The sequence below is a fragment of the Ranitomeya imitator genome, chromosome 4 (assembly GCF_032444005.1).
Source record: "Ranitomeya imitator isolate aRanImi1 chromosome 4, aRanImi1.pri, whole genome shotgun sequence".
Lineage (NCBI taxonomy): Eukaryota > Metazoa > Chordata > Amphibia > Anura > Dendrobatidae > Ranitomeya > Ranitomeya imitator.
Window position 1 is genome coordinate 184,228,003 of NC_091285.1, and position 72,089 is coordinate 184,300,091.

The following is a 72,089-nucleotide window of genomic DNA, read 5'->3' on the forward strand; positions in this document are numbered from 1 at the left end:
TGACACACAGGTATATACTATATACAGGAGGAGATGACACACAGGTATATACTATATACAGGAGGAGATGACACACAGGTATATACTATATACAGCAGAGATGACACACACATATATACTATATACAGGGGAGATGACACACAGGTATATACTATATACAGGAGGAGATGACATACAGGTATATACTATATACAGGAGGAGATGACACACAGATATTCTATATACAGGGGAGATGACACACAGGTATATACTATACAGGAGGAGATGACACACTGGTATATACTATATACAGGGGAGATGACATACAGGTACATACTATATACAGGAGAGATGACACACAGGTATATACTGTATACAGGAGGAGATGACACACAGGTATATACTATATACAGGAGGAGATGACATACAGGTACATACTATATACAGGAGATGACACACAGATATATGCTATATACAGGAGGAGATGACACACAGGTATATACTATATACAAGAGGAGATGACACACGTATATACTATATACAAGGGAGATGACACATGTATATACTATATACAGGAGGAGATGACACAAAGATATATGCTATATAAAGGAGCAGATGACACACATGTATATACTATATACAGGAAGAGATGACATACAGGTATATACTATATAAAAGAAGATATGACACATAGGTATATAGAGGGGGAGATGACATACAGCAGGTATATGCTATATACAGGGGAGATAACATACAGGTATATACTATATACTGGAGATGACATACAGGTATATACTATATATAGGAGGAGATAACATACAGGTATATAGTATACACAGAAGAGATGACATACAGGTATATACTATATACAGGAGGAGATGACATACAGCAGGTATATATTATTTACAGGGGAGATGACATACAGGTATATACTATATACAGGAGATGACATACAGGTGTATACTATATATAAGGGAGATGACAAACATGTATATACTGAGGGGAAAATGAGAGGTGTGAGGTAAAAATGAGAGTTGTGAGGTGAAAATGAAAAGGTGTGAGCGCAAAATGAGAGGAGTGAGGGAAATAGTGGAGTGATCGGAAAATGACAGATGTGAGGTCGAAATGAAAAATGTTAGGGGGGAATGAGAGGAGTGAGGGGGAAAATAAGAGGAGTGAGGGGGAAAATGAGAGGTGTAAGGGAGAAAATGAGAGATGTGAGGGGGAAAATGAGAGGCGTGATGGGAAAATAAGAGAAGTGAGGTGCTATAACTAACCACAGATATTTAGGCCGGACTCTTCAGCTAGTAAGTAATAAAAATGCAAATCCATAAGCTTCCACCATGGAGCACAAACACCTCTCAAATATTAAATAATCAAACATTTCAAAGGTAGCCACACTCAAAGTTACAGTTACCAGCAGGGACCCTCTAACGTACGTTTTGCATGTCACTTTTTCAGAAAGGGCATTATTTTGTATGTCAATGCAGCCAATCAGTTGCATCCATCATGTGTTAGGGCTAGCGGAACGCACCAAATAATAAGATAGGTAGAATAAGGTGCGTTCGCAGCCCGTGGTCCACCGTGCAGAGATGGAACCTGCTGCCAAGTAATGACAGACTATATGGCGGTACAATGTGAATACACACGGGTTAACTTCACCCTGTGTGAAGGAAGCGAACCCTGTTAAGTCCCAGGGCCGCGGTACCGCACACAACAACAGAAGCAAGGAGTCTCCGAGCTCAGTCCTAACACTTGGGATCTGAGTCTGTGTAGACTACTTGCGGTCGACACCGCAACTGGGGTGTCAGCGTAACCAAAATAATAACAAAGGAATGCATGAGAGTGCGTGCAGTGCTGCACTGGCGGATGCCACTAACCACCCAGGCTTGGGTCAGGAAAGCGCTGTGAAAGCTCACGGCGCCGCACTGGCGGACACAGCAACTAGACACTGTATTAGTGTGTAACATGCTGCTGGATAAGTCGGGCGCTAGATAGCAATCATACACCTTCCGCGAACAGTCATCCAATAGGGAGTGTTATTTAAAGAGTGACTTTCACTCACAACACACACTCATTTACAAATGTACACTAGCGCATGGCCGTGCGGCCATGCGAGCCTTAAATAGCTGCAGCACGTATAGGACCTTTCAAAAGAAGGACCAATGGAATTGCTGCAGTACCTGAGCATGTGACCCTAGATCTCCACTGAGAGATCTTGCCCTGGGCATGCTCAGTGTGTGCAAAGTGGGACTTAGTCTCAGAAGCGTCTGCATGCCACTGCCCAGCACTGGCTTCAATGGCAGAAGCTGGAAAAGCAGCAGCAACCCTGTGCACAGAGTGAGACTGAGCAAGACACTGGGACCGATGTCTCTGCTGAGCAGACTCCACTGCGGCTGGAGAAGAATGGGAGACCGCAGCAGAGATGGTTCGAGATTCCCCCTGTGCAGAGGTGGGAACTCGACACCTAATATTCCCCCCCCTAGGGCCCTGCCTCCCTGGACCCCGCTACGCTCGAAGGCAGCAATGAGCTGTGGAGCTCAAATGTGTTCAGCAGGCTCCCAGGACCTGTCATCTGGGCCATAACCCTTCCAGTCCACCAAATAGAATTTTTTGCCACGTACCACTTTGCACCCCAAAATAGCGTTCACCTCGTAATCGTCCGTAGACGAACCCGATGTCCCGGCAGATGACTCGGAAAACTGGGACATGTATACGGGTTTCAAGAGGGACACATGAAAGGTGTCGGTGATACCCAGGCGTGGAGGAAGGGCCAGACGGTAGACCACAGGGTTAACCTGTTTGAGGACCTTGAAGGGACCCAAGTAGCGAGGTGCAAACTTAGTGGACTCAACACGCGGCCTGATGTTACGGACGGAGAGCCACACTAAGTCGCCAGGAGCAAAGGTCGAATCGGGGCACCGATGAGCATCGGCGAAGGACCTCATTCTCTCCTTGGAGGCCCGAATGGCATCCTGAGTGCGGTCCCAAATGTCCAATGCCTCCACAGCCCAGTCTGCCACACTGGAGTCAGCGGAAGACACGGGCATGGGCACAGGGACACGCGGATGCTGGCCGTAATTTAGGAGGAATGGAGTCTGACCGGTGGAGTTGGCTACGGCGCAAACTCTGTCCACGGTAGCAAGGATGCCCAGTCATCCTGCCTGGCAGAAACAAAATGTTGTAAATATGCGACCAGGGTCTGGTTGGCCCTCTCTACCAACCCATTCGTCTCGGGATGATATGCCAAAGAGAGATTCAACTCAATACTGAGTAGACGACAAAGCTCTCTCCAGAATCGAGACGCAAACTGGGGACCCCGGTCACTGACAATTTTTTCTGGCATACCGTGTAGGCGAAAGATATGCTTGATGAGCAACACAGCCAGAGCCCGTGCAGAAGGTAGCCGTGGAAGAGGCACCAAGTGCACCATTTTGGAAAAATGGTCGGTGATCATCCAGAAAATGGTGCAGTTACGAGAATTGGGTAAACCCACCACAAAATCCATCCCGACCATCTCCCAGGGCCTGTCCGCCACCAGCATGGGGTAAAGCAACCCAGCTGGCCGTTGCCGAGGAAACTTGTTTTTGGCACAGGAAACACATGCCCGAACATAGTCTGCGACGTTACGAGCCATATGCGGCCACCAGTATGTCCTCGTCAAGAGCTCAGATGTCCTCTTGGTCCCAAAGTGTCCACCCACCATGGATGAGTGAGCCCAAGAGATAAACTCCAGTCGCAAATTAGATGGAACGAAAGTCTTGCCTGGGGGCACAGACTCTAGCGAAACCGGAGCCACTGTTCTCAGGCTCTCTGAAGGGACAATAAGCCGAGGCTCCTCCTCCTCCACAGATGACACAACTGAGCGAGAGAGAGCGTCAGCCCGAAAGTTCTTCTCCCCAGAAAGAAAATTGAGGGTGAAATGAAACCGGGAGAAGAACAAGGACCATCTGGCCTGGCGAGAATTTAACCGCTGGGCTGTCTGCAGGTACACCAAATTTTTATGATCTGTGAAGACTTGGAAGGGAAAACGAGCTCCCTCCAAGAGATGTCTCCACTCCGAGAAAGCCAACTTCATGGCTAGCAACTCCCTATCCCCGATGGAATAATTCCTCTCTGCTGGTGAGAAGGTCTTAGAAAAGAAGAAGCAAGGATGCTTCCGACCTTGAACATCCTTTTGGAAGAGGACTGCTCCAGCACCAACAGATGAGGCATCCACCTCCATGATAAATGGCTTATCTACATTGGGGCGAAGTGTGACTTTATGGAGTTAAAGGACTTGGAGACCTCATCAGACCACAATTTGGGATTTGCCCCCTTCTTGGTGAGGGCAACCAAGGGAGCTACCAAAGTTGAGAAGTGCAGAATGAACTGGCGATAATAATTAATGAACCCCCTTAAAGCGCTGCACCGCTTTAAGAGAATGGGGTTCCTGCCAGTCTATCACAGCCTGTAGTTTGGCAGGATCCATAGCCAATCCCTGGGCGGAGATGATATAGCCTAGGAATGGTAAGGACTCTTGCTCGAACATACACTTCTCCAACTTGTCGTAGAGGGAGTTTGCCCGTAGGAGGTCGAATACTTTGCAAACATCTCTCCGGTGGGAGTCAATATCTGGAGAGTAGATTAGAATATCATCCAGATAGACTACGACCGAGGTGGAGAGCATATCCTGGAAGATGTCGTTCACAAAGTCTTGGAAAACGGCTGGGGCATTACAGTGCCCGAAGGGCATCACCAGATATTCATAGTGCCCATCCCTGGTGTTAAATGCCGTCTTCCATTCGTCCCCCTCACGGATGCGAATCAGGTTATAAGCACCCCGCAGATCTAATTTTGTAAATACCCTTGCTCCCCGAAGCCTATCGAAGAGCTCAGATATCAAGGGCAAAGGATACTTATTCTTAACGGTGATGGCGTTAAGACCCCTGTAGTCTATGCATGGACGCAATTCCCCATTCTTCTTCTGCACGAAGAAGAACCCTGCCCCAGCAGGTGACACTGACTTCCTAATGAATCCTCTTGCCAGATTTTCCTGGATGTACTGTGACATTGCCTCCATCTCCGGGAGAGATAACGGATAAACTCGACCCCGGGGAGGCTCAGCACGAGGCAAGAGATCAATAGGACAGTCATAGGGGCGATGGGGCGGAAGGGTCTCTGCCGCCTTTTTGGAGAACACGTCTGCATAAGACCAATATTGCTTGGGGAGAGAGGATAAATCTGCGGGTACCTCTGTAGTAGCAACCTGAACGCACTCCCTCTGACACCTACCCCCACAAGATTCACCCCATCCCAGAATTCTGCCTGAGGACCACTCGATATGAGGAGAGTGGTACCGCAGCCAAGGTATTCCCAACAGGACCTCATCAATTCCCTCAGGAATGACGAGCAGAGATATAATCTCCTGATGGGATGGCGACATGGACAGAGTAAAAGGGATGGTCTGGTGTGTTATCTGTGAGGGCAGTATTGACCCATTCACCCCTCGTACCGTTACTGGTTGAGCTAGTATAACCAGGGGTATTGCGTGACGTTGGGCGAAGGAAGAAGACATAAAACTGCCCTCCGCCCCAGAATCCACGCAGAGCTCTACCGAGTGAGTGAATGAACCTATTGTTATTGTCCCCTTAAAGGACAATTTGGAGGCAAACGTCGCCGTGTCTAGTGTACCTCCACCTACTACCACTAGACGCTGACGTTTTCTCGACCACTGGGAACATCTGGTGGCAAGATGTCCTGACTGCTGGCAAACATGACAAACCTGGAGTGCATGAGCGGTCCGGGACTTAGATCCCGCTTGTGACACTTCCATGGCCTCATGTGACTCAGGGGCCTGGACTGGAGATTCCAAATGTTTGGCAAAGGTGGGAGCCAGCCGAAACCTCTGCCTACACTGGGCTCGCTCTAACCTCCGCTCGTGAAAATGGAGGTCAATACGAGTGGACACAGCTATTAACTCCTCCAGTGTGGCGGGAATCTCCCTAGTGGTCAGGGCGTCCTTCACGTGGTCAGCCAGCCCCCTCCAAAATATCGGAATTAGGGCTTTATCCGACCACTCCAGCTCAGATGTTAGGGTGCGGAAGTGGACAGCACAATGGCTGACCAAGGACGAGCCCTGAGTCAATGCCAACAGTTGGAGCGCCGTACCATGGGTGACACGAGGTCCTAAAAAGACCTGTTTCAGAGTGCTCAGGAAAAACGAAGCACTCTGCACCACATGATCGCCACTTTCCCACAGCGGCATAGCCCACTCTAACGCCCTGTCCGACAGGAGAGACACAATAAACCCCACCTTTGCCCGCTCTGTAGGGAAACGAGAGGCCAGAAGCTCGAGATGTATAGAGCACTGACTCACGAAACCCCTACAAGACTTACTATCACCAGAAAATTTTTCTGGCAACGGGAGGCGTGTTAGAGTCGGTACAGGGGTGGCAGTGGACAAGGTTGCTGCAGCCACGCTAGCAGCTTGAACAGCAACTGCGGTTACATTCACAGCTGAGGTTGTGCGCTCGAGAGCCGCCAACCTACCATCCAGCTGCTGGATGTACTGCAAGGATTGCTGTTTGTCTGTCATTACTAGCCAGACCCTGGCGCTAGTGTAATGTTAGGGCTAGCAGAACGCACCAAATAATAAGATAGGTAGAATAAGGTGCATTCGCAGCCCGGGGTCCACCGTGCAGAGATGGAACCTGCTGCCAAGTAATGACGGACTCTACGGCAGTATAATGTGATTACACACGGGTTAACTTCACCATGTGTGAAGGAAGCGAACCCTGTTAAGTCACAGGGCCGCAGTACCGCACACAAGAGCACAAGCAAGGAGTCTCCGAGCTCAGTCCTAAGACTTGGGATCTGAGTCTGTGTAGACTACTTGCGGTCGACACCGCAACTGGGGTGTCAGCGTAACCAAAATAATAACAAAGGAATGCACGAGAGTGCGTGCGGTGCCGCACTGGCGGACGCCACTAACCACCCAGGCTTGGGTCAGGAAAGCGCTGTGAAAGCGCACGGTGCCGCACTGGCGGACACAGCAACTAGACGCTATATTAGTGTGTAACGTGCTGTTGGATAAGTCGGGCGCTAGATAGCAATCATACACCTTCCGCGAACAGTCATCCAATAGGGAGGGTTATTTAAAGAGCGACTTTCACTCACAACACACACACGTTTACAAATGTACACTAGCGCATGGCCGTGCGGCCATGCGAGCCTTAAATAGCTGCAGCACATATAGGACCTTTCAAAAGAAGGACCAATGGAATTGCTGCAGTACCTGAGCATGTGACCCTAGATCTCCACTGAGAGATCTTGCCCTGGGCATGCTCAGTGTGTGCAAAGCGGGACTTAGTCTCAGAAGCGTCTGCTCGCCACTGCCCAGTACAGGCTTCAATGGCAGAAGCTGGAAAAGCAGCAGCAACTCTATGCACAGAGTGAGACTGAGCAAGACGCTGGGACCGATGTCTCCGCTGAGCAGACTCCACTGCGGCTGGAGAAGAATGGGAGATCGCAGCAGAGATGGTTCGAGATTCCCCCTGTGCAGAGGTGGGAAATCGACACCTAACATCATGTTAGAGCAGATGCGTGGTGGGGTGCCCTTAGTGAGCCCACGCCACTGATCCCAGGGTGTGGCATCCAGGCCACATGCCAACATTGCCAGGTTGTTCGTGATGCTGAGCACACACAGAGTGCGTACGGCTGCCAGGTGACATGTCATAGGTATGCAAAAAGGAAGTGATGCCAAGAAGTGCGGTGGGAGCCAGCCTGAGGTTGGAATTAGAGTTTGGCGAACTTGTTCGCAAAATGTTTGCCATTCTCAAAGTTGGCACAAACGTAGCTCATTCGGATTCGAGTTCAGATTCCCAGTCGGCAAAATTTGGGCACAGTTTCGTAAATGGTAGCATTTCCACTAATGTTGTGGCAAGGACTTTGGCTAGGATAGTGGTGCTGTATGATGAGCGGTGGGGTTTTATGAGTAGAGGGGGTGGGTAGAGGTAAGGGGAGCAGCGAAGTGTTATTTGTTTATTTTTTTAGAATTAACTTAATGTGTATAGATTATGGCAAACAGTCAGGGACCATAAATTATCCACAACATTCTGACACAAGAGCTTCTGTCATTGGCTGCTGAAGTTACATGTCCTCCTTCATATCAAAAGCAGACATGATGTTCTGCTGATGCCATCCAAGTCATAATTGATTGGGCTATTACTGTTGTTCATGCACCAGGCTCCATTTCCTAATCAAAAAAGTGTGAACTAATATTGTTGTGCAGGCCCCATTTTAAAATCAAAATCGTTTGGGATAATATTGGGGTGTAAGCACCAGGCTCTATTTCCTAATCAAAATCATTTGGGCTAATATTGGAGTGCAGGCACCAGGCTCCATTTTGTGATCAAAATTGCTGTGGCTAATATTGTTGTGCAGGTACCAGGCCCCATTTCCCAATCAAAATTCTTTGGGCAAATATTGTCATGCAGGTACAAGGCTCCATTTCCTAATCAAAATCTTTTGGGCTAATATTGTTGTGCAGGCACCAGGCCACCTTTCCTAATAAAACTATTACTGTGCTGGCACACTATCTCAGCAAATAAATACTAATTATTAATTTAGTTACAGATGACTGACAGGTCTGGGCCTAAGGTTGTGAAACAGCTGGTTAAAAGAGGGGAAGGGCACATTCAAGATGAGTGGGAAAAGGGGAGGTCATAGAGGAAAGGGGAATAGGCTTTGTGTTTGACATGTACTTGGGTTAGGTGACAATGTCCCTGACAGCTCTACTGAACAGAATCTTGTCTCGACAACTGACAACATCTGTTACTGGACAGGCTACTCGACTCCCATTTTTTGGCAGCTGCACAGTGGTACACCTTGAAAATGAGGGCCAGAAAGGCCTGTGCTCCAGTGGATAGAGTGGCCTCTCCTAATCTTCCTCCATCTTAACATCACACAAAGTACTATCCTCAGAGATGGCACCCCAATAACCCTTGTTTCCCCTCACATCACAGCTCTCTAACCTGCCAACTGACTGTGGGAGACCACAGATCGGAGAGTCTGCAAAGATATTCACACATTCTATTCCATGGGCATCAGAGGTCTGCTCCAAAGTTTCACCAAATCCAGAGGAGGAAAGCATTTGCACTGATGCCCAACATTTTTTCCTGTTGAATCCAGGGACGGATGAAGCAGAGTTCGTGCAGAATACAGACCCTCATCACCAGACGTTAACCCCTGGGGTGGAGGTGATCCTTATGAGACTTAGATATCTTAGGTGCGCGGGGACTTTTCTGTGCTATCAGGGCAGGATGATGAGGAGGGTGACTCTCAAGATGAGGAGTTGGAGAGCAAGGACAGAGAGGATGACGATGAAGCTGTAGATCTCACTTGGTGTGAACCCAGAGGCTTGCAGATGAATAGCGCAGCAGAGGAGGTGGAGGAAGAGGAAGACGAGGAGGTTATGTTGCGGCTTGCCGCACAGACACAGAGTGGTACAACCACAAGCACTGCATCCTTAGCCACAACTCTGGCTATGGTCAGTAGCAGTTGTGAGTCTGTAGTTCACAAGATGACCCAACTCACGTTATCTGCCAACTTTAAAAAAAAAAAGACTCAGTAGAGTCAAACATTGTAATAATTTGACTACTACATGCATGTACTGCCACATGCGCGATCAGTAGTGTTGAGCATTCCGATACCGCAAGTATCGGGTATCGGCCGATACTTGCGGTATCGGAATTCCGATACCGAGATCCGATATTTTTGTGATATCGGGTATCGGTATCGGAAGTGTAAAATAAAGAATTAAAATAAAAAATATTGTTATATTCACCTCTCCGGCGGCCCCTGGACATCTGCGCGAGGAACCGGCGTCCGGCACGGCTTCTTTCTTCAAAATGCGCGCCTTTAGGACCTGTGGTATGACGTCCCGGCTTCTGATTGGTCGCGTGCCGCCCATGTGACCGCCACGCGACCAATCAGAAGCCGCGACGTCATTCCTCAGCTAAAGTCCTAGAATGAGCGCCTTTTAGGACCTGAGGAATGACGTCGCGGCTTCTGATTGGTCGCGTGGCGGTCACATGGGCGGCACGCGACCAATCAGAAGCCGGGACGTCATTCCACAGGTCCTAAAGGCGCGCATTTTGAAGAAAGAAGCCGTGCCGGACGCCGGATCCTCCCGCTGATGTCCAGGGGCCGCCAGAGAGGTGAATATAACAATATTTTTTATTTTAATTCTTTATTTTACACTTTAATATGGATCCCAGGGCCTGAAGGAGAGTTTCCTCTCCTTCAGACCCTGGGATCCATGAGGATACATTCCGATACTTGATGTCCCATTGACTTGTATTGGTATCGGATATCGGTATCGGCGATATCCGATATTTTTCGGGTATCGGCCGATACTATCCGATACCGATACTTTCAAGTATCGGACGGTATCGCTCAACACTAGCGATCAGCATGCTTTAGTCTGGTGATCTCACAAAGTGAAAATACGTACCAGGGGGCCTTGCCAACCACCTACTGTCCCAGCAACCACATCTGCTGCTTCTTCCTCCACCATCAACCTGGCAAATGATCTCACACAGGTCGCCTCAGAGCCTCCACTTGTTTACCCCTACAGTCGGGCTGAGTGAGAGCCCGTCAGCTATTACTGAAGTGGAGATGCCTGTTGTAGAGTTGAGCGACCTTGACCTTTTTAGAGTCGAGCCGGGTTTCGCGAAACCCGACTATCTCAAAAGTCGGGTCGAGTGAAATCGCCCGATTATGACGTAAAGTCGGGATCGACCGAAACACGAAACCCAATGCAAGTCAATGGGGCAGCATAGTCGGCAGTGAGTGGGGGCCAGGAAAACACCTAGAGTGCCCATTTTAATGTCAAAACCATCCATTCTTCTTAATGAAGCTTGTCAAGCGTAATTTACCTTATAATAATTGGAAGGCATTTGAAATTGGGGGTCATTTGGCTAAAGTTGTGGTGGGTAGGGCTGGTTCAAGTAATTAGTGGGCCCAGGAAATCTGGACCACGTCACGGCAGTGGAGCAGGGAGAGGTAAGTATTTCAACTTTGCAAGTGCTGTGAACCTGAGCAAGCAGGGGGGGCCCACTCGTTGGCATTGGCACTGGCACAGGGCCCCTCAAAGTACAGCGGTGTGTTTGCACGGCGGGGCGCCTCCCACCGGCAGCAACACTTTTGCGTACCATGAGAGGCCCTGTGCCAGTGACGTCGCCAACTAGTATTCCTCCCCCCACCTGATGAAGGAACCTGCACTTTCATCTGCACCTTCCTGTTTGTCCCCGTGTAAGGTGGTATGGTATGCGGGAAGGGGGACCTGACTTTCAGCAGGGTCACAATCTTGCAGTGTAGCGTGCACGGGAAATGTTGCGTTATGGGTCAATGTACCAGTAGACTCATCTATCACTGGCTGGGCAATGGGCAGGATGAGGAGGAAACACAGATATAGGCCCAAAGAATAAAGTGGGCTAAATGCAGTTCAAAATTGGTAACACAGGACTAATCAGGGGGCATTGCAGTGGAGGACAACTGGAATGAGAGGCTGACACAGAGAGTAGGCCCAAATCAGTAAGTAGTCGAAATGCAGTTCAAAATTGGCAACAGTAGTAAACAGGCGGCACAGCTTTGTTCAGTGGAGGAGAACAGCAAGGAGTGGCAGACACCGATAGTAGGCCCCAACCCAACTAGTAGGCCAAATGCAGTCTAACATTAACAACTACTTAACGAGCGCCTGAAAACGGAATTTCAGGACAGGAAACCAGGAGAACAGCAAGGAGCGGCAGACACCGATAGTAGGCCCCAAACCAACTAGTACGCAAAATGCAGTTGTTCCGTTTAACCACAATTTAATGAGAGCCTGAAGATAGAAGTTCAGGAAAGGCAACCTGGAGAACATCTTGGAGTGGAACACACCATCTCTCTACACCCCATACCCAATTTGTAGGCCTAATGCAGCGTAGTTTCCAACAACTACTAAACGAGAGCATGATGATCGAAGCATTGGCGAGGAAACCTGGGGAACACCTTGGAGTGGAACACACCATCTCTCTACAGTGGAACACACCATCTCTCTACACCCCATACCCAATTTGTAGGCCTAATGCAGCGTAGTTTCCAACAACTACTAAACGAGAGCCGGAAGATCGAAGCAATGGAGAGGAAACCTGGGGAACACCTTGGAGTGTAACACACCATCTCTCTACACCCCATACCCAATTTGTAGGCCTAATGCAGCGTAGTTTCCAACAACTACTAAACGAGAGCCGGAAGATCGAAGCTCAGGAAAGGCAACCTGGAGAACACCTTGGAGTGGAACACACCATCTCTCTACACCCCATACCCAATTTGTAGGCCCAATGCAGCGTAGTTTCCAACAACTACTAAACGAGAGCCGGAAGATCGAAGCAATGGAGAGGAAACCTGGGGAACACCTTGGAGTGTAACACACCATCTCTCTACACCACATACCCAATTTGTAGGCCTAATGCAGCGTAGTTTCCAACAACTACTAAACGAGAGCCGGAAGATCGAAGCAATGGAGAGGAAACCTGGGGAACACCTTGGAGTGTAACACACCATCTCTCTACACCCCATACCCAATTTGTAGGCCTAATGCAGCGTAGTTTCCAACAACTACTAAACGAGAGCCGGAAGATCGAAGCAATGGAGAGGAAACCTGGGGAACACCTTGGAGTGGAACACACCATCTCTCTAGAGTGGAACACACCATCTCTCTACACCCCATACCCAATTTGTAGGCCTAATGCAGCGTAGTTTCCAACAACTACTAAACGAGAGCCGGAAGATCAAAGCTCAGGAAAGGCAACCTGGGGAACACCTTGGAGTGGAACACACCATCTCTCTACACCCCATACCCAATTTGTAGGCCCAATGCAGCGTAGTTTCCAACAACTACTAAACGAGAGCCGGAAGATCTAAGCTCAGGAAAGGCAACCTGGGGAACACCTTGGAGTGTAACAAAGCCTCTCTCTACACCACGGAAGGGCTGATTCTTAGGAAGGAAGGCTGTCGGAAAGAAGCAGGGCGCGTCCGAGGGTGATTATATTCTTATTAGGTATATACTCACCCTCGGACGCGCCCTGCTTCTTTATTTGTAATGAATGTTTATTTGCAATGTGGTTTTGACTTACTCTATTTTTTTGGTAAATAATGATTTTATTATTTTCATTGTTTTGCATCTTCTTGGCAATAATATAAAGAAGACGCGACAGGACAACACTCGGTGGATGCCATATCTGTGTTTAAAATTGAAAAAACCTTTCAGTTAACTACTTGCAGGAGAAAGTTATTGTAGCTGGTGGCCATTTTTAGTACTGTACCAGATTTTTGTTGTATGTGTTTGTTTTTAATGTTAAAATGTCTGCATTTGATATCTCTCCAGTATTTTCTTTTTTATAAGCAAAATACTTATTTTTATATTTTCTGATGTTGGTTCCAGGGGTACACGGGCAGCAGTGGTGTGGTCAGTGGAGGCCTAGTGGAAGGAGTGAACGCAGACAGGCATCGAAGGCCTAAAATAATAACACATGGCTGTAGGCAATTTTAAATTGGTTACAGGGGTACACGGGCAGCAGTGGTGTGGTCAGTGGAGGCCTAGTGGAAGGAGTGACCGCAGACAGGCATCGAAGGCCTAAAATAATTACACTTGGCTGTAGGCAATTTTAAATTGGTTCCAGGGGTACACGAGCAGCAGTGGTGTGGTCAGTGGAGGCCTAGTGGAAGGAGTGACCACAGACAGGCATCGAAGGCCTAAAATAATAACACATGGCTGTAGGCAATTTTAAATTGGTTACAGGGGTACACGGGCAGCAGTGGTGTGGTCAGTGGAGGCCTAGTGGAAGGAGTGACCGCAGACAGGCATCGAAGGCCTAAAATAATAACACATGGCTGTAGGCAATTTTAAATTGGTTCCAGGGGTACACGGGCAGCAGTGGTGTGGTCAGTGGAGGCCTAGTGGAAGGAGTGACCGCAGACAGGCATCGAAGGCCTAAAATAATAACACATGGCTGTAGGCAATTTTAAATTGGTTCCAGGGGTACACGGGCAGCAGTGTTGTGGTCAGTGGAGGCCTAGTGGAAGGAGTGACCGCAGACAGGCATCGAAGGCCTAAAATAATAACACATGGCTGTAGGCAATTTTAAATTGGTTCCAGGGGTACACGGGAAGCAGTGGTGTGGTCAGTGGAGGCCTAGTGGAAGGAGTCACCGCAGACAGGCATCGAATGCCTAAAATAATAACACATGGCTGTAGGCAATTTTAAATTGGTTACAGGGGTACACGGGCAGCAGTGGTGTGGTCAGTGGAGGCCTAGTGGAAGGAGTGACCGCAGACAGGCATCGAAGGCCTAAAATAGTAACACATGGCTGTAGGCAATTTTAAATTGGTTACAGGGGTACACGGGCAGCAGTGGTGTGGTCAGTGGAGGCCTAGTGGAAGGAGTGACCGCAGACAGGCATCGAAGGCCTAAAATAATAACACATGGTTGTAGGCAATTTTAAATTGGTTCCAGGGGTACACGGGCAGCAGTGGTGTGGTCAGTGAAGGCCTAGTGGAAGGAGTGACCACAGACAGGCATCGAAGGCCTAAAATAATAACACATGGCTGTAGGCAATTTTAAATTGGTTACAGGGGTACACGGGCAGCAGTGGTGTGGTCAGTGGAGGCCTAGTGGAAGGAGTGACCGCAGACAGGCATCGAAGGCCTAAAATAATAACACATGGCTGTAGGCAATTTTAAATTGGTTACAGGGGTACACGGGCAGCAGTGGTGTGGTCAGTGGAGGCCTAGTGGAAGGAGTGACCGCAGACAGGCATCGAAGGCCTAAAATAATAACACATGGCTGTAGGCAATTTTAAATTGGTTCCAGGGGTACACGGGCAGCAGTGGTGTGGTCAGTGGAGGCCTAGTGGAAGGAGTGACCGCAGACAGGCATCGAAGGCCTAAAATAATAACACATGGCTGTAGGCAATTTTAAATTGGTTCCAGGGGTACACGGGCAGCAGTGGTGTGGTCAGTGGAGGCCTAGTGGAAGGAGTGACCGCAGACAGGCATCGAAGGCCTAAAATAATAACACATGGCTGTAGGCAATTTTAAATTGGTTCCAGGGGTACACGGGCAGCAGTGGTGTGGTCAGTGGAGGCCTAGTGGAAGGAGTCACCGCAGACAGGCATCGAAGGCCTAAAATAATAACACATGGCTGTAGGCAATTTTAAATTGGTTCCAGGGGTACACGGGCAGCAGTGGTGTGGTCAGTGGAGGCCTAGTGGAAGGAGTGACCGCAGACAGGCATCGAAGGCCTAAAATAATAACACATGGCTGTAGGCAATTTTAAATTGGTTACAGGGGTACACGGGCAGCAGTGGTGTGGTCAGTGGAGGCCTAGTGGAAGGAGTGACCGCAGACAGGCATCGAAGGCCTAAAATAATAACACATGGCTGTAGGCAATTTTAAATTGGTTCCAGGGGTACACGGGCAGCAGTGGTGTGGTCAGTGGAGGCCTAGTGGAAGGAGTCACCGCAGACAGGCATCGAAGGCCTAAAATAATAACACATGGCTGTAGGCAATTTTAAATTGGTTCCAGGGGTACACGGGCAGCAGTGGTGTGGTCAGTGGAGGCCTAGTGGAAGGAGTGACCGCAGACAGGCATCGAAGGCCTAAAATAATAACACATGGCTGTAGGCAATTTTAAATTGGTTACAGGGGTACACGGGCAGCAGTGGTGTGGTCAGTGGAGGCCTAGTGGAAGGAGTGACCGCAGACAGGCATCGAAGGCCTAAAATAATAACACATGGCTGTAGGCAATTTTAAATTGGTTCCAGGGGTACACGGGCAGCAGTGGTGTGGTCAGTGGAGGCCTAGTGGAAGAAGTGACCACAGACAGGCATCGAAGGTCTAACATAACAAAAATGTCAATACAATGGTATTGTCAGTGGCAGGCATTGAAGGATGTCAGCGCATAGACTAAACATTGGTGGAGCTGTGAGATAATTTTGCAAGTGGTAGAGCACTGTTTGAGCTGGGGTGGGGGGAAACTGTCTTGTGGCCGGCGGTACAGGCCCAGGGCCCCTCATATTACAACGGTGTGTCTGACGTTGGGTGCGCACCACCACCGCCAGAGACACTTTATTGTACTAGGAGGGACCCAGTGGCAGTGCCGTCGACCAAAAGCGGGCTCACCCACCTCTTCAGACAAACTGCACTCTCACGGGTGCTGTCGCCAAGTGTCGATACCACGGCCCCGTGTGGGGAGTTTGGCCATTTAGTGAGGTGTAAACATGTCGTATGCTGGACAATCAGGTGCAGAAAATTACGAGATTGGAAAAGGCATTCAGAATAGTCCACAGGCAAGACCTTTTCATAGGAAAGCTAGGTGTCAGCCGGGCAAGGTGGGGCAAAAGATTTCGAAATCCAGTTGTGGTTCATTTTAATGAAGGTTAGATCATCTACATTTTGGGTAGCCAGACGAGTCCTTTTTTCTGTTAGTATTGAACCTGCAGCACTGAATACTCTTTCTGATAGGACACTAGCTGCCGGGCAAGCAAGCTCCTGCAATGCATATTCTGCCAATTCTGGCCAGGTGTCTAATTTTGATGCCCAGTAATCAAATGGGAATGACGGTTGAGGGAGAACATCGATAAGGGATGAAAAATAGTTTGTAACCATACTGGACAAATGTTGTCTCCTGTCACTTTGAATTGATGCTGCAGTACCTGTCCTGTCTGCGGTCATAGCAAAATCACTCCACAACCTGGTCAGAAAACCCCTCTGGCCAACGCCACTTCTGATTTCTGCCCCTCTAACTCCTCTGGTCTGCTGGCCCCTGCAGCTCGTGTGAGAACGATCACGGGCGCTGTGTGCATGGAATGTCAGAAGCAAACGGTCAACAAGAGTTGATTGTTTGGTTGCTAATATTAGTTCCAAGTTCTCATGTGGCATTATATTTTGCAATTTGCCTTTATAGCGAGGATCAAGGAGGCAGGCCAACCAGTAATCGTCATCATTCATCATTTTAGTTATGCGTGTGTCCCTTTTGAGGATACGTAAGGCATAATCCGCCATGTGGGCCAAAGTTCCAGTTCTCAAATCTGCGGTTGTGCTTGGTTGAGGGGCAGTTTCAGGCAAATCCACGTCACTTGTGTCCCTCAAAAAACCAGAACCCGGCCTTGCCGCGCCACCAATTTCCAGTGGCCCCGGAAAAGCTTCCTCATTAAAAATATAATCATCCCCATCATCCTCCTCGTCCTCCTCCTCCTCTTCGCCCGCTACCTCGTCCTGTACACTGCCCTGGCCAGACAATGGCTGACTGTCATCAAGGCTTTCCTCTTCCTCAGCTGCAGACGCCTGATCCTTTATGTGCGTCAAACTTTGCATCAGCAGACGCATTAGGGGGATGCTCATGCTTATTATGGCGTTGTCTGCACTAACCAGCCGTGTGCATTCCTCAAAACACTGAAGGACTTGACACATGTCTTGAATCTTCGACCACTGCACACCTGACAACTCCATGTCTGCCATCCTACTGCCTGCCCGTGTATGTGTATCCTCCCACAAAAACATAACAGCCCGCCTCTGTTCACACAGTCTCTGAAGCATGTGCAGTGTTGAGTTCCACCTTGTTGCAACGTCTATGATTAGGCGATGCTGGGGAAGGTTCAAAGAACGCTGATAGGTCTGCATACGGCTGGAGTGTACGGGCGAACGGCGGATATGTGAGCAAAGTCCACGCACTTTGAGGAGCAGGTCGGATAACCCCGGATAACTTTTCAGGAAGCACTGCACCACCAGGTTTAAGGTGTGAGCCAGGCAAGGAATGTGTTTCAGTTGGGAAAGGGAGATGGCAGCCATGAAATTCCTTCCGTTATCACTCACTACCTTGCCTGCCTCAAGATCTACAGTGCCCAGCCACGACTGCGTTTCTTTCTGCAAGAACTCGGACAGAACTTCCGCGGTGTGTCTGTTGTCGCCAAAACACTTCATAGCCAATACAGCCTGCTGACGTTTGCCAGTAGCTGCCCCATAATGGGAGACCTGGTGTGCAACAGTGGCAGCTGCGGATGGAGTGGTTGTGCGACTGCGGTCTGTGGACGAGCTCTCGCTTCTGCAGGAGGACGAAGAGGAGGAGGAGGGGGTGCGAACGGCTACAGCCAATTGTTTCCTAGACCGTGGGCTAGGCAGAACTGTCCCAAACTTGCTGTCCCCTGTGGACCCTGCATCCACCACATTTACCCAGTGTGCCGTGATGGACACGTAACGTCCCTGGCCATGCCTACTGGTCCATGCATCTGTTGTCAGGTGCACCTTTGTGCTCACAGATTGCCTGAGTGCATGGACGATGCGCTCTTTAACATGCTGGTGGAGGGCTGGGATGGCTTTTCTGGAAAAAAAGTGTCGACTGGGTAGCTCGTAGCGTGGTACAGCGTAGTCCATCAAGGCTTTGAAAGCTTCGCTTTCAACTAACCGGTAGGGCATCATCTCTAACGAGATTAGTCTAGCTATGTGTGCGTTCAAACCCTGTGTACGCGGATGCGAGGCTAAGTACTTCCTTTTTCTAACCATAGTCTCATGTAGGGTGAGCTGGACTGGAGAGCTGGAGATCGTGGAACTAGCGGGGGTGCCGGTGGACATGGCAGACTGAGAGACAGTGGGAGATGGTATTGTTGCCACCGGTGCCCTAGATGCAGTGTTTCCTACTACGAAACTGGTGATTCCCTGACCCTGACGGCTTTGGCCTGGCAAAGAAACCTGCACAGATACTGCAGGTGGTGCGGAAAATGGTGGCCCTACACTGCCGGAAGGGATGTTGCGTTGCTGACTAGCTTCATTGGCCGAGGGTGCTACAACCTTAAGGGACGTTTGGTAGTTAGTCCAGGCTTGCAAATGCATGGTGGTTAAATGTCTATGCATGCAACTTGTATTGAGACTTTTCAGATTCTGTCCTCTGCTTAAGGTAGTTGAACATTTTTGACAGATGACTTTGCGCTGATCAATTGGATGTTGTTTAAAAAAATGCCAGACTGCACTCTTTCTAGCATCGGATACCTTTTCAGGCATTGCAGACTGAGCTTTAACCGGATGGCCACGCTGTCCTCCAACAGGTTTTAGCTTTGCCACGCGTTTTGGGCAAGATACGGGCCCGGCAGATGGAACCTGTTGCGATGTTGATGCCTGCTGCGGCCCCTCCTCCTCCGCTTCAGAACTGCTGCCGCCTGCACCCTGTTCCCCCAATGGCTGCCAATCGGGGTCAAGAACTGGGTCATCTATTACCTCTTCTTGTAGCTCGTGTGCAACTTCGTCTGTGTCACCGTGTCGGTCGGTGGTATAGCGTTCGTGATGGGGCAACATAGTCTCATCAGGGTCTGATTCTTGATCAGCACCCTGCGAGGGCAATGTTGTGGTCTGAGTCAAAGGACCAGCATAGTAGTCTGGCTGTGGCTGTGCATCAGTGCACTCCATGTCAGATTCAACTTGTAATGGGCATGGACTGTTAACTGCTTCACTTTCTAAGCCAGGGACGGTATGTGTAAAGAGCTCCATGGAGTAACCCGTTGTGTCGCCTGCTGCATTCTTCTCTGTTGTTGTTTTTGCTGAAGAGGACAAGGAAGCGACTTGTCCCTGACCGTGAACATCCACTAACGACGCGCTGCTTTGACATTTACCAGTTTCACGAGAGGAGGCAAAAGAGCTAGAGGCTGAGTCAGCAAGATAAGCCAAAACTTGCTCTTGCTGCTCCGGCTTTAAAAGCGGTTTTCCTACTCCCAGAAAAGGGAGCGTTCGAGGCCTTGTGTAGCCAGACGACGAACCTGGCTCCACAGCTCCAGACTTAGGTGCAATATTTTTTTTCCCACGACCAGCTGATGCTCCACCACTACCACTACCCTCATTACCAGCTGACAATGAACGCCCCCGGGCCACGACCTCTTCCACCATACTTCCTCATTGTTTTAAAAACGTAAACAAACTAACGGTATTTGTTGCTGTCACACAAATTACACGGTGAGCTATAACTTCAGTATGATTTAGCTACCCCTTTACAGGTGAGTGAGACCACAACGAAAATCAGGCACAATGTTACACACTCTGTTGTTGGTGGCAGCAAATGAGAGAGATGCCACACACGCAGGACTGTCACTGAAGCACAAATGTAAATATTAATCTCCCACTGATTTGATTTTTTTTTTTTTTTCAGGGAGACTTTAGGAAAAAAAAAAAATAGAATAAAATGATTTTTTCAGGAAGAATTTAGAAACCAAAGAAAATAAAATGATTTTTTCAGGGAGAATTTAGAAAACAAATAAAACAAAAAAAGGCTTTCTATGGCCCACTGAGTGAGAGATGACGCACACAGGAGTCAGGAGTGGCACACAAGCCCAGAGGCCAATATTTATCTCCCACTGATTGATGTAGTGATTTTTTCAGGTAGATTTTGGAACCCAAATCAAGCTAAAAAAAATAATAGGCTTTCTATGGCCCACAATTGGAGAGAGAGAGAGAGATGGCACACCCAGGAGTCAAGACTGGCACACAAGCAGAAAGGGCAATATTAATCTCCCACTGATTTGTTTTTTTTTGTTTTTTTTTTCAGGGAGACTTTAGGAAAAAAAAATAGAATAAAATGATTTTTTCAGGAAGAATTTAGAAACCAAATAAAATAAAATGATTTTTTCAGGGAGAATTTAGAAAACAAATAAAACAAAAAAAGGCTTTCTATGGCCCACTGAGTGAGAGATGACGCACACAGGAGTCAGGAGTGGCACACAAGCCCAGAGGCCAATATTTATCTCCCACTGATTGATGTAGTGATTTTTTCAGGTAGATTTTGGAACCCAAATCAAGCTAAAAAAAATAATAGGCTTTCTATGGCCCACAATTGGAGAGAGAGAGAGAGATGGCACACCCAGGAGTCAAGACTGGCACACAAGCAGAAAGGGCAATATTAATCTCCCACTGATTTGATTTTTTTTTTTTTTTTTCAGGGAGACTTTAGGAAAAAAAAAATAGAATAAAATGATTTTTTCAGGAAGAATTTAGAAACCAAATAAAATAAAATGATTTTTTCAGGGAGAATTTAGAAAACAAATAAAACAAAAAAAGGCTTTCTATGGCCCACTGAGTGAGAGATGACGCACACAGGAGTCAGGAGTGGCACACAAGCCCAGAGGCCAATATTTATCTCCCACTTTTTTTTTTTTGTTCCAGGGAAAATTTATAAACCCAATAAAAAAAATAATAAATAGGCTTTCTATGGCCCACTATCTGAGAGACAGAGAGAGATGGCACGCTTAGGACTGGCACACAAGCCCAAAGGCCAATATTAATCTCCCTTTTTTTTTTAAGGGAGAATTTATAAAACCAAAAAAAAAAAAATAAATAGGCTTTCTATGGCCCACTATTTGTGAGAGAGATGGCACGCTCAGGACTGGCACACAAGCCCAGAGGCCAATATTAATCTCCCACTTTTTTTTTTTTTCCAGGGAAAATTTATAAACCCAATAAAAAAAAATAAAAGCAAATAGGCTTTCTATGGCCCACTATCTGAGAGAGAGAGATGGCACGCTTAGGACTGGCACACAAGCCCAAAGGCCAATATTAATCTCCCACTGATTGATTTATTGATTTTTTCAGGTAGAATTTAGAACCCAAATAAAGCAAAAAAAAAAAAAAAAAGGGCTTTCTATGGCCCACTGAGTGAGTGATGATGCACACAGGAGTCAGGAGTGGCACACAAGCCCTGAGGCCAATATTTTTCTCCCACTGATTGATGTAGTGATTTTTTCAGGTAGATTTTAGAACCAAAATCAAGCAAAAAAATAAATAGGCTTTCAATGGCCCACTGAGTGAGTGATGATGCACACAGGAGTCAAGAGTGGCACACAAGCCCTGAGGCCAATATTTTTCTCCCACTGATTGATGTAGTGATTTTTTCAGGTAGATTTTATAACCCAAATAAAGCAAAAAAATAAATAGGCTTTCTATGGCCCACTGAGTGAGAGATGACACAGACAGGGATGGCACTCTAGCAGAAATGTCAATCTTAATCTCCCACAAAAAAAAAAAAAAAAACAGGGAGTGTCCTTCAATTACTATCTCCCTGCAGTAATCTCAGCCAGGTATGGCAGGCAGCAATAAGGAGTGGACTGATGCACAAATTAAATAAAAAGTGTGTACAAACCAAAAAGATAGCTGTGCAGAAAGGAAGGAACAAGAGGATTTGTGCTTTGAAAAAAGCAGTTGGTTTGCACAGCGGCGTACACACAGCAATGCAGCTATCAGGGAGCCTTCTAGGGCAGCCCAATGAGATACAGCGCTGAGGGGGAAAAAAAAAAAAATGTAGCTTCCACTGTCCCTGCACACCGAATGTGGTGTTGGGCAGTGGAAATCGCTACAGCACAAGCGGTTTGGTGGTTAATGGACCCTGCCTAACGCTATCCCTGCTTCTGACGAAGCGGCAGCAACCTCTCCCTAAGCTCAGATCAGCAGCAGTAACATGGCGGTCGGCGGGAACTCCCCTTTATAGCCCCTGTGACGCCGCAGACAGCAAGCCAATCACTGCAATGCCCTTCTCTAAGATGGTGGGGACCAGGACCTATGTCATCACGCTGCCCACACTCTGCGTTTACCTTCATTGGCTGAAAAATGGCGCTTTTCGCGTCATTGAAACGCGACTTTGGCGCGAAAGTCGCGTACCGCATGGCCGACCCCGCACAGGGGTCGGATCGGGTTTCATGAAACCCGACTTTGCCAAAAGTCGGCGACTTTTGAAAATGAACGACCCGTTTCGCTCAACCCTAGCCTGTTGTTTTTGTTTCACCGAGCACACCAAATCTTTCTCAATTCACCATAACATCTCCACCTGCACTGCTCTCACAGTTTTGATCCTGGTCTGACTGCTGAGGTGCCATTATCAAATTTCTACTGTGAGTGAATTGATCATCAGTCAACTACTTGTGTTAATATGCCAAGCAACCACCCCCTCCATGGATTGGCAGGTTGTGAGTGGTTGCCTCATCAACTTTAATTTGGGACCTATGTTAAGTGGGCCCATTGCATCCTGTTAGTGCATTTGTCTGGAGGCCTGGGCAGGTAAACATCTCTGCTCTGCTTATATTTTTCTCTGTGTTTTGTAGGATTTTTAAGTCCTTTTTTTGCTGCTTAGGAATACTCCCACCAAACCAGGCTTACACCGGTCCCTCACTTACCTCATATTAATTGAAACTTAAATTGACCCTTGGATGACTGCTGCTGTGCCATTATCAAATTTCAACTGTGGGTGAATTGATCATCAGTCAAATACCTGCATTACTATCCTTAATTTTTTCTACCAATAGTAGTCTACGAAACAGATGTTTGTGGCACTTGAGTGTGGCTGAACAAAAATCCAGTTTGAGCTGTTGCATGAGACATCATGGCTCTTAGCAAATCAGGCTTACACTGGTCCCTCACCCACCACATCTTAATTTAAATTTAAATTAAAAACTATAAATGCTGTCCCAGTCCCTGATACTTCATACATGGCCCATGGCTTACTGCTGCCCTTCTATCCTCAAGTTTTTCTACCAATTGTAGTCTACGAAACTGAAGTTTCTGTCTTCTGAGTGTGGCTGAGCAAAAATCCAGTTTGAGCTGTTGCATGAGTTATCAGGGCTCCAAGCAAAGCAGGCTTACACTGGTCCCTCACCCACCACATCTTAATTTAAATTTAAATTAAAACTATAAATGCGGGCCCAGTCCCTGATACTTCATACATGGCCCATGACTTACTCCTGCCCTTCTATCCTCAAGTTTTTCTACCAATTGTAGTCTACAAAACTGATGTTTCTGTGTTTTGAGTGTGGCTGAGCAAAAATCCAGTTTGAGCTGTTGCACGAGTTATCAGGGCTCCCAGCAAAACAGGCTTACACCAGTCCCTCACCCACCACATCTTAATTTAAATTTAAATTAAAACTTTAAATGCGGGCCCAGTCCCTGATACTTCATACATGGCCCATGGCTTACTACTGCTGCTGTGTCATTATCAAATTTCTACTGTGGTTCAATTGATGCCACTTTTCCTGTTTTCTGCCCCTAATTTTTGGAAATGTTTGGACTAAAAGAGATGGATCTCCTTCATATGTGTTGTCTCAATTTGGCAGGTGCCTCAGAGCACCAGGCCTACACCTGTTACTCATCCACCTGTTACTGATCAATGTTTCAGTTAGAGATTCTGGTCAAAGCCCTGTCTCATGCATCCATGCTGTGCAATTATACTATTTGTATAATTAGTAAAAAAAAGGAGATGCTATGAGGTGGTAGACGAGATAGTTATACAATGGTCCCACACTGAGATAATCTCCTTTCGCTTTATCTCAGCATGGGACAAATATATAATTATCTCATCTGTCCACTCACATCATCTCTTTTTACCCCCACCTTGTTTGGACTTTTTGTCCACCAGGAGACCAACCCCCATCTCCTTCCCAAAGGCACGTGTGCACTTATTTACAGGCACTTTATATCAAAGCACCTTCTATCAGGTTGCTTGTCCATATTGTCCATTCCTTCATCACACATCAGCCCCATACACAGTCCTTCCCCTAACCTCCCTCCTTCTTCTCCCGTACATTTACACTTGGCGACTCTGCCCTCACCTAGTCTTCTCCACCCTTGTCCGGTCCCCCTTGCTCTAGTCTTGAAGCCTCCACTGACTTCCAGAGGTTCTCTAGTCCAGAAGTCCCTTTTGCCTGACGGATGTTTTTTACCAGCCTATCGGGGCCCAATACACCATACCCACAGGATACTTATACACTCTGAGTTACCCCCATTGAAGAAGCCTCTGAAAGAAGCAATAAGCGAAACAACGCCCGTCGGGTGTAAAGGGAACACCGCACACCATCCTGACTGCACTACCATCTGTGTGAAGGTAAACAATTATTCTATGCCCTTTCAGCAAAATATAAATCACTGAGAGAATTGTCCCTTAAATTTTGTGATCTTTAAGTGATGGTGGGTTTATTCCTTGCATAATTCTTCAGAATGTGAAGCGATGGCCGGGGGACCACCACGGTGCAGGAAGACTACTGTACACAAAATGAGGTGCAAACAACAAAGGGTAGATTTATTGGGAGGCAAGGAATGAAGGGAATGAGGAAGATGCAAACAGGGTTTTACAATGGCAAAAGACAAGTTACAAGAGTAATAAACTTTATCTTTTCCGTAAAATAGCACGGTGCTCCAACTATTACAGACTCAAAATATGTCTAACAAGCAAATGTAAACAATAAATGAGTGATGATGCTACTCTACGTATAACCTCCCTGGCCTTTACTAAGCAGGCCAAACGGCTCCCGTGTACTGACTATTGAAGCCTACACTAGGCCCTAACAGGTGCACCAAACAAGAACAAACTCACGGTGATGTTGGGGAATCAGGTCCAGTCCCAGGAGGACCCCCAGCAGTCTAATACGGTGGTGCGCACGGCTTTCTGTCAGCTCTGTGAAACGTGGTCTTCTCCTTGCTTCTGGATCCTAGGGATGCTCCTGGAAACTGTAAATCCCTTTCTCTGTATCTTCGTGGCTCTCTTGCAGCTATATCAGGACACAGTTCTCTCTTTCAGCTATCAGCACAAAAAGTCCTCTCTGCAGCAGCCTCAGCTCACACACGCTGCTCCAGCTCCACACCTGCACTCTGCACAGACTAGTTCATTACAACGATTATTGCAGGGGAGAAGCAGAACATTCCATCACACCAGACAAGGGGGTGCAGCCTCTTAAAGTGACAACGTGTTCCTTACTGTCCATAACAGCACCACCCTCTTACAAATGTGTTCTGTGGACATGACCTGCCACAATTTACCAATAGCTTCTCTCATGGGATTGCAGTTGTTGTTATACTGCGTGATGAAACTTACCTCACAGTCGATAGAGGACACTTGTTTAGAATTAATAAGATCCTTTCTGGGTGTATTATTCGCCCTCCTAAAATCCTTTCTGTTGGTCCATCGACTGTATCCCTTTCTCAGAATCTTGTAGAGAACTCTCATAACTGTTGCAAAAACAATTCCTTTGAATTCTTAGGAACTATCCAGTAGGTATACTCTGAATTAGCTATTGGGGATGTGAGGATTGTGCATACAACAAGGCATTAACTGCTGTTTTCTTACAAAAGGTCTTAGTTTGTAGCAGATTATTCTCGTCTTTATAGTTACAAAGATCAAGAAAATCTACACTAACCTGACTGGAAGAACTGGTCAGTCAGATATTAAGAACATTGTCATTCAGATCTTGATTAAAGGTTCGTAGGTCTGCTTCCATGCCCTGTCAAAACATAAAGATATCATCAATAAACCTCGCACACAGCAACACTTTCTCAATATGTGATATGATGTTTGTTAGGAAGATTTTCCTCTCCCAAAGCAGCAGGAACAAATTGGGACATGAGAGGGCAAAGGTGGTTCTCTGGAGCTGCAGGTAGAAGGGCCTTTTAAAAATTAATTGGAGCTAAGCACTTTTTGTGTTTTGAGGCATTACTGTAACATGATATATGCCATATAAAATTTCACTGCTATTTGCAGTATTACAATGCCAGGAAAATTTGCCCATTTCAAATGGACATCTTAGACTGCAGTATCAAAATAGCAATGCTATTTGTAACTAAAGAATATTTTTTTGGTTTTGGAGGCACAACTGTAGCACAATAAATGATGTATAAAATTTCACTGCTGAAAAAAAATTGCAGTATTTTATTGACAGCAAAATATGATGACTTCGGATGAACGTCTTAGAATGCAGTATCAATATAGTGATGCTGTTTGTAACCAAACAAGTTTTTTTTTCTGTTTCAAGGCACAACTGCAGCATAATAAATGCTTTATAAAATTGCACTGCTGAAAAAATTGCAGTACTACAATTGCAGGAAAATTTGCCCACTTCAGATGAATGTCTTAGACGGCAGTATTTATACAGTGATACTATTTGCAACCAAACAATGTTTTATTTTACTTTGGAGGCACAACTGGAGCACAATAAATGGCGTATACAATTGCACTGCTAAAAAAATTGCAGTATTACAATGCTATCAAAATTTGCCCACTTCAGATGGACGTCTTAGACTGCAGTATGAATATAGCGATGCTATTTCCAACCAAATAATTAGTTTTTTTGCATTTTGAGGCACAACTGCAGCACAATAAATGCCGTATAAAATTTAACTGCTGAAAAAATTACAGTATTACTATTGGAGGAAAATTTGCACACCTCAGATGGACTGGTTACACTGCAGGAGCAATATAGCGATGCTATTGAGATCCAAAAAAGTCTTTCTGTATGTTTTTGATGCACAACGCAGGCACTAAAAATGGTGCATAATATTTCCCTGCTCAGAACAATTTGCAGGATTAAGAGCATAAATAATATTATTAGCCCTATCCTGTCCTAGACAATCCCGTCAGCACAATCGCTCCTTAAATGCTGCTAACAGCAGTATTACTATTGATTATCATTAGCCCTAAAAATGGCTGTTGTTGTACTTAAAATAAATGTTAATGTGATTGAATCCCTAGCTAAAGCTAATACACATCTTCAATTCAGTCACTCTTTCACCAGCACCTTTCCTTGCTCTGCCTTTTTCCTGGGTATAGTGTGACAAGCAAAGCATCACGGGTCTTATACAGACCTGATGACGCTATGCGGCCAGTCAATCACACAAATGTCACAAACACGATGGCTTTTGCATGCTTGCTCATCACTAATGCATTCTAGAGGGAAAATAAAAGAAAGATTTTCTATGAAATCACTCAATGATGCGCTTTTCAATGTGCTTTTTAAAAAAAAAAAAAAAAAAAAAAAATATATATATATAATAAAATAAACACTACAAATCAGCTATTTGGTGTTCCTGTAATCATAACCTCCTGCACATCACAGCGATCAGCTTAAAGTGGTGTGAAGAAGTGTTTGCCCTCTTTCTGATTTCCTAATCTTTTGTCCTAATTTTGTTTTTTTTAAATCATTCAGAGGTAGACTTGCTGGTGTGTTTTGGATCATTGTTCTGCTGCATAACCCAGGTGTTCTTCAGCTTTAGGTCACAAACGGATGGTCTGACATTCTCCTTCAGGATTTTATGTGGACAGCAGAATTTATGGTTCCATTTACAACAGCAAGTTTTCAGGTCCTGAAGGAGCAAAACACTCCAGTCTTCACACTACCACCACAGTGTTTTACTGCTGGTATGATGTTTCTTTTTTTGAAATTATCTGTTACTTCTACACTAGATTGAATGGGACATACACCTTCCAAAAAGTTCAACTTTTGTATCTTCAGTCCACAGACTATTCTCCCAAAAGTCTTGGAAATTATAAATCAAGATGTTTTATGGCAAAACTGAGATGAGCCTTTACGTTATTATTGTTCAGCAATAGTTTTTTCATCTTGGAACTCTGCCATGCAGGTCATTTTTGCCCAGTCTCTTTCTTATGGTGGATTTATGAGCACTGACTTTTACCGAGGCAAGTGAAGCATGCAGTTAGTTGGATGTTGTTGTGGATTTTTTTCTGACCTCTTGGTCCCTCACTGGTAACTCCCCTTTTACGTAAAATAAGCTCTGGAGGCCAAGTTATCTTCAAGGCACCATACTCCCTAAAGCCTGGAAGAGGTCATTTGTATAAAGTGATAAAAGATGATTTCTCAACCACAAGGCATCTGATATGAAACCTACAGGTAGAACTTTTTTCAGCATTCTATAACCTGAATGACCATATTCATTGTTTTGATAGGTCAAACATGGTGATAGACTCCCTTCAAGTGCAGATTCAAAGCTTTTCTGTAATATAAAAAAAGACACTTAAAAAAGGCTGCTTCACAGATTGTTATTGTGTATTTATGTGCGGAAAACATAGGAAACAAAAAACACAATATTTATGCAGTGTGTGAACATGGCCTTACAGACATCAAAAAGCCAGATGTCATATAGTGAAACTTATGTAAAAATTAGAAAGTCATATTTACTAATGTTCTGAATAAATGAACAAAAATAAATCCATAGATCCCAACTAGAGTTGAGCATAACGCACAAATGAAGCTCTGAGGATGTCGGAAGGGAAGAGATTCGCTGGCCTACCATCCAGCCACCAGGTACCACTGACCTGGTCGCTGGACCATATTCCCGTGAATCAATTCACTCATCCTAGTCCTAGCTGCCATAGGTACAGTGGGACAGTCGCAAATTTAGATACCACCCTGCAGTCTCAGGCATCTGCTCAATGTCCCTCACTGCTACCACCCTCTCTGACATCTCCTCCTGCTAGGGTGGAAAGAAATGATAAATGGATGTGGCTTGGAGTATGGCTATGGGCATCATCAAAATCTGTGATGCGCTATGGAATGCCCCTGCCTGGGCCATGGGGTGCTCGGTACCGGATCCGGTAGTCATTAAAGGGGTGGTCATGGTGGCAGCAACCCAGTCAGTGGCCCTGGGCATCCAAATTAAAGGGAAGCTCTTTAAAGGGGTTATTAGAAATAAGAATGTTCGTGATGTCACCTGTGGTATTCGGTCAGGGGTGACTGACACTCCTTAAAGGGGTCCACTGGGTTGTTGTTGTGGCAGCAGGGATAGTATGGCTTTCCACAGGTGAAGCTGGGTCCCCTGGGCTCCCGGTGTATTTGGCAGGGATAGTGTGGTGTCAGAAATAATTAGAGGACACAAGGTTGCAGTCTTTTTACCTGTTTACTGGTGGTTACGGCCACAGTCCAGGGTACCGGTAACAGGTGTTGGTGTGGTCCGGTCGACCTGGAAGAAATTATGGATCCTTTTCTCAGGTGAGGTTAGAAAGCCTTCCTTCTCGCGCTTTGAGGCGAGTCCCTTGCTGCCTATGGCTCCACACAAGGTCCTCTCTTTCCCTGTCCTAAGACAGTACCCACATGATAGGCAATGCAAGCCTTTTTACAGGGGTCTCTCAGATGACTCTGGGCTGTGTATGTTTCTGTACATTCGGGTGTGGGTGCGGACAGGCGGCCTAGAATCTTCTGCCCTCCGGTTCTGCTGTGGGACCAACAGTTCCACACAGCCTCGGGCTCCCGGTGCCCTGTTCCTCCACTTCAGCATGGAGGGAGCCCAGTCGCATCTCTCCTCCAGCCCCTTGCTTCTCCTGTGCTTCTTCCCTCTATCACTTGTTATCAATGGAACACTATCTACTTCTCCTTTCAGGCCTGAAGCTGCAACTCTATGGGGCTGAATGGTCCCAGCTTTTCTGTTCTCTCTCTAGACCCTCTCTGTCAGCTTCTTCTCTGCTCTGTCCCTCTGACAGACTGACTAACTCCTCCTCCAAGCCAGAATATAAATATATATATCTAGGGAAGCTCCCCTGAAACCGGGTTCAATGCTCCCCCTTCTGGCCTGGAATCAGAACATGTTGCACGTATGTGTACCACCTGTTAAAGGGATCTTCCTTGCTTCCAGGCATGGCATTACCCTCCCCGAAAGGAAGGAAACATCACTGTAACAACTGGTTTCCTGGGGTGTTACACGCGACATGTGTCACATGATTTGTCCCTCTTTTCTTTCTGTAAAAGTTGGGAGGTATGTACCCAGAGCAGAGCAGGTGCCCTCTCTGTGATGTATTCTGCAAAGAAGATGGAGAGGAGAGCACAAGATGGAGGGAGGAAGTTGCCACCCCTCCAGTCTGCCTCCGGAGCCTGTGCAGAGCAGGAGAAGTATATGACACTGAATTGCTGTCTCCTTGTGGCACTCCCTCTCATGTCTGGCATGTGTTGCCCTGCACGATTGCAATGCTCAAACATTAGTAAGGCCGGCAATATGTGCAATCTACATATGTCTCTGATTCAAACGATAAGCAAACTCATTTTTTTGTAGACCATCCGTGAATTTCAAAAGAGAGGGACATATTTTTTCCTTCTTAAGCAAAGTTATTTTCGGACTATTTTCCTACAATGACCCTAAAGACTTCCTATTATCTGGATCTCTGCATTAAGAATTGTCTTTACTTAGGTCATAATTATTATACCACCTTTTGATGCTTCCATTTGAATGTGCAGCAGCTTTTACCATGCAACAATAATAATTATGATAAAATAGAAAGATAACAGTGTTGCCTTAATAAAATCCAATGTTTGTAAACAATTAACTAAAAACAGCAAACACCCATGATAGATATAAACTATAATTAAAAACAGGGTGACATGATTCCGTGTAGAGTGTATGTGCCTAGATTGTTTTCAATAATGATCTTATTATGACTTAGCACTAACACATCTTGTACAACAATGCAATGATTTGGACACAGTTCTTTCTAAGCTAAGTAACCATACCTGGTAATGTTAAAGGGACACTGTCACCTGAATTTGGAGGGAACAATCTTCAGCCATGGAGGCGGGGTTTTGGGGTTTTTGATTCACCTTTTCCTTACCCGCTGGCTGCATGCTGGCTGCAATATTGGATTGAAGTTCATTCTCTGTCCTCCGTAGTACATGCAATCTTGCCTTGCGCAGGCGTGTACTATGGAGGACAGAGAATGAACTTCAATCCAATATTGCAGCCAGCATGCAGCCAGCGGGTAAGGAAAGGGTGAATCAAAAAACCCCAAACCCCGCCTCCATGGCTGAAGATTGTTCCCTCCAAATTCAGGTGACAGTGTCCCTTTAAGCTTAACGGGAACCTTTCAGGTCCCCCTTACCCTCCAATCAAGCAGCATTCACATATGTATTACTAAATCCAGTGCATAACCAGCCCTATATAATGTTATTTACCTAAATCAATGTTTGAAAAAAATATTAGTGATGAGCAAATAGTGAAATATTCGGATATGGGAAAATTAGCAAGAATAATTTCTAATATCTGTGTATTCGTACCGAATAATGAATCAAATGCAAGTCAATGGGAAAGCCGAATATTTTTCTGCTGGACCCAATAAACGGTCTGGGGGCATGGGGAAAAAGCTGAAATGGATGGGAAAGAGCTAAAACTAAATGGGAACAGCATGGAGAAGATGCCTGAATCCTTTCTGACTCACATATGATATCTGTAAATAATGTCAAAACTATTGTGCCGGTTTTATGAATTTATAAGAAGACAGAGCAAACCAAGCCTAAACAAACTTTTTAAAAGGAAAAATGCTAAGAAACATTTTTTCCTTCATAATTACATGTATATAAAGCAAAATAAAAAAAACCCCAAAAATTATACCTCCCCTTTAGCATATTTTCACACGGAGCATTTTGGCTTTAGTTTTTCCTTTTGCATTTGTGAGGGCTCTCACTCCTACGTTTTGGGAGGTCCCTCTCTTATTCAAAAGTGTTACCTAGATAGTGGAATGCATATTCCCCATCAGTTTACAATGCCAGCTGAAACAAGCCCATTTTAATTTTGGGCTTCGCACGCCACCACCCCCACGTCCACTGTCATGTTATTATGCAGCTATTGCTTCACATTTTCAGAGGGCCAGTAGGTGCCATGAAACCTGAGTTTGGGAAGGGCTCTCAGGTGGCCATGTATCATACATTTTGGAGGATTGCGACTCCTACATTTGAGAAGTCCCTCCCTCATTCCAAATTGTTAGCTAGATAGTGGAATACATCTTCCACATTACTTTACAATGCCAGCAAAAATATGCCCAGTTGAATTTTGGGCATCGTTCTCTAACACCACCATGTCCACCACCATGTCATTATGAGGCAATCGTTTCACATTTTCAGAGGTCCAGCGGGTGCTGTGAAATCTGAGTTTTGTGAGCTGCACAGTTCATTTTGGCCACCGGATCCCAATGGAGCCACTGTCATAGCGGGTGAAGACACTGTAAGGTGACTATAATACAGGAGTTGGGGGAGCTGTATGCTCAATGTCAGCAAATTGGATTCTACTAGACACCAAAACCAATAGAATTAAATTTTGAATACATTGTAGCAAGCGAGGGCCTGTATTGTGTTCAGTCTGTCAGGCCTGAAACCCATGTCAGGAACATGTACAAGCCTCATTTTACTTGGCAGCAGCATCCTCAAGGGAAAGAGACAGGCGTGCCACTGACTAATCAGCACCAGCCTACGCACTTATTCTGGAAACTATCCAACCAGGTAGAATTAATTTTTTGCATGGTTTGGAGCAACAATGGAGTAATTAGAGGATATGTCCCAGAGAGTGTCGAGGTCTGTGGAATGTATTACTCAGGTTACAGGCAGTGCTACAGAGCTCAGGTAAAGGCCTTCTCGTGGCAATGATCATGTTCCAATATGTGTAAGGCTGCTGCCTGAATAAGTCTGTGGAGCATATTAGCCCAGTCTTAGATCTGCTTAAAATATTCAGAAACTGGCCAACATCCCACCACTAGGGTTGAGCGAAACGGATCGTTCATTTTCAAAAGTCGCCGACTTTTGGCAAAGTCGGGTTTCATGAAACCCGACCCGATCCCTGTGTGGGGTCGGCCATGCGGTTCGCGACTTTCGCGCCAAAGTCGCGTTTCGTATGACGCGCTTGGCGCCATTTTTTTCAGCCAATGAAGGGGCGTGGGCAGAGTGATGACATAGGTCTTAGGGGCGTGGACGCCTATCGCCATGTTGTCGCTTGTGCGCTGTAGCGATTTGCACTGTGTAACACCAGCTTTTCAGTTCAGGGACGGACGGAGGAGAGAGAGAGAGAGAGAGAAAAAAAAAATAAAAAAAAATTCCCATTGGCTTTGCATTGGGTTTCGTGTTTCGGTCGATCCTCGACTTTTCGCCATAATCGGCCGATTTCACTCGACTCGACTTTTGAGATAGTCGGGTTTCGCGAAACCCGGCTCGACCCTAAAAAAGTCAAGGTCGCTCAACCCTACCCACCACCATTTTTTTAATCAAAATTTTGAAAATGTAAAGGAAGCAACAGTTTTAGAAAGAGACACAACTCTCAATTAGGGGGCTAGAAAAGCCAGGAATGGTCTTTGTCCAGCATCGGACAATGTAAAGTGCTAGTGAATATGCATGTCCTATCTAACTAACAATTTTTGAAGAGACATTTATGCTGACAAGGGACAACTGAACGCTGCACTGGGACAATGAACTGGACGTGGTTGCTGACTGTTGTGTCTGTGCAACTACAGGTTGTGGGCAAGAGACATCAGCACCTGCTTTCCGGACAGCAGATTGGGAAGGACATAAGATTGGGGAAAGGCCAGTGGTTTCACCCTTAAACCACAGATTTTATACCCAAGTGTTCCACCCGCCTACTGGGGTGCTGCATATATGTGAGCAGTATATGGCATATGCTAACAGAGGTATTATGTTGAATTTCCCTTTATAAAGGGATGTGTGGGTAATATTTGTGAATTAGCAGCATATACAGTATATATGTAGCATGTTTCATTACACATATTATTATTCTGTGTAAAGCTGAAACCTGAAGAAATGTGTGGAGCATATTAATGCATTGATGTTCCACAATGTCCAAATGCAGACTTAAAAATCAATATCAGGCTCCGAGATACACACTTAAAGAGACCGTGAGAAAGGGCAACAGAATAACAAAAATTATAATAAAATACATAGAGATTGACAGTAGAAGATTGACCACTGCACAATGAACAAAGGTTTCCAAAAATTACGCAAAAGATCTGTATCATACACGCTGAAGAGACAAAGATGGGGACCTCACAATAAATTTTGCAGTTATTATTATTGCTAGATATAGGGAGTATAAATTTCACCATTGCACAATGTACATGGAGCGCCCCCAGACACAGGGCCACAGGTTACTCGGTACCGGTCCTTTCTGTCTCAGTTCTGAGGCTGTCACGGTGGCTGGACCCGGTCCGTGACCCTGCTAAGGGACGTCCAATAAAAGGTAATAAGAGTCTGTCAAAGTTTCGTGACGCCACCTGTGGTGTTCGGTCAGGGTGACCGACGCTGCTGTGGGGTCCGCTGGGGTGATGGAATGGCAGCTAGATGGTATACCTTCCCACAGGTGAAGTATGTCCCCAGGGCTTCCCAGTAGGGTGGATGGTGATGGTGTGAGGTGCAGACAGTAACGAAGACACAGGGTTGCAGTCTCTTTACCTCTTTACTGAAGACTTCAGGATCCTCAATCCAGAGCACAGTTAACAGGGCTGTCTGAGACCGGCCGGTCCGATGGCACATCCAGAGTTCCCTTTGCAGGTGGAAATTGTTGCCTACCAATAGCGCCTGTGTGTTGTAGTGCTACCCTGCTGAGCATTCGGTATAGTCCTCATAACTTCTGTTCTAGTTCGTTCGTTCTTTCTAGTTCTTTCTAGTTCTTTCTCTTTCTTTCTATTTCATTCCAGATGTTACTAGTTTCTCGTCCACCAGGTATGTTATGGCTAGGACGCACCCATATGACGGGAAGGCTCGGAGCTCTTTCGGGACCCTAGAGACGCCCCTCTCCATGCGTTGCCCCCTATGTCTGCGTAGGAAATTTAAGGTAGACAGCCAACCTATAATTAATTGTCCTGCGGAGTTTGAAGTAAGGCATAGAGTCAGTTACTTCCTCGGTGTTCCGGCCACCGGCTACACACCTCAGTAGGATGTTGCCGTTCTCGGGGCATGACTCCTACTGGCTCTCCTTTGTGCTTGATCTCGTTTCTCACTGTTCCACAATATCCTTCGCTTCGTGTCTCTTTCTTAGGATACCGCCGCAAGGTAGTGCAGGCACTGTTCCGTAACGTTCTGTTCGCTAGGTACCTGCCAGGTTCCCACGCCTGACAGGCACCCCCCTGAATCTTCTCCCTGCAACACCCCCTGCCACGGGATGTTGCCGGAATCCAACCCAGTCAGCTTCTGACTAACTTCCTATCCAACCCCTAGTTTTACCAGTGTGGGGAGTGGCCCAAAAAATAAAGCCTTTTTCTCCCCTTAGTGGCCGGAGTGTGAAGTGTAATGTGTGCTGGTGATACCTGGTCAGTAAAATTCCTACAGTGCCATCAGATGTACCATCACTCCCCTTAGCGGCAGAGTGTCATACTGCAACGACCAGGTCTCTGGGGCGCTGCATACAAAGGTTTCCAAAAATTACCCAAAGGGTCTGTATCATACATGATGAAAGAGACTGTGATGGGGACCTCACAATTAATTTTGCAGTGATTATAATTGCTAGAGATAGGGAGTACAAGTTTCACCATTGCATAATGTACAAAGCTTTCCAAAAATTACCCAAAGAGTCTGTATCATACATGCTGAAAGAGAACGTAATGGGGACTTCACAATTAATTTTGTAGTTATTATAATTGCTAGATATAGGGAGTACAAGTTTCTCCATTGCAAAATGTACAAAGATTTCTCAAAATTATCCAAGGGGTCTGTATCATACACAGCGAAAGAAATCATGATAGGGACCTCACAATAAATTTTGCATCTTTTATAATTGCTAGACATATGGAGTAGAAGTTTCACCAATGCAGAATGTACAAAGGTTTCCAAAAATTACCCAAAGGGGTCTTTATCATACACGCTGAATACACCGTTATGGGGACCTGACAATAAGTTTTGCAGTTATAATTGCTAGACATATGGGGTACAAGTTTCACAATTGCACAATGTACAAAGGTTTCCAAAAATAATCCAAGGGGTCTGTATCATACATGATGAAAGACACTGTGAAGGGGATCTCACAATTAATTTTGCAGTTATTATAATTGCTAGACATATGGGGTACAAGTTTCACAATTGCACAATGTACAAAGATTTTCAAAAATTACCCAAGGGGTCTGTATCATACACGCTGAAAGAGATTGTGATGGGGACCTCACAATAAATTTTGCAGTTTTTATAATTGCTAGATATAGGGAGTACAAGTTTCTCCATTGCAAAATGTACAAAGATTTCTCAAAATTGGAGCAGCTCCCATCAACGTTTTTTTTGTCGGCCAAATCATGCTGCGATTTGCACCGTATATCGGCTGAGACTCGCCAATGCCAGTCTATGGGTGAGAGAAAAACTCGCATACCACACGGACCATCAGTGTGACTTGCGAGAGATACGCACTGGTGTCCTTTGAAAACCGGGCAATTCATGTGCGGTGTACAGTAAAATCACACTGACAGGTTACAATAGAATAAACAGATATAGGCACATAGTATGGTGTATGTATATATATATATATATATAGTGTATACATATATATATATATGTCAGTGACACACACATATATACATATAGATATATATATCTTTATATTTCACAGAAAGAAAAATAGCAAAATAGCTGTTAATTCATTTGTCGGCTTCTGTAAAATCATTGCAGAAACAGACAGGATAGGAGATATGGTTTACGTATAGTAAACCCATGCAGAACAGTTAGATTTATAGATGTCAGTGACTAATATTGTTAGTAGTATGTGAGTGTAAAATTTGGGACCTGTATGTATTTAATAAAATAATGTTTTCACGGAAATAAAGGGCGAGGGCTCCCGCACAATTTTCTGCGCAAGAGAGGGAAAGCTAGTGACTGAGGGCAGATATTAATAGCCTAGAAAGGGACCATGGTTATTGCCCCCCCCCCCTAGCTAAAAACATCTGCCCCCAGCTACCTCAGAAAAATTCTGGCACTTAGCCTCTTTCTTCCCACTGCCGTGTAGCGGTGGCATATGGGGTAATAAGGGGGTAATGCCACCTTTGTATTGTAAGGTAATAATAAACCTGGTTTAGTAATGGAGAGATGTCAATAAGACACCTATCCATTACTAATCCAAACGTTTGTAAAGGGTTAAATAAACACACACACAGGCAGATTAAAGCATTCTAATGAAATGAAAGACACACAGTTTTGCCATCTTTATTGTTATGCTAATCCAAACGATGCCCTCGATCTCCTGTAATAAATAAAAAATAAGAAACCAACATTATACCCATACCTGTCCGTTGTTCAGTCCCATGCCGTAATCCATATCTGGGGGATATTATTATTTATTATTAAAGCGCCATTTATTCCATGGCGCTTTACATGTAAGGAGGGGTATACATAATAAAAAAAGTACAATAATCTTAAACAATACAAGTCATGACTGGTACAGTAAAAGAGAGGACCTTGCCCATGAGGGCTCACAATCTACAAGGAATGAGTGAGGATACAATGGGTGAGGGTAGAGCTGGATTGTGCAGCGGTTTGGTCGATCGGTGGTTACTGCAGGTTGTAGGCTTGTCGGGAGAGGTAGGTCGTAAGGTTCTTTTTGAAGGTTTCGATGGTAGGCGAGAGTCTGATATGCTGTGGTAGAGAGTTCCAGAGTAGGGGTGATGCACAAGAGAAATCTTGTATGCGATTGTGGGAAGCGGAGATAAGAGGGGAGTAGAGAAGGAGATCTTGTGAGGATCGGAGGTTGCATGCAGGTAAGTACGAGCGGTGGAGACCGCACCTGGGCCAGAAGCACATGCCAAGCACGCAGCTACATTGCATTTACTTTACGGCTTTAAAACCAAGGTGACCGCCCTGCACACAGACGCAGTTTAATTTCCTTTGGTCTCTGTCCAAAAGTCTATGAGTACGTAACTGATGAAGGTCCCAAACTTGGGGACCGAAACGTTTGTTGGTACTACAAAATAAAACCTCTCACAAAATCATTAAGTTGAGTGCCAGAGTCTTCTATCTATTATCACATGGTGTGGGAACCTACCTCAGCACCACCATTAGTAGTGCACTCAGTATGTTATTTTACTGAACACGGCACATGAATTGCCAGCTTTTATTCTATCTTTTACCAAATGTTACTGACTTTTTCCGATTATAAGAAAAATGCTCGTGTTACCAATCACGAATCTGAATGTACCTGTATCGTTTTCCAAACATATTCGCTCATCTCTAATGTTGAGCACAGTGATGCTCCACTGAGTAGTGAGTAGTGACTGGCATGCTCGCTTATCACTGCTGTGAATAAGGTCTGTGCAGGACTGGGTTCCAAACATGGACACACAGCTAGTGGGGAGATTTTTAAATACAATACCCAGTTCAAAGAAAGGAGGCCATGGCCACACCATTACCTGCACTAATTTCAGAAACCTAAAGTTAAACTGAAAAAAATAACTGGAGTACAAGTTATTATGCCTGCAAAATAGGGTCATGTTCACACTGGTCATTAAACAGACAAAACCCAAGACAGAAACAAAATGAACAAATACCCTGTTGTAAGTAAATAAGTAACAGCAATAGTACATATAAATAACACAGGGTACTTATTAAACACAGTTTTTAATTAAAAAAGCATAAAAACCATCCCACCAACGTCAAGGTGTACCCAAATTTTAGATGGTCCTAACCACTATTATTAAAACCTTACCATGCATCATAACAACGTCCTGTGTGAGTAAGGGCTGAGCAGGACTGGGGCCGCGTTTTCTTTTTATCAAAAATGTTGTTTACTAAGGACCAAATGTTATTCATATGCATTCTTGCTTTTAATTATTTACTTACAGCAGGGTATTTGGTTTCTGTCTTGGATTTTATATGCTCAGAAGGCTGACGCTCCTTTTCCTCTTTTCTGTAGCTGAGTATAGGTAGGGGTCACCCCATGAACCCACAGCATACACCCACTTCCAACCTACATCAAACATGTACGGCAGATATTGGGACGAGGTTAAATCCTTCATAAAAACCTTTGAGGTTAAAAATTAGATTACCTGCGATATGCTTTTGTTTAATATAAATTTAATACTAATATCTTTAATAACATATAAATAAATGTTTCAGAATTTAATGACCCATCTGATGCAGTGTGATGACGCAGTACGCATACAAGCTTAATTGCAATTACAGAGGGATAGTAATTATGCTGTGTTTAAATACAACACAACATGTGAAAATCAGTATTGTGCCACCTGTAATCGAAAAATAAAAATTTCTTGGCATAGGATACGTTAATGCCTTGCAGAATAACACACGCGAAAGTCCACCTTTTGTTTTTACTTTTTATTTCACAAGTTGTTTTGGAAAATTACAGAGAACTCTATATTTGTTTTCACTAAAGTAATAATTTCCCATCCACCATATCATCCAGGATATATATATCTATCTATCGCTGTAAAGTTATTTAAATGAGACCGATGACTGTGTAAGGAGATCAGCTGAGAACAACCAAATTTCAGCAAGTTGACCAACGATGGCTCAGGTTTGACATTTTGTTGGCACATACTTAGACTTTTTTGAAGAATAATGTTTTTCTTTCTGTTGATGATGTTTTTATAATACTACAAGCACACCATTATATCAATAGTTTTCTGTTGAGATTTCTTGATGGCCTCAAATGCAAAAGCTTTTCATTTTTAATTGAGAAGAACATGGTTTGGTGGTGTATCTCATGATATAAAGCAGCTTATGAGAAATGACACCTCATTTATTTAATTTACCTATCTCCAATGTCTATTCTACATACACCAACACTGATGTGCTTGTTCTAAGTAATGAATATTATCCATTTTTTATTTGGTACTTTAATAATAGTACAATTTATGGACATGAACATATTGTTTATAATTAGGTTAAGAAGCAGTACTCAATGTCAAGCATCAACTGCAAAAGCAACAAAAACTTTGTATGTTTTTAATGAGGGATAAATACGACTCAGGATACTCAACTAGTTATCACTTGAAAGACCACATTGCAAATATGAGATTTACTTTTAGGCTTCACGTGGAAAAAGGATATAGGAGAGCTAAAGATGGTTTAATAAGTCACGGATCAAGCCAATTTTGGCCATCAAAGCCAACTTACAATTTTCAATTCTGAAATGTGTCACTTTACATGGTAATAACTTTGAAAGGCTTCAAAGTAACCAAGTAATTTGGAGGTTTTTCATGTGACAAATTGTATTATATCTCAGTGGTAAATTTAGGTCAATATCACTTACGTTTATTTTTATGAAAACAGCTGAAAATGTAACAATAATTTGAAAAAATATCAAAAATATCAAAAAATATCAACCCACAAACTTTGAATGTTTATGCTATGGATCCATATGGTCATACCATTAAAAAAAGCTAACACCCTACATTTATCATACTTTACGCCAACATCATTTTTCAAATGTCATTATGTTTAGTTAATATAGAAGGGCAAAAAAAAATTGGTAGCAATTTAACATTTTTTCAAAAAAATTTACAAAAGCTATATTTTTTGCTGACCTATTGAGAATTGAAGTGACTATTTATGGTGAAAACCATGAAAGTGATCACATCAATTGATGCAAAGTGGAAACAAAATGTAAAAATAAAAAATGTTATTAGTTTAGGCTCAAGGAAATAAAAAGTTACATTAGTGTCACTAAAATGCTATATTATCTGCAATATTTTTAAAAGGGGTAATAGATGAAAATAGACCCAGCCAGCAAATTGTTACGCATTTTGTTACACAAGGATACCTAAAATGTGATGAGAAACTACTATTTGGTCACACAACAAAATTTTGAAGTAAGGAGCACTGCTTGACTTTTAGAATGCAGATTTTGCTGTAATAGTTTATTTGCAGAGCTCAAAGAGAACCCATTTTGCAAATTTCACAATTTTGTGAATTTCACTACAAGTATAGTGACTATTTTGTTCTCACAAGTGTTTTTCACAAAAAAGTGTGGAGTATAAAATGCAGTGTGAAAATTCAAAAGATGCCAGTTTAGTGCCCAGTACATTGTGTCCAGCTTATGCTTTTGGAGGCATGCACCTCGTAAATTCTAAAATGGGTTCCTACTACACCTTTGCCATACACAGGGGCATTATGAGTTTCCGAATTATGGCATTTGATTGAATTTAGGAACACAGATTTTGCTGGATTGGTTTTTGAGGGTAAGCCATGTCAATTTTCCAAAGCCTGTGAGCTAGCAGAACCCCCTTATTTTCACATTTACAAGCTCTTGCTTTTTGTGGGATGAGTTGATGTTTGTATTGGTACCATTTTGCGGTACATGACACTTATTGGTCGCTTTTTATTCTGATTTTTCAGATGATGAATAAATAAAAGCCAGCAAATTAGGAATTGCTTTTATTTTTCACACAGTTCACCGTGCGGTACAAGTGATAAGACAGCTTTCTTGTTTAGGTCGATATGAATGATGACCTGATATATGTTTATAGCTTATTTATGTTTTACAACTTTTACACACTTTCTTTACGAAAAATATTTTGCTTTAACCTCTTTCTGACCTCGGACGGGATAGTACGTCCGAGGTCAGACCCCCCGCTTTGATGCAAGGCTCCGGCGGTGAGCCCGCATCAAAGCCGGGACATGTGCCCGCAATAGCGGCGGGTGAAATCACGATTCACCCGCCGCTATTAACTAGATAAATGCCGCTGTCAAACGCTGACAGCGGCATTTAACCGACGCTTCCGGCATCCCTGACCCCCCGTCACTTGATCAGGGTCAGAGATACATCAGAATGGTAACCATAGAGGTCCTTGAGACCTTTATGATTACTGATCCCTGTGGTCGGCACACATAGCACACCTGTATTTCTGCTGCATAGCAGCGATCTGATGATCGCTGATATGTAGCAGAGGCAATTGAGTTGTGCCAGCTTCTAGCCTCCAATGGAGGCTATTGAAGCATGGCAAAAGTAAAAAAAAAAAAGTTACAAAAAATGTGAAAAAAAATTAAAAATAAAAGTTTAAATCACCCCCCTTTCGCCCCATTCAAAATAAATCAATAAAAAAAAATCAAACCTACACATATTTGGTATCGCCGCATTCAAAATCGCCTGATCTATCAATAAAAAAAAGGATTAACCTGATCACTAAACGGCATAGCGAGAAAAAAATTCAAAACGCCAGAATTACGTTTTTTTGGTCGCCACAACATTGTATTAAAATGCAATAACGGGTGACCAAAAGAACGTATCTGCACCAAAATGGTATCATTAAAAATGCCAGCTCAGCATGCAAAAAATAACCCCTCACCTGACCCCAGATCATGAAAAATGGAGACGCTATTGGTATCGGAAAATGGCGCAATATTTTTTTTTTACGTTAGCAAAGTTTTGAATTTGTTTTCACCACTTAGATAAAAGAGAACCTAGACATGTTTGGTGTCTATGAACTCGTAATGACGTGTAGAATCATAATAGTAGGTCAGTTTTAGCATTTAGTGAACTGAGCAAAAAAGCCAAACAAAAAACCAGTGTGGGATTGCACTTTTTTTGCAATTTCACCGCACTTGGAATATTTTTCCCATTTTCTCGTACACGATATGCTAAAACCAATGATGTCGTTGAAAAGTACAACTTGTTTTGCAAAAAATAAGCCCTCACATGGCCATATTGACGGAAAAATTAAAAATGTATGGCTCTGGGAAAGAGGGGAGCGAAAAACGAACACGGAAAATGGAAAATCCCAAGGTCATGAAGGGGTTAATATTGCCTTATACTGGCGCCCATAACTATTTTTTCTATTTCTGCCAACAGAGCTATATGAGGGCTTTTTTTTTCCTTGCAAGATTTAGTTTTTATTTTTATTATACCACTCTATTTTACATACAACTTTTTGGTATCTTTTTATTCTATTTTTTTCTGTTTCAGTATGGTTTTTATATTTGTTTATTTTTTTGCAAACTTAACCATACGAGATAAAGTGACAGTTTTATAGTTTCCAGATAAGGCTTATATTTACTGTATTTTATTAATTTCTGTTTTTACAAATAACTCTGTTTTTAGTGGTGACATTTTTTTCCACGATTCTCTTTTTACATTTATTGTGTTTTATTGTTTTTTACATTGTTACAAATTTTATTGAAATCTTTTTCTTTTTTTTCTAATTACTTCATCTGTTTGACTTCAATATGTTATACTTGTGTTGCTGTTCTTCTACACTGCAGTGTATATATATACATATATATATATATATGATGTTACACTGACACTTGATTTAGCAGACCACCTTAGTTGGCAAACCGCAAGGGCATCACTTGGCCTCAGGTTTCCATTGCAACCTACAGTGCCTTGAGTGGACTTACTGTACATGGTTAAAAGCGAGTCCCTCCCCTTTGTTAACCATGTAGATGTTGCTGTCTCTATTGATGCAGGAGGGTGTCAGGGTGTTCAGATAGAGGACTCTGACCTTACTAACACAATTGAGAGGTTTGGAGGCAGGAAAGCTGGCTGAACCAGACTCTTTCATTGTGATTGATCAGTCTGTACAGCAGCATATCTCTGGTTTCCAGGACAATAGTTTTCAATTAACTTTCACTGTGACATTTTAAGTGAATCACATACATGTACAACAGAATGCACAAAGGCACACATCCCCCATTCCTGTGAACTAGATTCATAACTAAATTATGAGGGTCTTAAACTTGATATACATGTATGCTTAACTTATTTAACTTGAGTTAAATTAACTATAAAAGGATGTCAAATTCCTTATTATTTTAAAATGTTTTATTAAAAAGAATCTCTTATATGTAAATGAGCAGTTCCACAATATGGGCCAGACACTGATCTCTATGAGAATCTGCCTCCAGCTATTATGTTTAGTAAAAGGGAATGTTACCAATGTGAGACAAGTAACTTAAGGTACCTTCACACATAACGATATTGTTAACGATATCGTTGCTATTTGTGACGTAGCAACGATATCGTTAATGAAATCGTTATGTGTGACAGCGACCAACGATCAGGCCCCTGCTGGGAGATCGTTGGTCGCTGAATAAAGTCCAGAACTTTATTTCGTCGCTGGACTCCTGCTGACATCGCTGGATCGGCGTGTGTGACACCGATCCAGCGATGTCTTCACTGGTAACCAGGGTAAACATCGGGTAACTAAGCGCAGGGCCGCGCTTAGTAACCCGATGTTTACCCTGGTCACCATGCTAAAAGTAAAAAAAAACAAACACTAGATACTTACCTACCGCTGTCTGTCCTCCAGCGCTGTGCTCTGCACTCCTCCTGTACTGGCTGTGAGCCGGAAAGCAGAGCGGTGACGTCACGGCTCTGCTTTCCGGCTCACAGCCAGTACTGGAGGAGAGCAGAGAAGCAGAGCGCAGCGCTGGAGGACAGACGGCTGTAGGTAAGTATGTAGTGTTTGTTTTTTTTTACTTTTAGCATGGTAACCAGGGTAAACATCGGGTTACTAAGCGCGGCCCTGCGCTTAGTTACCCGATGTTTACCCTGGTTACCGGCATCGTTGGTCGCTGGAGAGCGGTCTGTGTGACAGCTCTCCAGTGACCAAACAGCGACGCTGCAGCGATCCGGATCGTTGTCGGTATCGCTGCAGCGTCGCTTAATGTGAAGGGGCCTTAACACAGAACGGTAGATGAAAGTGAGTTACCAGTGTGATATATAAAGGCTGCTCTCTCCTTTCCTGATCTTATTGCAGAGCTGTGTGTGATTATACCTGACACATCTGCACGTTCCTCAGCTTCAGCTTCCATCTCACAGGCAGCCAGTGTTGCAATACAGCAGAGGTGTGACAGCTGCAGCTAATGTATTTGTAAAATGATAAAACTCAGTTCTACTGTTCTGTGTTAGTTACATATCTCACATTGGTAACACTCCCTTTTACTAAAAATAATATCTGGAGGCAGATTCTCATACAGATCAGAGCCCAGTCCTTAGCCTGGAACAGCTCATTTATATTTGAGAAAAACATTAATTACTACAAAATATACATATCCAGTTCCAAACATGTTATGGAGCTGTGCCCTAGGTCTGGCAATTTTGCACATGTTTACAAAGACTTTTAACTGTTCCTTTAACAAGCATTAAAAAGGTGTATGTCTTTTAAATATTTTGGTTCTTTGTGTAAAACAGTCAGGAAATAATTGTCAAGGAATGGGTAACTTATTGTCAATTTGAATGTATCATTATTATTAGTAATTATTACTATAGACAGTCATAACACTGATTAAATATGATTTTTTTTATTCTAGTGTACGGACTCTGATTATCCTATCAACAATGAGTTCCCTGACCAGATGTCACTTACTTATAAATCAGTGGAACTTGAAGAACAAATCAAGCCAGCACTCGATCCCAAAGTAGTCATTTGGGAGAAAACCAAACAATGCTATAGAAATAGCCCAGGAAATTTAGGCAGATTTCTCTTTGAACTATTCCCTGTGCTTACCTGGCTTCCTCGCTACAAGGTTAAGGAATTTTTGCCAGGTGACATTGTGTCTGGCATCATAGTTGGCATTGTGACCATTCCTCAGGCCATAGCATATTCACTATTGGCAAGCCAAGATCCAATTTATGGCCTATACACTAATTTTTTTTGCTGTATCATCTATTTTCTTATGGCTACATCTCGCCATAATTGTGTTGGTACATTTGGGGTATTGTGTCTGATGGTAGGCCAGTCTGTGAACAAGCAGCTCCGAGCTGCAGGTTTTCCAGAGGAGGGGGACATCATATTAAATTCAACGATTGCCGATAATGGAACAGTTTGTGGTCGAGGCTGTTATGCAATTACAGTGGCCACAGCCTTAACTTTCATGGCTGGAGTTTATCAGGTAAGTTGGAGATTCCCTATATGCCATACTTTCTTATCTTCAAAGTTTAGCCCACTAGACAACAAAATATTGATTCTAAATAATGAGAAAATTGAGTCCAAAGATACCAACAAATACAAAATTTTATTAAAGAACAAAATCATGTGCAAATAATTGCAAAAAAGTACTACATGGGTTTCTTAATGAAGCAGTGAAAAAATCCATGGGTGTAATAACCGGCTGAAGAAAAGGTCAGGAAATGTGTAGAGGAAATTGCAAAGAGAGATGATAAAAAGGAGTGTATACAATTGCAGATATTGAATTTACCATATGATGAGTGCATGTGCTTGAAAAATATGTGTAACAAGCATGAGATGAATAAGTTCCATACACGTCACAGCACCATCAATGCCCCTTGAGGAAGCAACACAATTAAAGCGCGAAACGCACGTTGGCGTACGTGGCCGAAGTCTAGGCGGGACTATCTATACAGATGGGTAATTATTTCCCAATTTATTGATGTTATGTTAATGCAGGAATGGTGGGCACACAGAGTTATGCAGTAACTAATACATTGATGGTGCTGTGACTTGTATGGAACTTATGCATAAAACTTATATATGTTTGCATCTATCTACTATATAAAGCTGAATGTGTGTAAATTTTAACTCCGCGCTTTCCAATTCACCAAACTATTTTTCCCCTATCTACATAATGGGGAAAAGTGAAAGGAAAAGTGTTGGAGGCAAATTGACAGCTGCCAGATGTGAACAAGGGGGACTTAAAGAATGAGAGCGATGGCGCAAAAGAGTAGATACCGTACAGTTGCTAAGGTGGAGCCCCGACATGGGATACTCACCACACATGGGGATATGAACACACACACAAAATGCGCCACACACTACCACGTGCTTGAACACATATACCACCCTCAGCACACATTTCACCACACATACACCAACCAACCTAAAAGTCGAAACACAAAAGTCGCCGCTCAAAACTCGCCACGCGCAAAACTCGCCACATGCAAAAACTAGGCTCACGTAAAACTCGCCACAAGTGCAAAACTTACCTCATGGAAAACTCGCCACACGCAAAACTTGCACACGCGGAAAAATTGCCACATTGTCAAAATTTGCAACACATGCAAAAGTTGCCTCACACAAAACTTGCACATACTCAAAAGGCACCAGACATAAAACTCACCACGTGCAAAACTCGCCATGCGCAAAACTTGCTGCACACAACTTGCTACACTAACCTGTTACATGCAACTCGACACACAAAAAGTTGCTACACGCATGTTGCCACACAAAACTCATCTCACAAAAGTCGCTACATGCATGTCGCCACACACAACTCAACACACACAACTTGACAAACGAAACTCACCCTAAAACACACACAAGTCTGGTATTAGCCTTCAAAAATAAAAATCTGATTAATAAGCAGACAAACTACAAGAGCAACAAATGTACCATATAGGAAATACAGCAGCTGTCAGTCACATGACCTGTCTATTATGTGTATGTGTGAGCTAATATATACTGCCAGGGGGAGGGCTTCCTGTTGGCTGGGGATTTATCAGGCTGCCAATTTATCTTACAAATACTGAGGTAAAAATACTGAGCAAATAACGTGTTAATGAGGTCTAATACAGGAGATCACACAGGTATATACTATATACAGGGGAGATGACACACAGATATATACTATATACAGGAGAGATAACACACAGGTATATACTATATAGAGGAGGAGATGACATACAGGTACATACTATATACAGGAGGAGATGACATACAGGTATATACTAAATACAGGAGGAGATGACACACAGGTATATACTATATACAGGAGCAGATTACCTACAGGTATATACTATATACAGGAGGAGATGACATACAGGTATATGCTATATATATAGAAGATGACATACAGGTATATACTATATACAGGAGGAGATGACACACAGATATATACTACATACAGGGGAGATGACACACAGGTATATACTATATACAGGAGGAGACGACATACAGGTATATACTATATATAGAAGGAGATGACATACAGGTATATACTATATATAGGAGGAGATGACATACAGGTATATACTATATATAGGAGGAGATGACATACAGGTATATACTATATATAGGAGGAGATGACATACAGGTATATACTATATACAGGGGAGATGACACACAGCAGGTATATACTATATACAGGGGAGATGACATACAGGTATATACTATATACAGGAGATGACATACACGTGTATACTATATATAAGGGAGATGACAAACATGTATATACTGAGGTGAAAATGAGAGGTATGAGGTGAAAATGAAAAGGTGTGAGTGCAAAATGAGAGGAGTGAGGGAAAATAGTGTAGTGATCGGAAAATGACAGATGTGAGGTCGAAATGACAAGTGTTAGGGGGGAATGAGAGGAGTGAGGGAGAAAATGAGAGGTGTGAGGACGAAAATGAGAGATGTGAGGGGGTAAATGAGAGGCGTGATGGGAAAATAAGAGAAGTGACGTGCTATAACTAACCACAGATATTTACTATGCCCAGGCAATGCCGGGCTCTTCAGCTAGTCTAATATATAAAGCTGAATGTGTGTGTGTGTATGTATGTATGTATGTGTATATGTCCGGGATTGGCATCTGAACCATCGCAGCTACAGCCACAAAATTTTGCAAAGTCACACGTCTGGACCCTGAGCGCGTCATAGGCTATGTTGTGAGGTGAAATTTTAACCCCGCGCATTCAAATTCACCAAACAATTTTACCCCTATCTACATAATGGGGAAAAAGTGAAAGAAAAAGTGTTGAAGGCAAATTGACAGCTGCCAAATGTGAACAAGGGGGACTTAAAGAATGAGAGTGATGGCGCCAAAGAGTATATACCGTACAGTTGCTAAGGTGGGGCCCCGACATGGGATACTCACCACACACGGGGATATGAACACACATACAAAATGCACCACACACTATCACATGCTTGAACACATATACCACCCTCAGCACACATTTCACCACACATACACCAACCTCGCCACATAAAAGTCGAAACACAAAAGTCGCCACTCAAAACTCGCCATGTGCAAAATTCGCCACATGCAAAACTCGCCACATGCAAACTAGGCTCACAAAAAACTCGCCACACGTGCAAAACTCACCTCATGGAAAACTCACCACAAGCAAAACTTGCACACGCGGAAAAATTGACACATGCAAAAAAGTTGCAACACATGCAAAAGTTGCCTCACACAAAGCTTGAACATACTCAAAACACACCACACATAAAACTAGCCACGTGCGTAACTCACCACGTGCAAAACTCGCCACATGCAAAACTTGCTGCACACAACTTGATACACTAACCTGTCACATGCAACTCGACACACAAAAAGTTGCTACACGCATGTCACCAGAAAACTCATCTCACAAAAGTCGCTACATGCATGTCGCCACACGCAACTCACCCCACACAACTTGACACATGATACTCGCCCTAAAACACACAAGTCTGGTATTATCCTTAAAAAAAATCTGATTAATAAGCAGACAAACTACAAGAGCAACAAATGTACCATATAGAAAATACAGCAGCTGTCAGTCACATGACCTGTCTATTATGTATACAGTACAGACCAAAAGTTTGGACACACCTTCTCATTTAAAGATTTTTCAGTATTTTCATGACTACGAAAATTGTACATTCACACTGAAGGCATCAAAACTATGAATTAACACATGTGGAATTATATATTTAAGAACAAAGTGTGAAACAACTGAAAATATGTGTTATATTCTAGGTTCTTCAAAGTAGCCACCTTTTGCTTTGAAGACTGCTTTGCACACTCTTGGCATTCTCTTGATGAGCTTCAAGAGGTAGTCACCGGGAATGGTCTTCCAACAATCTTGAAGGAGTTCCCAGAGTTGCTTAGCACTTGTTGGCCCTTTTGCCTTCACTCTGCGGTCCAGCTCACCCCAAATCATCTCGATTGGGTTCAGATCTGGTGACTGTGGAGGCCAGGTCATCTGGCGTAGCACCCCATCACTTGCCCTCTTGGTCAAATAGCCCTTACACAGCCTGGAGGTGTGTTTGGGGTCATTGTCCTGTTGAAAAATAAATGATGGTTCAACTAAACGCAAACCAGATGGAATAGCATGCCGCTGCAAGATGCTGTGGTAGCCATGCTGGTTCAGCATGCCTTCAATTTTGAATAAATCCCCAACAGCGTCACCAGCAAAGCACCCCCACACCATCACACCTCCTCCTCCATGCTTCACTGTGGGAACCAGGCATGTAGAGTCCATCCATTCACCTTTTCTGCCTCACACAAAGACATGGTGGTTGGAACCAAAGATCTCAAATTTGGACTCATCAGACCAAAGCACAGATTTCCACTGGTCTAAAGTCCATTCCTTGTGTTCTTTAGCCCAACCAAGTCTCTTCTGCTTGTTGCCTGTCCTTAGCAGTGGTTTCCTGGCAGCTATTTTACCATGAAGGCCTGCTGTACAAAGTCTCCTCTTAACAGTTGTTGCAGAGATGTGTCTGCTGCTGGAACTCTGTGTGGAATTGACCTGGTCTCTAATCTGAGCTGCTGTTAACCTGCGATTTCTGAGGCTGGTGACTCGGATAAGCTTATCCTCAGAAGCAGAGGTGACTCTTGGTCTTCCTTTCCTGGGGCAGTCCTCATGTGAGCCAGTTTCTTTATAGCGCTTGATGGTTTTTGCCACTGCACTTGGGGACATTTTCAAAGTTTTCCCAATTTTTTGGACTGACTGACCTTCATTTCTCAAAGTAATGATGACTACTAGTTTTTCTTTACATAGCTGCTTTTTAATTGCCATAATACAAATTCTAACAGTCTATTCAGTAGGACTGTGTGTATCCACCAGACTTCGGCACAACACAACTGATGGTCCCAACCCCATTTATAAAGCAAGAAATCCCACTTAAGAAACCTGAGAGGGCACACCTGTGAATTGAAAACCATTCATGGTGACTACCCCTTGAAGCTCATCAAGAGAATGCCAAGAGTGTGCAAAGCAGTCATCAAAACAAAAGGTGGCTACTTTAAAGAACCTAGAATATAAGACATAATTTCAGTTGTTTCACACTTTTTTGTTAAGTATATAATTCCACATGTGTTAATTCATAGTTTTGATGCCTTCAGTGTGAATGTACAATTTTCATAGTCATGAAAATACAGAAAAATCTTTAAATGAGAAGGTGTGTTCAAACTTTTGGTCTGTACTGTATGTGTGAGCTGACATATACTGCCAGGGGGGAGGGCTTCCTGTTGGATGGGGATTTATCAGGCTGCCAATAGCAACCAATCACAGCTCAGCTTCTATTTTGCTACAGTCAATTAATCTGAGCTCTGATTGGTTAATATAGGCAAAAAGGGACATTCACAGTATAACAAAGCTTGTGTGAGGTAATAGCATGTCAGTTAGAGTGTGTTGGTGCAAAGGCTGATGTCAGTCACATTACCTCTATGTGAGAGGGTATAGAAACTGCCAGTTACAGACTATTTTTACCACAATAATGCCTCTTAAGAAAAGGAATTCCATGGCACAAATGCCAGCTGATGCGACAAGAAAAGCTGCATTACAGGCCAATTAAAAATGTGAAGACTGAGAAACAAGGCTGACACACATGAGAACAGCAGCTGCTTCCTCAAGTGTAGTAGAAGATTACTTCACATTACTTGGCCAATTTAGTTAAATCTGTATGCACCAACTTTGGCAATCTGTAGAAGAGACATGAGATTAAATGTTGGTCGACACATGTTTATATCTGATCAAGAGCATGACCAGAAGAATGTGGATTTACAAAATAACTCATAGGTTGTGGACATTGCAGGACTTCCTATCTTCTTACAGTGATGTCACACACTACTCCAGAATTCTGATGCTCAATTACCAGAGAAACCACCGACTGGAGTGCCCTGGTCGCATAGACTTGTTAGACTTACCAGAAGACTCACAGCGTCTTGCTGCACCACGTCCATTTTAATTGCATCTGGATACAAGATCCCTACAGTGGACACCAGTTCACACAGGAGCACTAAGAGATCCAAGGATAACCCCCATCTTCCTGTGAACTACTCCATGGAGGCTATATCAACAAACTGCAGGTCTTTTTCTTTTTTTTGTTACTCCTTTTTATGTTTCACATCCATGTTTGTTAGCTGAAATGCCAGGTCTGTGGTGGTAACTATTTGTAGCATTATAAACTGTCACATATTAATAGAAATAGATTGGTGAACTATAATAAGGGCGCTATACTGTATATCAGCAAACTGACTCCGCATCTTACTGCATAGCGCCAATTTCTAATTGCTTCTGGATACAGGATCTTTTTATTACTTCATTTTATGCTTCACATTCTGAAATGCTAGGTCTCTGGTGGTAACTATTTGTAGCCTAATAAACTGACACTTTTTTTAATAGGAAGAGATTAGTGAATTATTCATACTCTATAGGTAAGATCTATAGCGCAAACACTAACTTTGCGGTGTTAGCAGAAACACCACAAATCGTTATTTCTGCCATTTATGGCGAGGCATTGATCATCAATAACTGTGTGTAAATTGAATTACCATGATTTTTAAGGGATTATCTGATCATTACTTTACATATGCAATTCCTATTGATATACTGTATTTATCACTGCAAGAATTTTTCCCCTTCGCTCCATGTCTGTCCACTAGCTGTTTAGTGCTACAGTATCCAGAGATTTTATTTAAAAAATCAATACAACGCGAAACCTAAAAAATTACACATCCCCGGAATCAAGGTTTAGCCCAGGGGTGTCAAACTGCATTCCTCGAGAGCTGCAAACAGGTCATGTTTTCAGGATTTCCTTGTACTGCACAGGTGATAATTTAATCACCTACACAAATAATGAGTTGGTGATTAAATTATCACCTGTGCAGTACAAGGAAATCCTGAAAACATGACCTGTTTGCAGCCCTCGAGGAATGCCGTTTGACACCCCTGGTTTAGCCCCACATCATAATGCTCTTAGTGTAGCAAAAACCTAGTGACAAATTCCCTGTAGCGGTAAGGGCTTTATTACTACAACACCTTCCCAATGAGGTTCAGTAAGATAGAAAGCAATAAAGAAAATTATATAAAATTCAGATTGGATTAGGTACTCACTGACAGCTCTATAAATATCAAATATCTGAAGAAGCCCTATACACAAAGATATAGAGTTACAGTTTTGCATAAGCTAACAGAAAAAACTTTTTTTACACCTACAATTAGGGGGTGTCATGGTGGCTCAGTGGTTAGCACTGTTGATTTGCAGCACTGGCGTCCTGGGTTCAAATCCCACCAATAGCAACTATTGCAATTCATTTGTTCTCCCTGTATTTGTGTTTTTTTTCCTTGGTGTAAAAACTGTAAAAATTAACAGCACCTATATAAGCAGTTAAAATATGTGTTCATAATAATGTTTATTATTTTTTAGAGAAAACTAACATATACTAATGATTATTTTTTTCTGAAGCCTTGGTTTCTTTTTTTTTCCAGATACTCATGGGACTCTTTCATCTAGGTTTCATCACCATGTATTTATCTGAGCCTTTACTGAGCGGCTTTGTTACTGGGTCGTCACTTACCATCGTAACCTCTCAGATGAAATATCTTTTAGGCTTGAAGATTCCTCGTCGTGACGGTGCAGGGTCCCTTATTATGACATGGATTGATGTTTTCTCAAACTTACAAACCACTAACATTTGCGACTTGTTAACAAGTGCTGTTGCGATAGCTGTTATGCTACCAATCAAATTCATCAATGACAAATTTAAGAGTAAATTGAAAGTTCCACTTCCAGTAGAGCTATTTGTAATTATCGTGGCCACTTTGGTTTCCTATTATTTCAATTTCAATGAAAAGTATAAATCTTCAGTTTGTGGAACAATCCCTACCGGATTCATGGCCCCAAAAGCTCCAGATTGGGAATTAATTCCAAGAATTGCAACTGATGCAGTCCCCATTGCTATAATTGGGTTTGCAATGACCGTATCCCTGGCTGAAATTTTTGCTAAAAAATATGGATATACTATCAGTACTAACCAGGAGATGATAGCTATTGGTATGTGCAATGTGATCCCATCTTTCTTTCATTCTTTCGCAAGCTGTGCCGCTTTAGCCAAATCTCTACTTAAGGAGTCTACTGGCGCCAACACACAACTCAATGGTATTGTGACATCAATAGTCTTGTTACTTGTACTTTTAGCCATTGCTCCGCTCTTCCATTCCCTACAAAACTGTATTTTAGCAGTTATCACAATTATTAGCCTTAAGGGTGCTATTATGAAATTCGGAGACACACCAAAAATGTGGAGGATTAGCAGAATAGACACCGTGGTCTGGTGGGTCAGCATGTTGGCTTCTGCCTTGATAACAACTGAAATTGGACTGTTGGTCGGTGTCTGCTTCTCTATGCTCTGTGTGATTTTCCGTACACAGAGGCCAAGGGCTACTCTTTTGGGCAAAGTCAGTGGGACCGAGATTTACGAAGACCAGTTTAAATACAAAGAACTGGACAATGTGCCAAATATTAAAATATATCGCTTTGATGGTTCTCTGTACTATGCTAACAAGGATTATTTTAAATCAACTTTGCATAGAAAAACTGGTGTTAACCCATCGATAGTGTTGGCATTACAAAGAAAGTACAAAAAAGAAGAGGGTGATGCCAATTCACAAACAAAACGCATATTTTTTTCAAAGCTAAATGCAATAAAAACAGTATGTAAACCTCAGAAATCTACTGATAAATCCAACCCCACCATCAATATGCATTCTCTGATAATTGACTGTGGTGCCATGCAATTTGTAGATAGTGTAGGCCTCAGTGTGCTCAAAGAGGTCCGCAATGACTATGAGGAGATAGGCGTGTGGGTGTTTCTTGCCAACTGTAATCCATCAGTCCGCCAATTACTGCACAGGGGTACATTTTTTAGTGGCGCAAATAACAGGGCTGGTGTCAAGGCATTTCACAGTGTCCATGACGCAGTCACATTCGCTGAGAGGAAATTCCGAAAGAAAACAAGGATAAAAGTAAAAGATCATGCAGATTTCTTCCCAACTTCTATTGAAGAATGCAACGAAGGCACCAAATTGTAAAATAGTTTTTGTACAATGAGATTTTAATTAGAAATGCTTATATCATTACAAATATTAAAATATTTGCTAATTACAATTACTGCAGGGAAAACAAAAACAAAAAAATATTTTCTGACGCGTTATGAGATCACTCTTATGTTTCTATATAAAAATGTACATACACAACTACTTCTCTAATAAACCAGGTCAGAGCTGTCAGACGCCCCACATTCCGAATTTTATTCAAAGTCTGCTTTGTAATGTGTTGACAAAATTATGAGAATATTTGTACATCTCACCCCCTATTATACCTGGGAATGCTGCTAATTTCCTCAAATTGCTAATTTCTTTGAAAAATTCGCACAATCCTGCCCTTGTGTAGCCAGGTTAATGTGAGAGTTCCTAAAAATCAAAGGACATTTGGCAGCAATGAACACATCATAGAAGCTCATCAAGGCAAAAATGAGTTAGGTGCCTAATAGGGCAGCATGGTGGCTCAGTGGTTAGCACTGCAGCCTTACAGCGCTGGGATCCTGGGTTCAAATCCCACCAAGGACAACATCTGCAAGTAGTTTGTATGTTCTCCCCTTGCTTGCGTGGGTTTCCTCCGGGTTCTCTGGTTTCCTCCCACATTCCAAAGACATACTGATGTAAAACAAGAGGGGATTATAGGGAGAGAAATGGGAAGCGCAGACTTCTGAGTGTAGTAGTTAGTTTCCCAAGGTGTGTACTCAGTGTGAATCCACTCACCTTTTTGGTGTCTTGATATACTGTGTATAGATCCAATCCATGGATCACTCCATTCCTCTTTCCACTCAGTTTGCTGCAAAAGATCTGGGAACTGATGAGCGCACTGAACAGTGCTTTCATAGGCGATAACACTTTGTGGATGTTTTTCCCAGCAATATGCACTCCTGAAGGATGATGATGGAACTCGATATTCTGATTCAAGGATGATTTTTATTTCAAACTAAAATACAACTGGTTTCGACTTCTTAGAGTCTTCCTCAGGTATAATGTCATGCAACCGAGTTCCATCATCATCCTCCAGGAGCGCATATGGCTGGGAAAAACATCCACAAAGACATACTGATGGGAATGTAGATTGTGAGCCCCATTGGGGGCAGTGATGATAATTAGTGATGAGCGAGTGTACTCGTTGCTCGGGTTTTCCCGAGCACGCTAGTGTGACCTCCGAGTATTTGTTAGTGTTCGGAGATTAAGTTTTCATCGCCTCAGCTGAATGATTTACAGCTACTAGCCAGGCTGAGTACATGTGGGGGTTGCCTGGTTGATAGGGAATCCTCACATGTAATCAAGCTGTCTAGTAGCTGTAAATCATTCAGCTGCCACGATGAAAACATAATCTCCGAACACTAACAAATACTCGGAGGTCACCCGAGCGTGCTCTGGAAAACCCGAGCAATGAGTGCACTCGCTCATCACTAATGATAATGTATGTAAAGTGCTAGTATATAAGAAAAGCTTAATAAATAATAAAAATGTAATCACTTGTGTGTGCATCTCTAAGCTACAGATCTTTTGTCATAACTTTTGGTGAATTTATCGGGCAAGCTTCACTAGGTCACATCCTGCCCATGCTCCACCTACTTTGGTGCAGCAGGCCAAAGTTTGTGTAAAAATGCAATGCATTCCCACATAATCATATGCAGAAAATAGAATAAAATGATCTTTTTTTTACAACATTCTGTAAATGTCTGGAAAGTGAGATTAATAATTGCTAGAGTTTTGGAAGAGGAATGTAATCCCATTCTTCAATGCTCTAAGATTTTAGCTGCTCAAAAGTCTCGGGTCTTTTCATAGTTCTCTAAATGTTGCTTACTGGTGAAAGGTCTGGACTGCAGGCAGCCACAGTTCATCACCCAAACTCTTTTTCTGTGAACCAAAGCTGTTGTGATGGATACAGTATGTAGTTTAGCATTGCCTTGCTGACATTTACAAGGCCTTCTCTGAAATTAGACATTGTCTGTATGGAAACAAATGTGTTCTAAACCTTTATATAATAATGAGCATTGATAGTGCCTTTCAATATGTGTAGGCTGCCCATGCCATAAGCACTAATGCAAACCCATACCATTAGGCCGGCGTCACACTAGGCGTAAGTAAATACGGTCCGTTTTTTACTGCCGTAATACGCAGTAATTGTCCCAAAACACTGCTCCGTATTCAATGCAACGATGCGATTTTTACGCACAAATTTATCTGTGTGTCATCCGTAAGGCATCCGTATGGCTTCCGTATGGCAATTTTTTTCTCGCAGGCTTGCAAAATGGACATATCATGGATCCATCGGCTCAATATTCTTAAAAACATATATGCATTATATATATATATATATATATATGCCAGTGAGACACATCTATATATATAATTGTCTAAGGGTTTTTCCGTCTGTCTGTCTGTCTGTCTGTCCTGGAAATCCCGGCTCTCTGATTGGTCGAGGCCGCCAGGCCTCGACCAATCAGCAACGGGCACAGCAACGATGATGTCATAAAGGACGTAGACATCTCACGTTTTTGATTCAGCGACGGGCACAGTATCGACGTAGATGTCATAATGGTTGCCATGGCGACGATGATGTCATAAAGGTTGCCTCGACCAATCAGCGACGGGCACAGTCTGCCACGAATTCTGGAATCATCATTGTCCATATACATATGCATATTCTAGAATACCCGATGCGTTAGAATCGGGCCACAATCTAGTCTATATATATAATTGTCTAAGGGTTTTTCCGTCTGTCTGTCTGTCTGTCCTGGAAATCCCGCCTCTCTGATTGGTCGAGGCCGCCAGGCCTCGACCAATCAGCGACGGGCACAGTGACGATGATGTCATAAAGGATGTAGATATCACGCGTCTGATTGGTCGAGGCCGCCAGGCCTCGACCAATCAGCAACGGGCACAGTATCGACGTAGATGTCATAATGGTTGCCATGGTGACGATGATGTCCTAAAGGTTGCCTCGACCAATCAGCGACGGGCACAGTCTGCCGCGAATTCTGGACTCATCATTGTCCATATACTACGGGGACATGCATATTCTAGAATACCCGATGCGTTAGAATCGGGCCACAATCTAGTATATATATATATATTTATATTTAATTCAGCACTAGATAGCAGAAAAGCCGGTAATTCAATTGCCGGCTTTTCCTATCTCCTACACAAACCCGACGGGATATGAGACATGGTTTGCATACAGTAAACCATCTCATATCCCTTCTTTTATTACACATTCCTCTTTAGTAATGTAAGAAGTGTCTTTGTGTCAAATTTGGGGTCTCTAGCTATTAAATTAAAGGGTTAAATCCGGGAAAAAATTGGCGTGGGCTCCCGCGCAATTTTCTCCGCCAGAGTGGGAAAGTCAGTGACTGAGGGCAGATATTAATAGCCTAGAGAGGGACCATGGTTATAGGACCCCCCTGGCTAAAAACATCTGCCCCTAGCCACCCCAGAAAAGGCACATCTGTAAGATGCGCCTATTCTGGCACTTAGCCTCTCTCTTCCCACTCCCCTGTAGCGGTGGGATATGGGGTAATGAAGGGTTAATGTCACCTTGCTATTGTAAGGTGACATTAAGCCAGGTTAATAATGGAGAGGCATCAATTATGACACCTATCCATTATTAATCAAATAGTACGAAATGGTTAATAAAACATACACACATTATTAAAAAGTATTTTAATGAAATAAAGACACAGGGTGTTTTAATATTTTATTATACTCTTAATCCACCTGAAGACCCTTGTTACCTGAAACAAAGCTAAAAAAACAAACAACAATATTCCATACCTTCCGTCGTTACAGTCTTGTCCCACGCTGTAAATCCATCTGAAGGGGTTAAATCATTTTACACCCAGGAGCTCTGCTAATGCAGCTGTGCTCCTGACTGTAAAACTTGGTGAATGAATGGAATGCAGGGGAATGTACTGTAGTTACCTCGAGTCGTGGTGATGCGCCCTCTGCTGGATGAACTCATATGAACTCGAGCCTGGGAACTTTTCAGAATATTTTCCCACGCTCGAGTTCATATGAGTTCATCCAGCAGAGGGCGCATCACCACGACTCGAGGTAACTACAGTACATTCCCCTGCATTCCATTCATTCACCAAGTTTTACAGTCAGGAGCACAGCTGCATTAGCAGAGCTCCTGGGTGTAAAATGATTTAACCCCTTCAGATGGATTTACAGCGTGGGACAAGACTGTAACGACGGAAGGTATGGAATATTGTTGTTTGTTTTTTTAGCTTTGTTTCAGGTAACAAGGGTCTTCAGGTGGATTAAGAGTATAATAAAATATTAAAACACCCTGTGTCTTTATTTCATTAAAATACTTTTTAATAATGTGTGTGTGTTTTATTAACCATTTCGTACTATTTGATTAATAATGGATAGGTGTCATAATTGACGCCTCTCCATTATTAACTTGGCTTAATGTCACCTTACAATAGCAAGGTGACATTAACCCTTCATTACCCCATATCCCACTGCTACAGGGGAGTGGGAAGAAAGGGGCTAAGTGCCAGAATAGGCGCATCTTACATATGTGCCTTTTCTGGGGTGGCTGGGGGCAGATGTTTTTAGCCAAGGGGTGTCCTATAACTATGGTCCCTCTCTAGGCTATTAATATCTGCCCTTAGTCACTGACTTTCCCACTCTGGTGGAGAAAATTGCGTGGTAGCCATTTTTTTCCGGGATTTAACCCTTTAACACTAGGACTACTGGACTCGTGACCCCGACTAGAACTATTGAAGTGCAAGTAGTCAAAATGACTATACCAGTAGTCCTAGTGTTAATTTAATAGCTAGAGACCCCGGATTTGACACAAAGACACTTCTTACATTACTAAAGAGGAATATGTAACAAAAGAAGGGATATGAGATGGTTTACTGTATGTAAACCATGTCTCATATCCTGTTGGGTTGGTGAAGGAGATAGGAAAAGCCGGCAATTGAATTACCGGCTTTTCTGCTACCTAGCGCTAAATTAAATATATATATAACTGACATATATATATATATATATATATATATATATATACAGGTCCTTCTCAAAAAATTAGCATATAGTGTTAAATTTCATTATTTACCATAATGTAATGATTACAATTAAACTTTCATATATTATAGATTCATTATCCACCAACTGAAATTAGTCAGGTCTTTTATTGTTTTAATACTGATGATTTTGGCATACAACTCCTGATAACCCAAAAAACCTGTCTCAATAAATTAGCATATTTCACCCATCCAATCACATAAAAGTGTTTTTTAATAACAAACAAAAAAACCAACAAATAATAATGTTCAGTTATGCACTCAATACTTGGTCGGGAATCCTTTGGCAGAAATGACTGCTTCAATGCGGCGTGGCATGGAGGCAATCAGCCTGTGACACTGCTGAGATGTTATGGAGGCCCAGGATGCTTCAATAGCGGCCTTAAGCTCATCCAGAGTGTTGGGTCTTGCGTCTCTCAACTTTCTCTTCACAATATCCCACAGATTCTCTATGGGGTTCAGGTCAGGAGAGTTGGCAGGCCAATTGAGCACAGTAATACCATGGTCAGTAAACCATTTACCAGTGGTTTTGGCACTGTGAGCAGGTGCCAGGTCGTGCTGAAAGATGAAATCTTCATCTCTATAAAGCATTTCAGCCGATGGAAGCATGAAGTGCTCCAAAATCTCCTGATAGCTAGCTGCATTGACCCTGCCCTTGATGAAACACAGTGGACCAACACCAGCAGCTGACATGGCACCCCACACTATCACTGACTGTGGGTACTTGACACTGGACTTCAGGCATTTTGGCATTTCCTTCTCCCCAGTCTTCCTCCAGACTCTGGCACCTTGATTTCCGAATGACATGCAAAATTTGCTTTCATCAGAAAAAAGTACTTGGGACCACTTAGCAACAGTCCAGTGCTGCTTCTCTGTAGCCCAGGTCAGGCGCCTCTGCCGCTGTTTATGGTTCAAAAGTGGCTTTACCTGGGGAATGCGGCACCTGTAGCCCATTTCCTGCACACGCCTGTGCACGGTGGCTCTGGATGTTTCCACACCAGACTCAGTCCACTGCTTCCTCAGGTTCCCCAAGGTCTGGAATCGGTCCTTCTCCACAATCTTCCTCAGGGTCCTGTCTCCTCTTCTCGTTGTACAGCGTTTTCTGCCACATTGTTTCCTTCCAACAGACTTACCATTGAGGTGCCTTGATACAGCACTCTGGGAACAGCCTATTTGTTGAGAAATTTCTTTCTGGGTCTTACCCTCTTGCTTGAGGGTGTCAATGATGGCCTTCTTGACATCTGTCAGGTCGCTAGTCTTACCCATGATGGGGGTTTTGAGTAATGAACCAGGCAGGGAGTTTATAAAAGCCTCAGGTATCTTTTGCATGTGTTTAGAGTTAATTAGTTGATTCAGAAGATTAGGGTAATAGGTCGTTTAGAGAACCTTTTCTTGATATGCTAATTTATTGAGACAGGTTTTTTGGGTTATCAGGAGTTGTATGCCAAAATCATCAGTATTAAAAGAATAAAAGACCTGACAAATTTCAGTTGGTGGATAATGAATCTATAATATATGAAAGTTTAATTGTAATCATTACATTATGGTAAATAATGAAATTTAACACTATATGCTAATTTTTTGAGAAGGACCTGTATATATATATATATATATATATATATATATATATATACCTATACTATGTGTACACATTTATTCTACCTATTCTTTTCTGTCAGTGTGATTTTACTGTACACCGCACTGAATTGCCGGCTTTTCTATAGAACACCGCTGCGTATTTCTCGCAAGTCACATGCATGATCCATGTGTAATCCGTAATTTTCTCGCCCCCATTGACTTTCATTGGAGTATTTTTTGCGCAATACGCTGACAAACGCAGCATGCTGCGATTTTCTACGCCCGTAACATACCGTATATTACGGATGCGTAATATACGGCAGATAGGAGCAGGGGCATAGAGAATCATTGGGCCGTGTGCAATAAGTATTTTCTGGACTTATTTTCTGCGCTCATACATCCATAAAACTCGCTAGTGTGACGCCGGCCTTAGAGACACAGTGTTTTCATCTGTATTCTGATAACAAGCTGGATGGTCCCTCTCTTCTTGAGTCTATAGGACACATTCATTTTTCTACAAAGAATTCCACATTTTCTTTCTTCTGACCACAGAATAACATTCAATTTTGCATCATTACATTTATAAATGAGCTTTGGCCTAGAAAAGATTACAAAATTTCTGGATTGTATATTTGATATATGACTTCTTTTTTTAAAGAGTCTTAACTTGCATTTGTTGATTTCAGTATGAATTGTGTTGACAGACAATCACTTTTAGAAGTACTTGTGAGCCTATATAGTGATTTTCCCTTTCATGCTTTGTTTTAATGCAGTGTTCCACAAGTACACGTAGATCACGGAAATCCAATATCAACCATTGGCTTTGTGTTTTGTGCACATGAACTTCTCCAAAATTTGAAAATGTTTTGATGATGCTGTAGTGTAGCTGGTCGGATATTCTAAGTGTGAAATTTTAGGTTAAATAACATTTTCCTAAAATAATTCCACAAATTCTAGAAAGAGTTGTTCACAAACTGTGAACTTCTGACCATCTTTCCTACTGAGAGACTCTGTCTCATGCTCTTTTTATACAAAGCAATGTGACTCAATTTAAAATTAACTTTCCCAACTTACCCCTGTTTTTTTAAATGTGTTGCTGCATTCAATTTGTAAATGAATTTATTTTTCCAAATGTCATGAAAAAATGTCTACCTTACAACTTCTGACGTGTTCTATGTTCTGTTGTGAAATACATAAGGCTATAAGAGATTTCCAAATCATTGCATTCTTGATTTATTTACATTTTACACATCCCAGCTTTTATTGGAACTGGAGTTGTAAATTACAATCATATTATTTGTATCTACATTTCAGTTTTAGCTTATTTAGCGTCTAATTCTACATATATATTGATATATTTTATGTGCTTGTATGCAGAGGCGTAGCTAGGGTTTTGGTTCAGGGGGGGGCGAAACTTCTGAGTGGGCCCCTAACCAGGTAACCTTGATTACAATTCAGTGACGCGCCCTAATAATGGAGGAGAACCTCAGCAGATGACCGCGCTATTACTCAAGATAATCTATATATATAATTGCCTAAGGGTTTTTCTGTCTGTCTTTCTGTCTGTCTGTCTTTCTGTCTGTCTGTCTGTCCTGGAAATCCCGCATCTCTGATTGGTCGAGGCCGCCAGGCCTCGACCAATCAGTGACGGGCACAGCGACGATGATGTCATAAAGGACGTAGACATCCCGCAGCCTCGACCAATCAGCGACGGGCACAGTATCAATGTAGATGTCATAATGGTTGCCATGGCGACGATGATGTCATAAAGGTTGCCTCGACCAATCAGCGACGGGCACAGTCTGCCGCGAATTCTGGAATCATCATTGTCCATATATATATCTGTCTGTCTGTCTTGGAAATCCCGCGTCTCTGATTGGTCGAGGCTGCCAGGCCTCGACCAATCAGCGACGGGCACAGCATGGCGATGATGATGTCATAAAGGTTGCCTCGACCAATCAGCGACGGGCACAGTCTGCCGCGAATTCGCTTCGACCAATCAGCGACGGGCACAGTATCGACGTAGATGTCATAATGGTTGCCATTGTGACGACTATGTCATAAAGGTTGCCTCGACCAATCAGCGATGGGCACAGTCTGGAATCATCATTGTCCATATACTACGGGGACATGCATATTCTAGAATACCCGATGCATTAGAATCGGGCCACAATCTAGTCTCTATATAAAGACCAACATTGATATTACCGCCATATGGTCAGTAGTAGATACCAGTCCTACAGAACATATAAGAGATCACAGCACAGTTACAGATAGTGACTTACCACTGACGTTTTCTGATGGAATCGTCACTTTTTCCGTCTTTTCCATCTGGCCCAGACCGACATGACAACTTCTTCCAGCCACGACTCGTCTGCAGAGAATACAACAAAGACACGTTTCATTTCTCACATTCCAGCCCCATCACCATCTATTCCCAACCTGCATAAACTCCTCATCTTGCTGATACCCCAATACTGAGCCGCTGCTGCCGTATGTGTCCCTATTACTGCCCATGATACCCCAATACTGAGCCACTGCTGCCATATGTGTCCCTATTACTGCACCTGATACCCCAATACTGAGCCTCTGCTGCCATATGTGTCTCTATTACTGCCCCTGATACCCCAATACTGAGCCTCTGCTGCCATATGTCCCTATTACTGCACCTGATACCCCAATACTGAGCCTCTGCTGCCGTATGTGTCCCTATTACTGTCCCTGATACCCCAATACTGAGCATCTGCTGCCGTATGTGTCCCTATTACTGCCCCTGATACCCCAATACTGAGCTGCTGCTGCCATATGTGTCCCTATTACTGCACCTGATACCCCAATACTGAGCCTCTGCTGCCATATGTGTCTCTATTACTGCCCCTGATACCCCAATACTGAGCCTCTGCTGCCATATGTCCCTATTACTGCACCTGATACCCCAATACTGAGCCTCTGCTGCCGTATGTGTCCCTATTACTGTCCCTGATACCCCAATACTGAGCCTCTGCTGCCGTATGTGTCCCTATTACTGCCCCTGATACCCCAATACTGAGCTGCTGCTACCATATGTGTCCCTATTACTGCACCTGATACCCCAATACTGAGCCTCTGCTGCCATATGTGTCTCTATTACTGCCCCCGATACCCCAATACTGAGCCTGTGCTGCCATATGTCCCTATTACTGCACCTGATACCCCAATACTGAGCCTCTGCTGCCGTATGTGTCCTTATTACTGTCCCTGATACCCCAATACTGAGCCTCTGCTGCCGTATGTGTCCCTATTACTGCCCCTGATACCCCAATTCTGAGCCGCTGCTGCCGTATGTGACCCTATTACTGCACCTGCTGTGTAAATTCGAAAGCACCCCTCTATAATATAGTAATGCCAGGTGCAAGTGTCTTAGAAAACAGTGCCCATATTTTGCCTCCTAGAAAGTAATATTGCCCTGTGTGCCCCTTTGATAGTCACAGTAACCCAAGTTCCCCTATAACTATAAGTGCCCACTTTACATTTAATAATGTCCCGAGTCTCCCCCTGTACAGCTCCTCTATACACAGTATGATGTCCCTTCACTGTATAGTACCACCCACACAGTATACTGACCCCTTAGTAGACTCCAAACTGTTTGATGGCTCCAAAACTGTATGATAGCCCCTTCACTGCAATCCCCACACTGTATGATGGTCCCATAGATAACCTCCATCTATATATATAATTGTCTAAGGGTTTTTCCGTCTGTCTGTCTGTCTGTCTATCTTTCTGTCTGTCTGTCTGTCCTGGAAATCCCGCGTCTCTGATTGGTCGAGGCCGCCAGGCCTCGACCAATCAGTGACCGGCACAGCGACGATGATGTCATAAAGGACGTAGACATCCCGCGTCTCTGATTGGTCGAGGCCGCCAGGCGGGCACAGCGACGATGATGTCATAAAGGACATAGAAATCCCACGTTTCTGATTCAGCGACGGGCACAGTATCGACGTAGATGTCATAATGGTTGCCATGGCGATGATGATGTCATAAAGGTTGCCTCAACCAATCAGCGACGGGCACAGTCTGCCGCGAATTCTGGAATCATCATTGTCCATATACTACGGGGACATGCATATTCTAGAATACCCGATGCGTTAGAATCGGGCCACTAGACGATTTGGAGGCGATTGGATGAGGAGCGAATAAGTGTGGAGGAGAGAAGGAGGTCTTGGGAGGGAAGATATCGGGAGATTAGTTCAGAGATATATGGAGGAGACAGGTTGTGGATGGCTTTGTAGGTCAGTATTAGTAATTTGAACTGGATACGCTGAGGGAATGGGAGCCAGTGAAGAGATTTGCAGAGGGGGGAAGCAGAGGAGTAGCGAGATCCTGCAGTAGTTTAAGGCAGCACCCCCCATAGGCAGATCCTGTAGTATAAGGCATCACCTCCCCATAGGCAGACCATATAGTATAAGGCAGCACCCCCATAAGCAGATCCTGTAGTATAAGGCAGCACCCCCTATAGGCAGACCCTGAAATATAAGGCAGCACCTCCCTATAGGAAGACCCTGAAGTTTAATGGAGCACCTCTATAGGCAGATCCTGTAGTGTAAGGCAACACCCCTCATAGGCAGATCTTGTAGTGTATAAGGCAACACCCCCCATAGGCAGATCCTGTAGTGTATAAGGCAGCACCCCCTAGATAGATCATGTAGTGTATAAGGCAGTACCCCCCATAGGCAGATCCTGTAGTGTATAAGGCAGCACCCTCTTAGGCAGATCCTGTAGTGTCCAATGCACAAAGAGAAAATAGATAGCAGCACAGCCCGATAATGAGATGCAGTGTGGAATCACTAGTGGAGCCGCCGAGCCTAGCGTCTTCAGGGAGGTGCTCACGTCTGAAGCACAGCAAACATGTAATAGTGGAAAATCAAGAAAGACGTGGCGACACTCACCAATCCTGTGAAGCAGACTTTTCCTTTTTATTCAAGCAATAGTGAAACCGTCTTCACGGCACGGGGGAGACAAAAACTGAAAGAGGTGAGCGGGGAGAGGACAGGCAGATCCTGTAGTGTATAAGGCAGCACCCCCCCAGGCAAATCCTGTAATGTATAAGGCAGCACCCCCCCATAGGCAGATCCTGTAGTGTATAAGGCAGCACCCCCATAGGCAGATCCTGTAGTATATAAGGCAGCACCCCCCATAGGCAGATCCTGTAGTTTATAAGGCAGCACCCCCCCATTGGCAGATCCTGTAGTGTATAAGGCAGCACCCCCCATAGGCAGATCCTGTAGTATAAAGCAGCACCCCCCATAGGCAGATCATGTAGTGTATAAGGCAGCACCCCCCATAGGCAGATCCTGTACTGTATAAAGCAGCACCACCATAGGCAAATCCTGTAGTGTATAAGGCAGCCTTCATAAAAAACACAGTAAATACTCACCTCTCTTCCTCCTTGTTCCAGCGGTGCTCCCTGCTCACGCTCTTGTCTTGACAGCGGGCGTCGGGCGGTGACGTCATCGCACCCGCTGTCAGTGTCAGCGTCTGCGGTGTCAGACGCTGACAGGGGAATGATGGGAGAAGGAGCGCAGTGCAGCCTTCCTTCCCTCATCAATGCGATGATGGGTGGGGGGTCCACTGCTGGAACCGGGCCCCCCGCCTGCTTAGGAGCCCCATAGCGATTGATTCTCCCTGCTCTGCCACAGAATGTAACTGCGCGCACCAATGCAGCTACAGTGGTGTAGCTCCGGGTGGGCCCCCTCAGAGTGCGGGGCCATGGGCAACCGCCCCCTCTGCCCCCCTGGTAGCTACGCTACTGCTTATATATGTATACTAGCTATTGAACCCGTTCTACGCCCGGGTGGCGAGCATTTATATTGGTATATGGTCTCCATCCTGTCATGTGCTGCTCCATCCTGCGTCCCCATCCTGTCATGTGCTGCTCCATCCTGCATCCCCATCCTGTCATGTGCTCCCATCCTGCGCCCCCGTTCTGTCATGTGCTGCTCCCATCCTGCGCCCCCGTTCTGTCATGTGCTACTCCCATTCTGCGCCCCCGTTCTGTCATGTGCTGCTTCCATCCTGCACCCCTGTTCTGTCATGTGCTGCTCCCATCCTGTGCCTCCATTCTGTCATTTGCTGCTCCCATCCTGTCATGTGCTGCTCCCATCCTGCGCCCCCATTCTGTCATGTGCTGCTCCCATCCTGCACCCCCGTTCTGTCATGTGCTACTCCCATCCTGCGCCCCCGTTCTGTCATGTGCTGCTCCCATCCTGCACCCCCGTTCTGTCATGTGCTGCTTCCATCCTGCACCCCCGTTCTGTTATGTGCTGCTCCCATCCTGCGCCCCCGTTCTGTCATGTGCTGCTCCCATCCTGCGCCCCTGTTCTGTCATGTGCTGCTTCCATCCTGCACCCCCGTTCTGTCATGTGCTGCTCCCATCCTGAACCCCTGTTCTGTCATGTGCTGCTTCCATCCTGCACCCCCGTTCTGTCATGTGCTGCTGCCATCCTGCACCCCCGTTCTGTCATGTGCTGCTCCCATCCTGCGCCACCGTTCTGTCATGTTCTGCTCCCATCCTGCGGCACAGTTCTTTAATTTGCTGCTCCCATTCATATGCCCCATAAGATGCTCCATAATATATGCCCCGTATCAGGTGGCGTAAGTAACAAATAGCTGGGGCATGAAGTGCCACAGCCTCATGCCACAGCAATTTGTTACTTGCGCCACCTGATTCCTTTCCGCCGCCATTTTCTTGGTCCTCCTGCTGGCGGAATCGGCGCCTGCGCAGTCCGCGCTTTCCGGCGCCATTTTCTTGAAGACACACCTGCAGTGCGCAGGTGCCGCCATTTTCTTTGTCCTGTGTCTTCAAGAAAATGGCGCCGGAAAGCGCGGACTGCGCAGGCGCCGATTCCGGCAGCAGGACCAAGAAAATGGCGGCGGAAAGGAATCAGGTGGCGTAAATAACAAATTGCTGTGGCATGAAGTGCCACAGCTTCATGCCACAGCAATTTGTTACTTACTTGTTACTTACCATTTTCTTCGTCCTCCTGCTGCCGGAATCGGCGCCTGCGCAGTCCGCGCTTTCCGGCGCCATTTTCTTGAAGACACACCTGCAGTGCGCAGGTGCCGCCATTTTCATTGTCCTGTGTCTTCAAGAAAATGGCGCCGGAAAGCGCGGACTGCGCAGTCGTCGATTCCGGCAGCAGGAATCGGCGCCTGCGCAGTCCGCGCTTTCCGGCGCCATTTTCTTGAAGACACACTGCAGTGCGCAGGTGCCGCCATTATCTTTGTCCTGCTGCCGGAATCGGCACCTGCGCACTGCAGTGTCTTCAAGAAAATGGCGCCGGAAAGTGCGGACTGCGCAGGCGCCGATTCCTGCTGCCGGGATCAGCGCCTGCGCAGTCCGTGCTTTCCGGCGCCATTTTCTTGAAGACACAATCTGGCTCCTCTGCCTGTGACTGGTCAGTCAGAGGGCGGCGCCGGCGCGCATTAAGCGCGTCATCGCGCCCTCTGAACTGTGAACGACACAGCAGAGGACCCGGGAGACGGAGCCGCACGCAGCGCTGGAACGGGGGACAGGTGAATATACTTACCCTCCTGGCGGTCCCTGACTCTCCGGTGGAGATCGCGGTGTGCGTTCAGTGTTTACTAGTGTTGAGCGATACCGTCCGATACTTGAAAGTATCGGTATCGGATAGTATCGGCCGATACCCGAAAAATATCGGATATCGCCGATACCGATATCCGATACCAATACAAGTCAATGGGACATCAAGTATCGGAAGGTATTCTCATGGTTCCCAGGGTCTGAAGGAGAGGAAACTCTCCTTCAGGCCCTGGGATCCATAGGGATGTGTAAAATAAAGAATTAAAATAAAAAATATTGATATATTTACCTCTCCGGCGGCCCCTGAACTCAGCGCGGGTAACCGACAGGCTTCTTTGTTCAAAATCAGCGCTTTTAGGACCTGAGAATCACGTCCCGGCTTCTGATTGGTCGCGGGTCGCCCATGTGACCGCCACGCGACCAATCACAAGCCGTGACGTCATTCGCAGGTCCTTAACGCGCTCATTTTTTAAAAATGAGCGCGGTAATGACTTTCAAAGACGTAGCGGCTTGTGATTGGTCGCGGCCACACCGCTACGTCTTTGAAAGCCATTAACGCGCTCATTTTTAAAAATGAGCCCGTTAATAGCTTGCGGTGACGTCGCGGCTTGTGATTGGTCGCGTGGCCGCGACCAATCACAAGCCGCTACGTCTTTGAAAGCCATTAACGCGCTCATTTTTAAAAATGAGCGCGTTAATAGCTTGCGGTGACGTCGCGGCTTGTGATTGGTCGTGTGGCCGCGACCAATCACAAGCCGCTACGTCTTTGAAAGTCATTAACGCGCTCATTTTTAAAAATGAGCGCGTTAATAGCTTGCGGTGACGTCGCGGCTTGTGATTGGTCGCGGCCACGCGACCAATCACAAGCCGCTACGTCTTTGAAAGTCATTAACGCGCTCATTTTTAAAAATGAGCGCGTTAATAGCTTGCGGTGACGTGGCGGCTTGTGATTGGTCGCGTGGCGCTCACATGGGCGGCCCGCGACCAATCAGAAGCCAGGACGTGATTCTCAGGTCCTAAAAGCGCTGATTTTGAACAACGAAGCCTGCCGGTTACCCGCGCTGAGTCCAGGGGCCGCCGGAGAGGTAAATATATCAATATTTTTTATTTTAATTCTTTATTTTACACATCGCTATGTATCCGATACCGATACCCGATACCACAAAAGTATCGGATCTCGGTATCGGAACTCCGATACCGCAAGTATCGGCCGATACCCGATACTTGCGGTATCGGAATGCTCAACACTAGTGTTTACGCATACCGCGATCTCCTGGGAGCGTCACTCTGTGGGGGCCAGACTGCGCCGGCGCTTGCGCTTGCGCAGTCTATAAAGGCTTCGGACAGAGTGAGGCTCCTAGCGTTATATTATATATATATATATATATATATATATATATATATATATACATGCCCACTGCATAAACAAGCAATGGACAGATGAATTTGGTGCAACCAAGAAAAAGAAGCAGGACACAAAAAAATTTCAAAAAATGGGCACAATTACAGGAATAAATCAAGCCCTTTGTATGAAGGAAATGAGTGGATCTTAGGTTTTTTGAGCTGGAACTTACTTACTTTTCTAAGTTTTTCATTTCTCTTACCTGTTCTACTGTTTGAAGTTTTAAAGATATTTTTATAAAGCGAATATTAAATAATATTGATCAGTTTATAAAGATAGCAATAAATGATAATTATTAATTTCAAGTTTTTCATTTTTGTTCATTATTTGTTACTCTTCCTTAGAGCAGGTGCAGACGAGCATATTTTTGGCTGAGTGCAATCCCACATAATATCGGATGACACTTGAACGAAGCTCTCATTTTTCATATTTCTAGTGCAGTAATGCAGTTCAAATTTAGTTTTTCAAGTTTGTATGTTCTAGCGCTGCAGTGTGCTGCCTTATTTACTTAACTATATACGAGTTGGCGACTCTAGGTTCAGCACCTGTTCACACTGAGTCTATGTTTGGATGTGCAGGTCAGGTTTTTGAAATGTATTCTCTAGCCTTCTGATCATGCACTCCGCCTCCTAGCCTACAGGTGTTTTAATTACAGCAGGTCCAATACCCCTCCACAGAGAGAGAGAATTTTAGTCTAGGAAGAGGTTTCACATGTACCCATTCAGATGGAGACGTTTATTCTCAGCGAGGTAAGACAAGCGTAGGACCTGGTATAAGAGAGATGCCGTAAAGGGGCTACCAGGTACACATAAAATTGGCCATTTTTATGCGCTAAAAGCTCTCATTTTTCATATTTCTAGTGCAGTAATGCAGTTCAAATTTCATTTTTCAAGTTTGTATGTTCTAGCGCTGCAGTGTGCTGCCTTATTTACTTAACTAT

At 44.1% G+C, this 72,089-nt stretch overlaps 1 protein-coding gene across 1 annotated transcript; it reads left to right on the forward strand.

Annotated features, from left to right (window-relative positions):
- The first annotated feature begins 39,934 nt into the window (after nucleotides 1-39,934).
- LOC138675708 (sulfate transporter-like) lies at nucleotides 39,935-56,703 on the forward strand. Its single transcript, XM_069764168.1, has 3 exons — nucleotides 39,935-40,068; nucleotides 45,807-46,388; nucleotides 53,932-56,703. Exons 1-3 carry the CDS (start codon nucleotides 40,060-40,062, stop codon nucleotides 55,531-55,533), a joined length of 2,193 nt encoding a protein of 730 aa, XP_069620269.1. The 5' UTR covers nucleotides 39,935-40,059; the 3' UTR covers nucleotides 55,534-56,703.
- Nucleotides 56,704-72,089: the final 15,386 nt, after the last annotated feature.

Bases quoted from the DNA above. Each gene is read 5' to 3' on its own strand.
- LOC138675708 (XM_069764168.1), top strand. The intron at 46,389-53,931 runs GTAAGTTGGAGA...TTTTTTTTCCAG, and splicing joins TCATGGCTGGAGTTTATCAG to ATACTCATGGGACTCTTTCA.